Consider the following 64,640-nt stretch of genomic DNA (forward strand, 5'->3'; position numbering starts at 1 on the left):
AATCTCTATAGGGGACAGACAAAGTTCAATTCTCAATATCACAAATGAGAAAGGAATAATGGTCACTGGGTGCCATCCTTCACAAGGATCTCGTCCACAGACAAGGGAAGGGGTCCCATCACCTGGAGGTGTCCACAGCCCTTGTTTGTGGAAGCTTCTCTTCTTTGCATTTGTCCTAACACAAGAAGACCTCTCCAAATTCATCTTGGAATTTTAATTAGGAAAAGAAACACCCAGAGAACAGAAACACTAGTGCAAGTGTTATCTGATTATTACCTATTGTTATCTTGACATGAAATTTCAAGAAATTTGTAGAAAATCTACTCTGGACACATGTATGTCTAAAGTTCTGAATATTTCAATTGAATACTTATAAAAATAAATGATGAACTAATTTAAAGGCTTGCATAGAAAAGGAGACTCCCTAGTTCTTACAGGCAAAAATGCCCCTAAAACTAAATATCCCAAGAGAATTTCCTAGTGGATCAAACCGTCCTCTGCATGGGTGCGCATGGAATCAGCTTGGGTAGGAGGGTCCAGCAGCCAGGACCACCATGTGGTAGGGCAGGTTATTCACTGCAAGAAGGTGCCCACAAGAGGGACCAGTGGGCTCTAAAACTGACCTATCTCCACTCCCCAAGCCTTGTGCCTGGGTGGGAGGAGGCAGCAGGTTTTGCTGCTGTTGTCTCCATTTGCACAAGGGCTTCCTCTCCATCTCTGGTTACCCCTGCTCCCTGCTTCTTTGGGTTGGGCTGATTAGACACATCTACCCCACTACATGGCAGAAAAGATGAAAGAACTAGGAAAGCATGACACACATCACCATGGTAAAGGACTGCTGCTCCTATTTTGCACGGTCACCACTCAAAAGTCTGCTTTCTACCCAAAGGCAGTTACAGTGGGTGTAAGACTGTCCCTGAGGTCACTGAGTCACATGGTCACAGGTGGAACAAAACATCCAATCCAGCCCCCGCCCCGCCTGCTCATCATATATGGTCAAGGCTCTAGTTTCCCCCCATTATCCATTGTCCTTTGTTTTGCTTTCTAAAAACTCCCACCCAGCAGCCAGGGGTGGGGAACATTTTTTAGACTTTTTGTGCTGCTAAGAGTGCTCATGTGACTCAGGTGTGGTCAATGTGATTTAAGTGGATTCTTTGTGTAGCTGGAGAGTCTGGGAAACCTCTTTAAAGAGGGAAGACTCAGGGCCCAGCCCCATGGCACAGTGGTTAAGTTTGCTCACAATGCTTCAGCAGCCCAGGGGTTTGCGAGTTCAGATTCCAGGCCCGGACATACACACTGTTAATCCATGCTTTGGCAGCATCCCACTCACAAAATAGAGTAATATTGGCAACAGATGTTAGCTCAGGGACAATCCTCCTCAAGCAGAAAGAGGAAGATTGGCAACAGATGTTAGCTCAGGGCCAATCTTCCTCACCAAAAAAAAAAAAAACAAAGAAAGAAAGAGGGCTGACTCAGCTGGCAGGGAAATGCTATATTCACTTTCCCTAATTTTCCCTTGTCTTGCCCAAGTTTCCATGTGCTGGTTAGATACAAAAAGACCATCTTGAAAATCCAGGGTGACCTGGAAAATGAAAGCCACTTGCTAAGGAAGACAGATTAACCAGACAAGAAATCTGCACTGTTGAATAAATCTTGGAGCCACTATGAGCGCCCTGGACAGCCTGCCTACCCTGATTTAATACTCTGCTACCTGATTATTTCTTTAACATGAGGGAAAAAAAAAGAAAGAAAAGAGAAGAATACCCTAAACTGTTGCAGCCACATTTTTTCTAGTTTCTGTTACAACCAAGTGGATGCAATTCCCAAGAGTATGTCACATACAGAAAGACTCACTATCAAGAAGCACAAAAACACCCTTAGTTTAAAAAGAAATTACCATCTTTCTCATGACCCTATGTTTTTATGGGAAAATGGAAAGACAACTCACTGCTATGAAACATGGAGACCAAGACCACTTGAGCCCATGACCAGCCTGCAGGCTCCATGCCTGATCAGAAAAGAAGGATCTCTCTGTAGAAACCAAGGCAGGAGTCCGACATGGTCCTGCAAGGGTGGTTCCGGGCCTGAAGACACACGGGCAGGACAGGCTCCCTGAGCTTTGACGAGAGTTTGCAGGAGAAGCAAATGGGAAATGAAAGAATTAGGAAAGCGCCCGTCTTAGGTGTTATTCCATGACAAGTGGTGGAGGCAGGAGGGAGGGAAAGAGGCCCAGAAGATACCGGCCATGGAGGCTGGAATGGTTCAGGCTCAGAGCCTGGAAGAGGGGCGTGATAAGGAAGGTGGGTTTCAAGGCTTAAAGTGTGAGCGTGACTGATCCAAATGACTCACAGATAAAATCACAGAATAGCCCTTGCTGATTGGCAAACAAAGAAGCCCACAAGTGCTGAGTAAAGAAATCTGGTCATTGGAAGAAGCCAGTGAGCAGGAATTTGTAGCAAAATTAGCAAGTGGATATGATGTGGAGAACAGGGATTGCCAGAACTGGTGGGGGGCTCCCAAGAAATGATGACCCCCCCAAACACAGTCCTCCAAGTTTGCTCTCGGCATCAGGCCTTCTTCAGCTTCTTGGCCCCAAACAGCCACCTGGCCACAATGCCCAGCAGTTTCCCACAGAGCCACACGGTGCCCACAGTGACCACCAGCAGGAACGAGAGGACGTCGAGCAGGTACTGTTCATGCCATGGCTGCTGGAAGGCGTGGGGCTTGAGGTGCCCCGCACCCCCTGTCTGGAGGATGTGGTTGGTCCAGCCCACCAGCCGCTGGGCAGGGGTCAGGGGGTGGGAGCGCCTGATGATGCTGGCGGCCACTGCTGCAGATTTGTACCTGTTGGCAGAGACAGAGTTTGGATGTAACTCACGTGGACTCAGAAGCCTTAGAGATCTTGTATCACACACGCACTTTCCACCATATGCACCAAAGACTCCATTTCGAGGAAAAGTTCTTGCCGTCGCCTTGTCACTGTCTAGCCGAGTCCTCTTGAAAAGTTCCAACTGGTGCCTGGATGCAAACATCCATGCTTAGTGCTAAATGTGCTAAACTATAAAAGAGTGGCGAAGTCTATCAGGACTAGTCTCTACCCAAAGGAGGCTCATGGTAAATTATAGAAAATTATATATAATATAATTTATATCAAAAGAGAGACAGAGGGAGAGCGCACACACCTACTTTTTGCAGGTGTCTGGGCAAGGTGACATGTATGACTCTGGAGACTACACCCAGGAGGACACCTGTACTCTCCCACCCTTCAGAGCATCGTGTCAACCAGCACTGGCTCCATGGGCTGTGGCCTGCATATTTGCTCAGGGCCCCACACTTAGAAGGGTCCTGTGCTTGATTTAATTCTCTTCTGTCACCTTCTTGAAAAATATAAACTTCATAACAAGGGGCTTTACGTTTCCGTGTTAATCGGGCCCCACACAGTATGAAGTCAGCACTGATGCACAATGTCTGGGGACCATGCCAGCCCCAAAGACTCCTTCACAGGGGCCAATGCTTCTTGGTTATTTTGGGTCTAGGTCTTCGAAAATCCAGTGAAAGTCAGAAACTCATTCTTGAGAAAGTGAACATTTGCAACACATAAGATACAAAATATATATAAAATTTCTGAGTTTTCTAACCCCTGGAGCTTAACACGTTTCTAGGGCTAAGAATCATGACCTGTGTGTCTGTTTTTCTCTCATCTAACAGGAGCTACTTGTGGGGATCCTATGTGCAAGGTAATATGTTAGGTCTTGAAGTCTGACTCAGGTTTATGTCCTTGAAACTCCAAGTTATTCAGACCTTCTAGTTATAAGAAAAAAATACATATTTGTTCTCTGCACATGAGATCCTTGTGCTGGATGTGAAGTAATCTAAGCGATCAGTGGTCCTGTTTTCGATTCACTTAGACATTCCTTCAGATTTACTTTGTGGCAGGCCCTGTGGTAGACCCTGGGAATATCATGGAAAACAAGAGACAAAGCTGCTATCCTGTGGGAGCCTACTCTCTACTTTCTATTGTGAGGGACAGACAATAAATTAAAACCTAAAGAAGTAGAGTAATTAGAGATCCTGAGAAGTGTTAAGAAGGAAACAATGAATGATTGGAGCAGGCGAGAGATGAGTCTAGTTAGGAGTGACAAGAAAATATGGTCTTTCTAAGGAGGCAACACTGGAGATGAGACCCAAATGTGATGAAGGAGCCAGCCCTGTGAAGAGAACAGTTTTCTAGGCAGCAGCACAGACAAAGGTCCTGAGGTGGGGAGTAGTGTGGCATCTTCAGGACAGGAAGGCAACCTCCTGCTCAGCTGGAATTCTGCTATAAGCATCCCAAAATATAAGACCTCTCAGAGACACCTTGTGTAAGTAGTCTGGTTTCCTCACAACCCATAAAGTAGAAAATTATTCTCAGCATCTAACCTAAATTGCCTAGTCTTGCTCTTAGAGGAAACAGGTCAGCTGTTAGCATCACACACATATTATTCCATATCCTGGAAGTTGCAGTGTTTATTGCAAAAAGACCCACATGGTGCCTGTCATGCTTGATGTCTTCATTCATCTTATGTGGTCACAAGCCCAGTGATCTGCATACCTCTTGTCTTCTATGACTTGCTTCATGTTCAGAGCCAGTGTCTCAGCCTTGATCTGCTTTAACTGGATAGAGACACCAAACTTTTTGGCTTCTACTCGGAGCAGGTTGTCAGGCTGGTCTGCAAAAATGGGAATCCCCACCATGGGCACGCCGTGTTGGATGGCCTCCATGATGCTATTTATCCCACCATGGGTGACAAAGAGACGGATGCGCGGGTGAGCTGTTGCAAATAAGAAAGAGGGCAGAACATTTCAGGATGAAAAGTTTCAGAAAACCAGGCAAAGTGGAAAGTGCAGAAGAAAATAACAATGGATTCTCAAAGTGTGTTGGAACCATAGTAAAGATAACTTTGCTTGGGACACCTTCAAGGTGCATGTTCCAACACGTAGGATTCCAAGTCTTGCCTTGGTACAAAAACTCACTGCCAACTAAGACTGAGAACCCAACTAAGACTGAGAATCCAGTGAATTCTGTAGAGAATAGTGCTAAACAAGGCATATATCTCCATCCATCCATCCATCCATCCATCCATCCTTGTCTCTATCATCCAAGTGCCTTTCTTTGCTTCACTCATTTGTTTTTTCTTGTATCTCGCTGTGTATCTTTCTCTGTCTCTGTCTCTCTCTCTCTGTTTTGAGCAATCTTTTCTCACCTCCCAACTAATTTCCCTCTTCTCTGAGTTCCTGACACATTCATTGACATCACAACTCATGTGGCACTCATAAAACTGTGCTGTATGTGTGTCTCTCAAATTTATGGGAATGTCATTGAAAGCAGAGACGAGACTCTACACCTCATTATTTCCAGTTCCGGTGTTTCCACCTCTCCCTTGCTTACAGCTAACTAAAATGATTACCGACAATAAAGAGTTCATCTCAGCCTGTGCCACTCAACTGGGATGTGTATCAGAATCTCCTTGTGTCTCCTTTGAAACGAGAATCATGTGCCCCACTCCAGACTTAGAGAAATACATTTGCAGCAGTGGAACCAGGAATGTGTTTCTTAAATTCTCCAGACGATTTTGAGTTATCATCTTGGTTAAGACTCTCTGATAAAGGCAGCAACTATGGCAGTGAGGAGTCTCTAAGAAGCATCAGTGAGCACAGAGCAAACCTGTTGGGGAGTGAGGAGACTCTCTGGAACCAGATACTCAATGGACCAAAGAACTGGCTATGAAGTTGCTGAGCTTGGCACTCAGGTATATTGGCACTTCCTAAAGACACTGTGAGCATCAATGTTGTGAAGGTATGAATGCTCACAGCTTAGCAGCTAAGGAAGATGTAACTGTGTGTCTGTGTGTCGATGTGTCTGTGTGAGTGTGTGTAATGGGTACATGGAAGAACAGGCGCACATGAAGATACTAAATACAGTGGAAACGTGCCCCTGGTATGTGTTCCCAGAATTCACAGGTTATTTTGGATTGTGTTTGGGTGACCTTTTCAAGACAAATGCAGTATGTCAGTGTGACTTTGATGGCTGCTGACCTCTGGCCTGGATAGTACATAATCAACTGGAGAAGGCTGTTATGACATCTGATCTCACTGGAAGTCTGGCCTGATTCCCCAAGAACTCCAGTTGTCTGCTCCATTCCTTCCCTCTGGAGATTTACTCTTAGCCAGCAGAAGCTCCTTCTCATGCTCATGGGATTGATTACCCATCTAGAGGTCAGAGACCTGATGAGCCCTAAAGACATGTAAATGAGATGAGAGAAGCAGATCTGGGTATTCCTTACCCAGGAGGTCACTCTGAGGAAGCCAGTCCACAATTTTCACATTTGCTGCCAATTTGATATCTTTGGGCCAATGAGAAGGCTTACACTTCCATATCACCCCTTGAGGGAGATGAGCAAAGGCACTGTTCATCTCCTTGAGTAGCTCCTGGGACTGAAAAATGTTCACCGTGGAGCCCAGGGCCACAAGGACAAAACCAGAGTCTCCAAACTTGCTAATGAAATTCTCAAATTCCTGGAGAGAGGTAAGAAAGGAGAGGAGGTGAACAAACTTGTGACAAAAGCCAGGACAGACATGAAATGGAAGTCAGCTGTTAACTGAACACACCTTCCTGTCAGTCCCAGAGCTCACTGTCCTAAAACTATTATCTTAGCCTCTGGAACAGCTCAGCATCCTCTGCATTGTGCTCATGCCCATTGTGTTGGTGGGAACATATTTCCTCTTTGAAAACCTGACCCTAGTATCAGAGCCATCCTAGACCCTCTACTCATTATGGGTCCATGGAGACACAATCTCTTGGGAGTTTTCCAAAGCCAGAAGAGAGGTGGTAGCATAAGGAAGAATTCCCGTGGGGATCAAGGTCCACCAGAGGAGGTAGTTCTTCTGAAGGCTAGAGAGGAGAAGCTGGGAGAAGGCCTCTGGCATAAGAAGAAGTGGAGGCAGAATAGGGAAGGCACCTGGCCACCCACACCCAATGCACCATGTAGTGTGCTTTGCTCCAATATTCAATGATATTCTCAGTCACTGATCTTTGTAGTCTATCTCCTACCTCAGCGGTTCACTCACATGACTGCAAATTATATGCACATGAGAAGACTCTTAAACATGGCAATGCCCAGTCAAAACTCCACTCCTGGGCACCTCATTTTTAAAGTTCCCCAGTTATTGCTTAAGGAAGGTTGTGACATAATATTATAATCTTGGCTTTAACACAGTTTTGTCAATTCTTAATTCAAATATTTCTTAGGATCCTGACATTTTTTGGATGGCTGTGGCTCCTTCTCAACTCCTAGAACCTCATCCTATTGGGTTGATTCCATCCAGCATAACAGTGCCTGATTTACCATCTCAAAGGACCACTTTAAAACGGCCTTTTATAATTACAAAAGCAAGATAAGAATAACATACAGATATTGGAAAATACAGAGAAGGAAATTTTTTGAAGAAATCCTCTGTTATCTCACAGCCATTGCAACCCTGTATGGGTTCCCATTATGCTCCTGCTTGTCAACTCCCTCCGCTCTATAGCCAAGGCCTGAGTCATCCTCCTGTGTGAGACCGCCTGCAATCTGGCCTGCTTACATTTGTGTATTGACTCTTCCACTTTCTAGTCTAGCCAGAGTCAACCAGGGAACCCAGAGTCATGGCAATCTCACTTCTGCCTCCACACTTGGTGCTTCCTGTTCTCCTCACCTGAAATGCCTTCCCTCCCAGCTCATTCCTAAAAATCCTGCCACTAACTCAGAGCCCAGCCATCCCATGGATAATTCCCCAACTCTTCCTGCTCACTCAATGCACAGTCAGTAGAGGAAAGGGACACATCGGTGCCTGGAAGGCCCATGCCAAATCAGGGCTCTTCTTGGTTCTGAAATGAATGGTGCTGGGAAAATCACTTATACCACCTGAGCCTCTGTCTCTCATTTATAAAAAGGGAGACCATCATGCTTCCCTCTAGGAAGCAATCTATATATATATATATATATATAAGATAAATTCCATAAAATAGCGACCCATTGCTGATATGCAACAGGCAGATAATTAATCTCAGCTCCCCCCCATTTTGAAAACTTCTAGCAGTGGTTCTGACTCTATCCATTGAAAATAACTAGACAGGTTTACAACTCGGAATGCCCAGACCTGACCCCAGATCAACCAAATCAGGAGGTCTAGGTGGAATTAGGAACCAGGGCTCTACAGGCTGGGGATGCTGGAGAAAATGCCTACAGTCAGTCCCACACTGTCCTACCTTGGTTACACCCTGTCTCACAGTGTTGTGTGTTTCATTGTGAGTAACTCACCTCATTAACAATTCTTGCATGTGACGTGTGACAGATGCCTATTGCATATTTACTGTACAAATGATCATACAAAATGCAAATGAAAATAAGAACTTATTAAATGACTTATTCCACTAGGGCCAGGTCTAGGCAAGAGAGGACCCTGGGTGTACCACTTAAGGAAGTACTGAGTCTTCGGATTGTGCAAGTCCCATCACTCTACTTGCATGACCCTGGAAGTGAGTACTTCCTTAAAAAGTGCACCCTAGGTGCCTCACTCGCCTCACCCTACTTCTCTCCCAGGGTTCCACTGGCAGGGGCAGCCACCAGCTCTACACTGAAGACCTCTGCATGAAGACCATATTGACAGCTAAGGTTTTACTTACTTGTGGTACTGCTTTAACAGGTTTGGCCATTAAGCCTCCAACATACACAGTGTTGGGAAGGAGAGGCCGTGCAAAATCAAAGGCAAAGTCAGAGTTAACAAACGATAGTTCTGCTTTCTTTAGCAGATGAGACAAAACTGGCCTAGAGCCTTCGGGAAAATGCTCCTTGATGGTGTTGTCAAATGTAGAGTGGATTCGCCATTGCTTTATGGAGAAATCAAAAAACATCAGGAAGTTCCTCACTCTGCCCCAAAAGTCCATACGGTCTGTTAGCAAGGAATCCACTACTGGCACGTAAGACAGGGGGTTTGGTAGTCCAAAGTCCGTATAGCCAAATGTGGTGGAAATAATGGACATAAATGGCTTCCCAAGCTTCTCAGCAACCAGAAGAGAACACAAGTCAAATGCATCAACAAATATCAGGTCAAAGTTCTCATCCTTTAAGGAATCTACATCATTTCTCTTTAGCAAATGACTGCACTGAAGTCCCAGTAGATCCATCAGTTTTAAAAAGCTTTCAAATGTGTCTCTGAGAGAAAGAAAATCATTGATAAATATTTGTTGGAGGTGTTAATTGCACAATATGTAAAAGAATCTCGGGCTATATAGAACTTTCCCAGCTTGGCAAGACCACGTGTAACAGCAGCATCCTGTTCACCATTGTCCATTAATACCCTCTTCTCAGTCACACTGGCAGATGTTCTGCTCCTGAGAGTGTTCCCTTCCCCCCATCCCATCTCCTCTCCAAACCAAATCCCAACCACCCTCTAAGCCAGTTCATTAGAAAATTTATCTTGGAACTGTCAATTCTTGAAATCCATGGGGACAGTTGAATTAGTTTAACTGAAATTGAATTGCCACTATTGGGCCTTCTGCTCTGGGAGCCTTCTACGACCATAGCTGACCTCATAGACTTTTTTCTACTTGATAAATTCTGCGATGTTCTCCTTAACTTTCATTCACATACAGACTTTTCATAAGTGATTTTCTTGTTTACTCTGCCAAACTGTGGAAGTGTCTTAATGACACAGTCCCAAAAATATTGACATATAGGCATTTTTTATAAACATTGCATATTCCACATATGACAGATCATCTTCTGTCACCAAGGGACACTTTGATCATATCAGCAGTCAAAATCTCAGCTAAAAATAAGAATTCCATCTTTCTACACTCCTGGGTTAAGCATTAAAAAAAAAAAAGCCTGGTTTTGAGACACATTATTAGCCTTTCCACTTCAATAAAGGCAGAGGTATCCAGAGAAGATATTGGCAAAGCTTACTTTCATAAATTAAGACTCTGCCTATGGGATTATTCCAGGGACCTACTGCTCGCAATGTTTTCCCATCACTGCCTGTATAGAACATGATCCTGTTTCCTGTCTGCACAACATATGGGGAAATAGACGAGGGTGTCCATCTGCACTTTAAGGTCCCAGAGGCAACAGGCGCAAGAGCTCAAGACATCAGGTGCCTGCCAGCTGCATGGAGGACAAAAGAAATGAGACCCTGGAACATGTTTAATTGTACACGACTGCAAAACTACACCCCAGATAGATAAGGCCCAGAGGCTGAGAACTCATTAGTAATATGCAGATCTCTGCCTGATCTTTAGGATCAACTTAGAAGCACACAAGGGAAGTTACTGCCTGAAATCACCCTCTGCTGTGTATTTTTAAAGATTTCACCTGCCAAAGGAGTGGTTGCCAAGTATTTTAGATACTTTCAATAATGCTGTAAAATTCCTAGGATATAGTCCTTTAATCACATTTAAATTTTAGCTAATAAATAGTAAAATTTTTAAGAATGTACAGTTGTCTGTACCCGTCCTCAAAAATATTACATTAGGGGAGAAGAGAAAAAGCACATACTTAATATATATAATGAGCAATGCAAGATGATATACACTAACAGTAAGTGTCAAATAAGTAGGTTAGATCAGGTCTGTACAGAAGGAACTGGATCTTCCAAACTCAGTGAGGAAAGAAGGCTTTATGGAAAAATTCACATCTGAGCAGGACCTTGAATATAAGTAGAATTTTCAAGGTAAAAGGAAAGGGTAAGGCCATTGTAATTAACCAAGATAGACATGATTTCTGTCTTTTCACTTTTATGTCTAAGGTTAAGGAGTTACATGTTCCTTTCCATTCAAGATGAAGCAAAAGGAATCATCTTCATGTTGTATTTTTTGCACAACGTTGATTGCTCTTTAAAGGAACTTTACATGGCCAGAAGTTCAAGTACTACAAAATCAATGTTTATAAGTCTTTCTTTAATTAATCAATACATGTGACAAGAAGGAGGAAAAATAAGTGTAAAAAGGCGGCTCTCCTTTCCTTATCAACAGTGACAGATTGAGGCGCCTACACTTCCGTGTTGGGCAGATTACAGACAAAGATCGTAAGTGAAGAATTGCAAAGAGGTCCCAGAAAGAACAACCCCCAATTTCTACACAAACATATTCACACTTGTAGTGGAAGAGGGACAGTAGAATGTAAGAGAATCTCCAGTGACTAGACTGGATGATTTGGAGAGAAAAATTTGGTTACCCAACCATCCACTCGTCATCTATCGCTTCATCAACCCATCATCCATCCATCCATCCATCCATCCATCCATCCATCCATCCTTTTCTCAGAATCTCAATCCAAACGTACATATATCCATCCATTCATTTGTATAACTACAATAGTGACTCTTTGGTTTCAATAATAAAAAGAATTTACCTGCCAGCCAAAGCTTCTTTCATAAAGAAATCAAAAAACTTCATAAATTCTTTGTAATGATCTTCAGGTAGAAGCCAAGGGATAACTTGATAAGATTTTTCCTCCTCTTTGAAACCTAGGAAAACACCAACAGGTTAAAAATGTTAAATATGTCACACAATATGGACTTACATTAGACTTATGACAGCAAAATTTGTTCCAATAATTTCATATTCATTTGAATGTTTGCCTTTTGGACTATTTTTCTTTGGTTTGTTTGCTGTCTCATCATTCAATCTTATAAACTGAAAACATGGATTAAGAACTTTAAAAAGATTCAGGATTGCTTTTCAATTTAAATTGATGGAAGATTCCATTAAAGCTTTCACTGAAAGTATAGCTATTGGTCTTACTTTATAGGTGAGGAAACAAAATTAATTGAGTTTAAGATAATTTGTCAAGGTTACACACATACGAAGTGGTACAGTTTGTATTTAAATACAGGTCTCTTTGATTCCAGAGCCTCTGCCCTTTCTGGTTTAGAAAAATTTGTTGTCCATTATTTAAAGTGATACATCCAAAATGTTTTATGATTCAGTAAAACGTACTCAATGGCTTAATTGAAATAGTAGTCTTCTGCAACTCTACTTACCTACTTGGCTTCTCCCCCATCACCCACGTGTAATACAAAGTCTGAGTCTGTTTTTGATGTTTGACTGCTAACAGATTTCAAGCCCTCTCTCCCACTCCCACTTCTGTGCCTGATCTGGACAAACAGGTAAGAAAGTCCCCAAGCTCCCTCCTTTGGCCCTAATGGGAGTTTCAAACTGTGAAAGTCAGACGAATCAGAGGGAATCCTCACCCCATCCCAACCCCATACCCATAAGAAAAACTCAAGCTAGACTTCCCTCTTTGTTCTACAAAGCCATTTTTCACATTTGCTTGAGAGCCTGTCCCACTCTCCCAAAAAAAGCCTTATTATTCGAGTAATAAACCTTTGATACTCTCTTCAAGCGTGTGTGCCTTCATCAGTCATGGTATCTAACCTAACCATGTGTAGGGACTGGGGAGAGATTAGTGCATGGTCCCACATATGAAAACTCTCATACCAATCTTAGTGAAATTACTGACTCTATCTAAGTATTTACTGGCAAATACCTTACATCATAGATTTGGCTAATATGGTCTGTTCAATAACTATTTCAGCAGGTTCTCACCTGTAGTTTGCCTTTACCTTGAAAGGGAAAGAATACACCCTTAAGGGGTTACCCTTGAGGTACTTCAACCGCCCTTCCATTGGCAACAAACTTTGTCAGCAAGATCTTAACCAGATCCAACTTTCTCCAGGAGCACAGGTATGACATTACATTGAGGACATCCTCCTCAAAGAGATTCATTTGCCATACCCATTCAAGATATGGAAACATTCACAAAGGAGCTCACACAAAGGGATGCACCATTGCCCTCACACAGAGCTCAAGGCTAGTATTTCAGTTATATTCCTGGGAATTATGTGGTCAGCCTAAGGCCTCTCTATCCATGACACTGTCAAGAAACTGTTCACTCACGATATCACAATATTTCAACAAGGCCAACATCTTTTGGCATTTTTGCATTCTGGAGACAACATATTTCTCATTTATAAGTTTTATCTAAGTCCAATCATGCTTATTAATTAAAAATAAGCCTAATTTGAGTAGGGCCCCCATGACAAGAGACTCTAGAGTCTGTCCAATTTGCAATACAATAGGCCCTGCCATGAGTGCCCCCAATGTTGCCTTTACTGTAGAGGCTTTAACAATCTCCTCTTGTGCCTCCTGGAATTCTCCTGACCACCTATGATATCTGTGTAGTTTCTTATTGCTGCTGTAAAAATTACTATAAACTTAGAGGCTTAAAACAACACAAATTTCTTATCTAATAGTTCTGGAGATCAGAAGTCCAAAAAGAGTCTCACTGAGATTAAAGCAAGATGTGGGTAGCTCTACGTTCCTTCTGGAAGCCCTAGAAGACAATCTGTTTTCTTGCCTTTTCCACCTTCTAGTGGCTGCCTGCATTCCTTGGCTCACGGCCTCCTTCCAGCCGGCAATCACATCACTCTGACTTTTCCTTCCATGATTATATTTCTTTCTCTTACTCTCCTGTCCTCTTCTTTCTGATAGAAGGACTCTTGAAATTATATTAGGCCTACCTGCATAATCTAGATAATCTCTCCATCTCATGATTCTTATATTATTCACATTGGCAAAATCCCTTTGCGACTTAAGGTAGCATATTCACTGGTTCTAAGGATTAAGTCATGGATATCTTGGAGGGGAAATTATTGCCCTACTACGTTCTGCTGTCTGCACCTGAAACATTCATGTACGTTGCACATGGAAAATGCATTCATTCCATCCCAACATTGCCAAAAGTCTCAAACCATTACACTATCAACCCATAGTTCAAAATCTCATCTAAATATCATCAGAGGAAAAGTCCCAAATTATATCATCCAAAAAATTTTTCAGGTATCAGTGAAAGTCTGGGTATTATCCATCAAGGGACAAAAGTTCTCTCCATCTGTGAACCTAATGAAACTGGAAAATGAGTTTCTGCTGCCAAGAAACAATAGTGGGACAGGTATAACACACCAGTTACCGACATTATCACTCTAAATGGAACAAAATAAAAGGAAAAAATGAGTTGCCTGTCCTATGAAATTTTGATATCCAACTGGGCAAACAATATTAGGTTTTCAGGACAGGAAATAATGCTCTGTGATTTGAAGCTCAGCCCTATAAGCTTCAAGATATACCCTCTGGGCTCACTGCTTCACCCTCAACTTCTTCTTTGTTTTTTATAAAGCGTGTCACATGTTTGCAGTTGAAGGGTTATCAGCCTCTTTCTTACTTTTTAGGAGTCTAACAGCCTTCCTTCATGTTATCTTATGTCTCTTTCAGTCCAAACTGGCAGTGTTTCTTCTTCTGGTATAAAATTCTCAAGTACCTTGTGGGTCTCTTGGGTATGTCATGGGAATTCAATCCACTGGACAACAGGCTGCTCCACAGATTTTTACAAAGTAATTTCGTCTCTATTTTTGGCATCTGCCAATATGCCTGGAGGGATCCATGAGTCACAAACCTAATCTTCAAAGAGCTCTCTGTGAGACTGAACATTCTGACCTTTTAATCCTTCAGAGGCAGTAGCAAAAGCTTATCCAGCCACAACTCTAGTTTTCTCCATAAGAGAAAAGAATTCATTGCTCTCCTCACAGCAAATCCCCTAATTTTAGAATCTGTTGCAATCTCGATAGACTGAGAATGTCCAAAATCATGAAGTCCTGGTTTCGTTATGTTTATGTTCCTCCATCAATTTATCTCTTTCCTCTCACATTTTACACTCAGCAGCAAGAAGCCTTTAACATCTAGATTTCTACCAAAATTCTGTTTAGGATGATTTACACATTGTCTAAGACAAGAAAGATTTTCTCTACCATGTTCTTCATTTCCTTCTGTGTCCTCATTAGCAGAGTTCTTAATTTCCACATTTTTTTTTTTTTTTTTGTGAGGACGATCAGCCCTGAGCTAACGTCCATGCTAATCTTGCTCTTTTTGCTGAGGAAGACCGGCTCTGAGCTAACATCTATTGACAATCCTCCTCCCCTTTTTTCCCCAAAGCCCCAGTAGATAGTTTTATGTCGTAGTTGCACATCCTTCTGGTTGCTGTACATGGGACGCGGCCTCAGCATGGCCGGACAAGCAGTGCGTCGGTGCGCGCCCGGGATCCGAACCCGGGCCGCCAGTAGTGGAGCATGTACACTTAACTGCTAAGCCACAGGGCCGGCCCCAATATCCACATTTCTACTAACAGTCTGTACTAGGCAATTTAGGCTGCTTCTGTCATTCTCCTCAATATCCTATCAGCCTCCACCCATAACTCAATTGTGATTCCAGATATTGGTTGGAGCAGTAGTACATGTAAGCAGTAGAGATTTTGGCTATTTCAGAGATACTGATGTCATTCATTTATCAAGGTTGTAAATGAATAAACAAGATAGGGAAGTGTGTCCAGACAAGGAGTTAATGGATGGTTCAAATATTTCAACACACTGAAACAGGCATCAGGTCAGAAATAATTAACCAATCATGTGTTTTCTTTATTTGCAGACATTTAGCCAGGCTGTACTACCAAAGTGAAGGATGAACACGCTGTTTCAAAGTCTCAAAAATGTACATGAATGGGGAATAGTGAACCAAACTGTAGATACTTAAGCCTGGAACCTAAGGATAAAACTGAAGGGATCCAGAATGCCTTGAATTGTTTATAGATTTTGGTGTACACGTATTTGTTAAAGGGATAGAAGGTATGTAGTTTTCGGTAGTTTGTGAAAGTACATGGGAACTTCCAAAACTATTTTTTAATCTAAAATTATAATTTAACTTGATGTAATTTAATATTTCAATTAAATTTTATCACAATTGCTTAAATTAAAATAATTACATTAAAAATTAATACACTATAGCTATTTAATCATATCTGCAGTCAAGGCAGATGCTAAAGAAAATGTGTATAAGTGATGTTCAGTGAAGAATACAGAACCTAATCTAGAGAGTGATTAAAATGGTTTTAAGTAGGGACTTAAGCAGATATTTGTACACCAGTGTTCATAGCAGCATTATTCACAATATCCAAAAGGTGGAAACAACCCAAATGTCCAGAACAGTTGAATGGATTAACAAAATGTGGTCTATAGTACATTGAATATTATTCAGCCCTAAAAAGGAAACAAATTTCGATACGCGTTACAACCTGGATGAGCCTGAAGACATTATGCTAAGTTAAGCCACACATAAAGGGACAAATATTGTTTGATTCCACTTAGAGGAGGTATCAAGAATGGTCAAATAATTAGAGAAATAAAGAAGAATAGTGGTTATCGGGGGCTAGGGGCAAGGGATAACAGACTGTTATTGTTTAAAGGGTACAGAGTTCCGGTTCATGATGATAAAAAAGTCCTGGAGAAAATGGTCCTGATGGTGGCACAACAATGAGAATGTAACTAAAGCTAGTAAACTGTACACAAAAATAACCAAAATGGTCAATTGTATGTTATGTATATTTTACCACAATAAAAAACTTAACAGAAATTTTCACTGAAAAAAATTGTTTCAAAACAATCTGAAAAAAATAAAGCCTGAAGTCACCTTTAAGTTTTATAATTTCTCAAAATTTTGTTTCCCAAAAATGCAGCTTACATTGGAATTTTTTTTTTTTTTTGAAAAATGAAAGCCTGAGCAATACTTCAGATGGAGCAATCCAGAGCTTAAAATCCTAAATCCACCCAACCCTATTGTTAGCCTTCATGTAATCTTGAGCAAATCACTTCAGTTCTCTGACCCACCATTCCTTTGTCTGTCAGCAGAGAAGAATTGATAACATTTATGAGCTCATTTAACTAAACTTCTTTGGATTTAACGACTCGGGAACTTTCGGATCACTGTGCACAAACTCACGGGAAGTCACTAATTTTTCAAGAAAAGAAGATCATCTCAAAGATAGATCCTGATCTTAGCTGCATAAATAAGGAACTCCCTGAGAAAGCTTCCTTAAATTTCAGATATCATAAGAGGAGAACTTAATCTATGATATAGAAAAAGAAAAGTGATCCTTACCTATTAGAAATCTTAATGGCTGAACGTTTCTGTGCAACATATTTTCAATCCACGTTATAAAGAAGCATTTACAGAATTGTCATACTAAAGGGAGGATGAAGCTTGGGATAGAGTGTAAGTCCAGGTAAGGGAGGAAAATACAGGACTACACAGTGTGGAGACTAGTCAACACAGCCCAAAAGGTTTCAACGCCTTACATAAACACACACACATACGCACACGCCTTTTTCATTCTTTCAATCCAAATAGATTTTTAAAACTATTTGAAAAACCTTTCTATGCAAAAGACAGTGTTGCTCTTTGCCCGGAGTAAAAGAAACCAAGAATTAGTGAGAAAAGATACCTGATATCAATAAATTTGCTCTCTGGAGAAGCACAGTGACGTTATGACCATGATCCTGAAGAATCTGAGAAGCCCGAACCATTAGTAGATGATGGCTTCCACCTAGGAACAAGGCACAACTTCATTTTTGTAATGATGAGAACAGAGGTTCTGAGGTCAATAGGGTGATAAATCCAGAAGAGGAGGGATAGGGAAACAGAAAGTTGATTGTGAGTAGAGAAAGATGAACGTCATCCGTCACTCTCTCCGTATGCATCTGGTTATGCCCTAGCCCACTCACCCAGAGCCTGCAGGCCCAAATCCATTTCCTGTGGCAAACCCCATCAAAGATCCCTTCTTGTGACACTGGTCTCTATGTCAATGTGATGAGCTTCTTGGTGCTTAGGCCTTAAGCAGTTCCTGATCCTAAGGTGCATGCTGCATTTTAGCTGGGGCCATATGGAGACATGGTGTACTAAAGAAAGAAATGCATAAGAGAACATGTTGGCGCAGTGCTGCGCATGTGAGTGTGAAGGGTCCTAGTGGACAATCACAGCCATTTCTGGAATCGTTCACTTTGGAAATTTATGCTACTGTAGGATCCAGAAATACGGGAGCTTATATGTGAGTCTAAGAAACAGCCATTGGAGCATAAGGACATGGAGCCACCACTTAGACTCCAATCCTTGAGATTCAAATGTATTTGGCAGAACTTTCCTACTTGTGCCCTGAATTCTGCAGAACATCAAATTAAGACATTCAGGATTATTCTGGGGCCTGTAGACTGGGTCAGCAGAATCCCATATGCATGAAGACTCAGACATCACCTATCCTAGGGCAATCCTGGGATCTTAAAGAAACAGAAGCTTGATAGTCAGGGGAAGTACAAGTTCCATCACACTAATGTCTTCTCTTAGATTCCACTCCAATATGGGGCCTTTGCTTGAATCTAAGGGTCTCAGGAGCAGAGAAAGCCAGGACAGGAAAGAAGTTAAGGGGAAATGCCATGAGTGTGGAGATGGGTGTTAGAGGGGTGTAGTACTAGAGAACCGGTGTGTAGCTATTTCTCAGTTTTTTACACCCAAGCTTGCATAGTCTGAAGCAACAAGGGAAGTATAAAGTACAAATGTCCTGCATCTCATACCCACATTTTAGTCCATATTAGACCTGGGAGCCAGGAAGAAGGGGTGACCACACAGGCATCCAATCACGGAGGGTCTTGTGAGCCCCAGTGCATCCTGGGGCAGAGAAGTGGCTTCTAGCACCTCACAAACCACACCAGCCCCCTCTCAGTCTGAGGCTGGAGAACAGGGTACTTTCAAGAAATGAGGGATCTCTTTTGCTTCATCGATACTAACAATCAGAAAGGGAAAAAAAAAAAATAAAAGGCTTTCTAATGGTGTTACTGGGTTTTTTAAAGAGTGATTATAAAAACTCCCCACTGAAAATGGTGAGAAGAGGAGCTGTGGAGAGGATGGTCTTGTAAAAAACATTGAGTAAATTCATGGTGTCAGCCGTTATGGAGGTCTGGTGTGCTCTTGTAAAAGGCACCTCCCTTCCCTGATCCTAAGTTTCCTGCTAAGGGAAACACAGGGGAGGCTGAATTGGATTATTTATGGTTCCTTCCAGCTCTAAGATCCCCTGATTCTCAGTGACCTAAAAGTGATCTAAGAGAGCCCACTGTGGATTGAAATAAAGTTTTGGGAAACTCCATGCTATCATGACCCCTTCATCGGGATGTATTTTACCCTTCCATCTTCTATTCCATTTGGTGCAAAAGTAAAGGAAATAAGGCCACAACATGCAGAATTAAGAGTCTCATGTGTCCTTCAAACACTTCCAGCAGCACAGGTGAAAGGCAGGGGGGCCCAGAGAGACTGGAATGTGCAGAGTCCACTCCTCACCCCAGTTGGTTCTCCAGGTTTTCCCTGGAGGAGAACACCCCAACCTCCTAATTGTCATTGAAATATCTTCCCTGCTCCACCTTGGGCTCCCATGTAGCTGAGAAAATTAGTGCTGCTGCCCCCAGGAGCACCTTTCTCTGGGCCTCCATGAGCCTGCAAACAGGAGCCACAGCCTCTACTGCCAACTGCTGAGCACCCCCCAGTGTTTAGGATGAGCCTCTGAATGTCCAACCAGCAGCCATGAGGAAGCGGCCTGGGTCTCCTGCACTGGGCTGGATCTTAAACTTCTGGCCCCAGCCCTGTGTTATAGGTAGCTGGTCCTGGGTAAGAAGAGAGAGGAAAGAGTATTTCTGTTTTCTCCAGAACTACCTTCTCCACCTCAGTCGCGGTAGAGGCCCCTCTCTGCCTCCACAATCAGTGCCCACTTCATCCTCCAGCCAGGGAAACAAACCTGCCCAGTCTGGAAAACCACACGGAATGACCCTCTGACCTAGGGCTGTTTGCTCAAGCCCTGACTCCAGTGCCTGGGACGCTCCTGTCTTTGGATTCTTTGGCCAGACACTCACCCAGCAAGGACAGAGTTAGGATTTTGGCAGCTTCTGAGAGCAGGATTCCAGGCAGAAGGAAGCAGATAAGAAGCAGTGTCCATGACCTCGCCATGCTGGATCCTGTGCTGGGAGCTCTGTGTCGTACTCCCCAAAGGGGACCGTGTGCACCCCGGACACGTGGCACACAGGGATTGGTGCTGGCTGGGAGCTTGGGAGATGGTAGGAGATGGAGCCTACCTCTCTCTCTTCTGTCTATCCCCTCTTGCCATTCTGTCCCTCCTCCCGAGCTTCTTGCTCCATTGGATATTCTGCCCTCACCCTCCTACCCATGGGCAGTGGGAAGGAGGGGTTAGCGAGCTGATGCTTAACCCCTCTCTCTCCAGGTAGTCACCACACTCCCCACATAGAAAATACTCTGAACCAGGAATGGTAGAGACCTTAGAAAATCATGTTGATGACAGGTCCACCTCATAGTATTCGAGCTATCTCAGTTTTATGGACACTTCCCAAACTTATAGTACTCCACCCCCAGTTGAACTGCTCTAATTACCTCACACCACCATCCCCATGACCCATTTCCCCAGGGACCTCCTTAAAATCTCTTCTAGTATCCCAAGATCAAGGGACACTACTTCCTGGAAGCAGTGTCTACTCCCTGGGAGTAGTTTGTTTCTACTCTCTGGAAGCAAATCCCCAAGTCAAATCAACCTACCATTCCTGGATTATACATCTGAGGGCCTCTTTTGTTTTATTTTTTTCACATTTTATTTTTTTATTGAGGTTACCTTGGTTTATCACATTATATAAATTTCATTATATTTTGACTTCTGTATAGACTGCATCATATTCACCATCAAAAGTCTAGTTTCCATCTGTCACCATACATATATGCCCCTTTACCCCTTCTGCCCTAACCCCACCCATTCCACTCTTGTAATTGCCAATCTGTTCTCCTTTTCTATGTGTTTGTTTATCTTCCATATACAAGCGAAATCATATAGTATTTGTCTTTCTCTGTCTGACTTATTTCACTGAGCATAATACCCTCAAGTTCCACCCATCTTGTCATAAATGGCATGATTTTGTCTTTTTTATGGCTGGAGTAGTATTCTGTTGTATAAATATACCACATCTTCTTTATCCATTCATTCATTGGTGGGCACCTGGGTTGCTTCCAAGTCTTGCCTATTGCAAATTAATGCGGCAGTGAATATAGGGGTGCATATATCTTATCCAATTAGGGATTTCATGTGCTTTGCATAAATATCCAGAAGTGGAACAGCTGGATCATATGGTATATGTAAATTAATTTTTTGAGAAATCTCCTTACTGCTTTCGATAGTTGCTACACCAGGTGGCACTCCTAGCAGCAGTATATGAGGATTCCCTTTCTCCGCATCCTCTCCAACACTTGATATTCTTGTCTTGTTAATTACAGTCATTCTGTTGGGCACGAGGTGATATCTCCTTGTAGTTTTGATTTGCATTTTGCTATTTATTAGTGATTTTTAAACATCTTTTCATGTGCCAATTGGCCATCTGAATATCTTCTTTGGAAAAATGTGTTTATATCCTCTGCCAGTTTTTGATTGAGTTGTCCATTGTTTGGTTGTTCAGTTGTATGAGTTCTTTATATAATTTCGGAAATTAATTCCTTGTCGGATATATGATTTGCAGGTATTTTCTCCCAGTTAGTGGGTGATCCTTTTCTTTTGTTGATGAGTTCCTTTGCTGTATAGAAGATTTTTAGTCTTCTGTAGTTCCATTTGTTTATTTTTTCTTTCTTTTCTCTCCCTTGTCTGAACAGACATGGTATTCAAAATGATATTGCTAAGACCCATGTCAAAGAGCGCACTGCCTATGTTTTCTTCTAGGCATTTCATGGTTTCGGGTCCTAAATTCAAGTCTTTAATCCATTTTGAGTTCATTTTTGTGTATGTTGTAAGATAATGATCTATTTTCATTCTCTTGCCTGTGCTGGCCAGTTGTCCCGTGACCATTTACTGAAGAGACTTCCTTTCTCCATTGCACGTTCTTGGCTCTTTTGCTGAAGATTAGCTATCCATAGATGTGTGAGTTTATTTCTGGGCTCTCAGTCTATTCCATTTACCTGTGTGTCTGTTTTTCTGCAAGTACAATGCTGTTTTGATTACTATATCTTTGTAGTATATTTTGAAATCAGGGAGTGCAATACCTCCAGCTTTGTTCTTTTTTCTCAGCATTGCTATAGCTATTTGGAGTATTTTCTTGTTCCATATAAATTTTAGAATGCTTTGTTTTGTTTCCAGGAAAATTATCTTTGGAATTTTGATTGAGATTGCATTAAATCTGTAGATTCCTTTAGTTAGTATGGACATTTTAACTATGTTTATTCTTCCAACCCATGAACATGGAATGTCTTCCCATTTCTTTATGTCTTCTACAAATTCTTTCAATAATGTCTTATAGTTTTCAGTGTACAGGTCTATCAACTCCATGGTTAAATTTATTGCTAGGTATTTTATTCTTTTTGTTGTGACAGTAAATGGGATTGTGTTCCTTATTTCTCTTTCTGCTAGTTCCTTGTCAGTGTATAGAAATGAAACTGAACATGCCTTAAAAAACTAGAAAAAGAAGAACAAAGCCCAAAGGCAGTAGAAGGAAGGAAATAATAAAAATCAGAGCAGAAATAAATGAAATAGCGACTAAAAAAACAATAGAAAGGATCAATGAATCTAAGAGCTGGTTCTTAGAAAAGATAAACCAAATTGACAAACCCTTAGCCAGAATCACTAACAAAAAAAAAGAATGAAGGCTCAAATAAATAAAATCAGAAACCAAAGAGGAGAAGTTACACCAGATAGCACCGAAATACAAAGGATTATGAGAATACTATGAAAAGCTCAATGCCAACAAATTGTGCACCTAGAAGAGGTAGATAAATTCTTAGAATCATACAACCTCACAAAACTGAGTCAAGAAGAAATAGAATATCTGAACAGACCAATCACAAGTAAAGAGATTGAACCAGTAATCAAAATCTCCCCCAAAACAAAAGTTCAAGACCAGACAGCTTCTCTGGTGAATTCTACCAAATAGTCAAAGAAGATTTAATATCTACCCTCTCAAATTCTTGAAAAAAATGAGGAGGACAAGATGCTCCATAACTCCTTTTACAAGGCCAACATTACCCTGATACCAAAACTAGACAACGAAAACCCAAAAAGGAAAATTACAAGCCAAATTGCTGAAGAACATAGATGCTAAAATCCTCAATATATTATTAGCAAATCAATACAACAATACATTAAAAGTATCACACACCATGATCAAGTGGGATTTATTCCAGGGATGCAGGGATGGTTCAATATCCACAAATCAATCAATGTGATACACCAAATTGAAAATATGAAGAATAAAAATCATGTGATCATCTCAATAGATGCAGAGAAAGAATTTGACAAGATTCAACATCCATTTATGTTAAAAACTCTCAATAGGGTGGGTACAGAAGCAAAGTACCTCAACATAATAAAGGCCATATATGACAAATGCACAGCCAACATCATATTCAATGGAGAAAAACTGAAAGCTATTCCACTGAAAACAAGAACAAGACAAGGATGCCCACTCTCATCACTCCTTGCAACATACTATTGGAAGACCTAGCCAGAACAATTAGGCAAGAAAAAGAAATAAAAGGGATCTAAATAAGAAAAGAAGTGAAACTGTCACTATTTGCAGATGACAGAATTCTATATAGAAAACTCTCAAGAGTCTACCAAAAATCTATTAAAAATAATCAACAAATACTGTAAAGTTGCAACGTACAAAAGCTGAAGGCCAATTAAGAAGGTAATTTGCTCATAAAGAGGTGCTAGAATCCTAACCATGGGAGCCCACGTCTTTACCCAGAGGACTGAATGTCTAAAGCTGAGTCTATAATTCTGAATGAGCATCATAACATAGGACTGGCATCTTTTTTGTGTGTGTGTGTGAGAAAGATCGGCCCTGAGCTAACATCTGCCAATCCTCCTCTTTTTGCTGAGGAAGACTGGCCCTGGGCTAACATCCATGCCCATCTTCCTCCACTTTATATGGAACGCCACCACAGCACAGCTTTGCCGAGCAGTGCGCCAGTGCACGCCTGGGATTCGAACCGTCGAAACCTGGGCCGCCACAGCGGAATGCGGGCACTTAACCGCTTGAGCCGCCGGGCCGGCCCTGGGACTGGCATCTTTTGATAGTTTCCTTAGGCACAAGGTGAGAACGTCTTATAATTCTGCCGCCTTGTAATGTCAGCCCTGGGAAGGACATGGCATGCAAACCCCAGAAATCATCTGCATTTTCTATCCTCAGCACAAGACTGGCTATAGTAAAGGTTTTCAGTGCAACTCTAAAACAGGAAAAGAAAAGACTTGAATTTAAGACCTGAAACCGTAAAACTCCTAGAAGAAAACAGAGGTGGTAAGCTCCTTCAAATTGGTCTTGGTGATGATTTTTTGGACTTGACAGCAAAAGGAAAGGCAACAAAAGCAAAAATAAACAACTGGGACTTATCAACTAAAAAGTTTCTGTACATCGAAATAGAACATCAACAAAATGAAAAGACAACCTACCAAATGGGAGAAAATAGTTGCAAAACATATACCTGTTAAGGGGGTAATATTAAAAATATATCAAGAAATTGTACAACTCAATAGCAAAAACCAAGCAATCCAAATAAAAAATGGGTAGAGGATCTGAATAGACATTTTTCTAAAGACATACAGATGGCAAACAGATATATGAAAAGGTACTCAACATCACTAATCATCAGGGAAATGTAAATCAAAACCACAGTGAGATATCACCTCACACCTGCTAGAATGCCTATCATCAAAAAGACAACAAATAAGAAGTGTCGGTGAGGGTGGGGAGAAAAGGGAACCCTTATGCACTGTTGGTGGGAATAAAGTGGTGCAGCCACTATGGAAAATGGTATGGAGGTTCTTCGAAAAATTAAAAATAGAGCTACCATATGATCCAGCAATTCCACTTCTGAGTATTTATCTAAAGAAATGAAAACACTAACTTGAAAAGATATATAAACCTCCATGTTCCATACAGCATTATCTATAACAGCAAAGATATGAAAACAACCTATGTGTCCATTGATGGATGAATGGATAAAGAATATAGACCACATATATACATAATGAGATATTATTCAGCCATAAAAGGAATGAAATCTTGCCATTTTCAAATACATGGATGGATCTTGAGGGCATCATGCTAAGTGTAATAAGTCAAACAGAAAAAGACAAATACCACATGCCCTCACTTATATGTGGAATCTTAAAAGAAAAGCAAACAAACCGAGTGCACACATACAGAGAACAGATTGGTGGTTGCCAGAGGCAGAGAATAGGGGGTGGGTAAAATGGGAGAAGAGAGTCAAAACGTAAAATCTTACAGATATAAAATAAATAAGTCATGGGGATGTAATGTACAGCATGATGACTATCATAACTAATACTGTATATTGTATATTTGAAAGTTACTAAGAGAGTAGAACTTAAAAGGTCTCATCCTCCCCCAAAATTTGTAACTAATTATGGTAATGGATGTTAACTACAGTTCATGTGGTGATCATTTCGCAATACATACATACATCAAATCATTATGTTTTACACTTGAAAGTAATATAATGTTATATTCCAATTATAACTCAATAACGAAAATTTTAAAAGTAAAATCCTGGCAGAGGAAGGCCTTCATGGATTCCTTATCTACAGGACAAAGTGAGTCCTTGAATTCTGTTTGTGCTATTACTGTCTTCTGTCTACAGCTCTTATTTTACACCTGAATTTAAAGCATTACATTCTTATCCATGTGTACATCCCTCACATAGCCATGCCCATTGTGGTGAGAGAGAAAGAGAAGAGGGGCTTTACCAGGCATCACAAGGCTCCAGCCCATATATTATTCTTGTACCTCTCATAATGTACTAGCAAAATAAAGCATTTTTTGTCTAACTCCAAACTTATGCAATTATTCAATGATTATATTGATAGCTAATTATATTCCAGGTGCTGTTCTGCTGGGCAGACAGATGCTAAACCCAATAACAAATGGAAAATACATATGTTAATGTCAAATGCTACTAAAAAAATTCTAACAGGGAAGGAGATGTGAAGGATAGGTATCAGGAATACTAAAATTTTAGATGGCATGATGCAAACAAACTCTAAAAATTTATGAATATCAGAGAAATAGGAACATAATATGTGATGATATTTAGTAGTTGCTATCAATTTGGAGAAGTGTTACAATGTTATGGTGGTTATTTAAAAAGAGATTGCTTGTCTCTTAAGATACATTCTGAAACATTTACAGATGATGTCTGGGGTTGGTTTCAAAATATTGGGGGGTAGGGGATGGAGGTGAGGTTGAAAGTGGGTGGGAATATAAAAGAAAAATCTGTCAGCAGTTAGTGTTCATTGAAGCTAAGTGTCGGGCATGGGAAGTTCTACTTATGAATGTTAGAAATGTTTCATTCAAAATTTTTTAAAGCTCTCCCAATATGATTCTAATATTTCCTGTTGTTATTTCAATTTTTGGTCAATACACTTTGAGGCCACATCAGTAGATGCACACACACTTAACAATTACAGTTTCAGGTACCATCCCTTCCCAGTGAAACAATTAATCTTCTCTATGAAATTACCAATTTTGTCCCTAGTAACACTTTTCACCTAAAGTCTTTTTTTCTGACATTATTCCTAACTATTTTGGGTTTTTTTTCCATTAGTATTGCATGACCCATCTTTGTGTGTATATGTGTGTGAGGAACATTGACCCTGAGCTAATATCTGTTGCCAATCTTCCTCTTTTTGCTTGAGAAAGGTTGTCCCTGAGCTAAGATCTGTGCCCATCTTCCTCTATTTTGCATGTGGGACACTACCATGCATGGCTTAATGAGTGGTTTGTAGGTCCATACCCAGGATCTTGAACCTGGGAACCCTGGCCCCATTGAAGCAGAGTGTGCAAACTTAACCACTAGGACACCGGGCAAGCCCCTGTAAGACCTGTCTTTTTCTATCCTTTTATATTCCACCCTCCTGTATCCTCATGTTTTAGATGTATCTCTTGAAACAGGAAACAACTTGATGTTTTTAATTACGTTTACTGGACTAGATAAGGTTCAACTATCTTTTCAACTAATGAATAGATAAGGTTCTTAAGAAAAAAAGAGATATTTGGTCCATTCCTTTCCTAAGGGGTCAATTTCCATAATTTCTATAATTGCTTAGTTTCCATAATCCCAATTAAATTTGGGACTAATTAATGAAGTTATTTCCCACAACTTCAATATGCCATTTCATATTGGATCAAAAGTAAATTGTGAATCAGGCAAAATAGTCCAAATTTACTAAGTTTTGGTTTATATGAAACATGTCAGACAAATGAGTCTGTACATATACTGTACACATATATTTAATTGTAGAAAAAGAGTCACTATTTCTTTCGTGTTTCCATTCATAACATAGTGAATGATATAGACATCCAGTGACAGACAGATGTAGATATCTACTGATATGCAAAATTCCTTTAAAAAAAAAGCTGTAATGACAAATTCGTTCAAGTATGGCTTTTGTGTTTGGCGATGGGCTAAGAGGTTTGCCTCATCTCCTGTAGTCCTGCAAAACCATAATTCTCCCCCCGTTCCTACTTTTTTTTTTATCATCTTTACCCAAAGAGCGCCTCCCTCCTTCCCTTTTACCCCTCTCTCCCTCAGAAATGAAGCGTTTCCAAGTCTGTTACCTTCGGTCCCTCATGCTTTCCTGTCCCTTTCCTGTTGTCAAAGCTTCAATCTACCAGGACTCTTTGTCAAAATTTTCTTAAGTAATGTAGATTATTTCCTTCTGAACAAACTCTCAGCTCATTTTTGGGCCCTCTGTGGCCCTTTTCTCTATTCTGGAATATTTTTCTGGACTCACTAGCTCTCCACAAATCTTCATAGCAGGAGTTCAGGAGATAGCTCTGATAAAATCTGATGTTGAGTTTTCTGCTTGTGGGAAGATGTGGGCTCTATTTGCTCTTCATATTGTCTTTATAGTGTGTATGGCATCAATTTACATATAGTTTTTGAGGGCCAAGCAAGGAGAAAGTCCCCGTGGCATGCTCCATTTCCTCCATCCTGACACCTACTCCAGCATTTTATAAACCTTAACGCCAGACAAAGGGGAGGAGGTTGGCAAAGAGTGGGGTAGGGTTATAAGGGCACTGTATGCATGAATGCTCAGATTGATTCTCGCACCTATTAATAAGTCTAAATTCTCCATTTTCCCGCACATGTGGGGACATTCTAATGTTGGTACTTACCCCCTGGTCACTAATACAAAGTTATTGAATAGAAGATTTCAGAGCCACGCTAATTAAAAAGAGAATCCAATTCCAAATCACACTTTCAACAGAACACCCAATTGTGTGGCCCTCCTATACCACTTAAGGCTTAGTGCCCACTGGTTTGTGGCAATAGTCCCTGAGGGACAGCACCCAGCCCTCTCTGTGCTGTCCTTGGAATTAAGAGCCACAATTCCATTCCTCCTTCTCATCTGCACAGGAATCGAGGGCTGGGGCTCCATGATGGAGATCATCCCCTCCCTCTCTCTGCCTGTGCCCCCCATCGCACTTAGAAAGTCATTGAGACAAACTCTGGGGCAGGTGTTTCCTCAGGCCCATCCAGAGACTATAACCAAGAGACAAAATGTTTTCTTTTCTATCATGTCCAAGTTTGCTGGCTGCTTTGGTGTATAAATATAGACAAGGACAAAGTAACAGAACCCGGAAAATTCTGCTTTGACAGGTCAAGCATTGTGGAGGGTCTTTTTGGCCATCTGCCATCTGCTTCTGACACTACAGGTTGGTTAACACAAACCCACTTGCAGCTCTGTTTGTCCTCCACAACTGCCAGTGCAGAGATTTTCCCAGCTTCCCTTACAGCCTTGAGTAGCCAGGCGACAGAATTCTGGGCAATGAGGACAGAAGTCTCTTGGCCGGGAGGAGGGGGGAATATAAGTCTGTGAAAAGTTTTCTCCTGATCAAAGTGATATATGTAGCTCATACTGCCCCTCCTCCTTTTTGGTCCTCCTTGGAACACGGACATGATATCTGGAGCTGGGCAGCCATCTTGCCACCACGAGTTAATGGGCAAGAATTGTTAACACACTCTTCTTGACATTGTACAGCTATTGAAACAATGCCAGCAGTCGCCTACTTCCCATCTACTTTTATGTTGGAAAAATAACACTTTTTGTGTAAACCATAGACAAAAAAACTATGATTTTCAATTTTTTTCTCAACTGTACCTAACAATATTTTTGTAAAAATACATTTTTAAATTGACTGCTAAAATTTCTCATCATAAGTTAAATAATTCAGTAGGATGTCATTTCCGGTGCATTGTAAATGTTGTGATTTAAAAATAAACAGTTATGTCACTCTGTTCAGCTGATGTCATGGAATGTAAATGTGTCAGCAGTTTGATACTCACCATCATCCATTCCTGACATAGATAAATAAGCTCCCCTTTATCAGTTAGAAATTTTACATCATTCCATTTTTTTCTTGAATTATTATTTCTATTCCACTTTCTCCAGAGAATTTAATTCTACTCTAGATATGTTTATGCTGGAAATAACTGTATTGAGTATTCTATTATAACCTTAAGCATCAGAAATATGTATTTAAAATAAAATTGATATTTCTATTTCCTATAACAATAAGACTCTAAGTGTTGAATATTTTTACCAAGTTATCATTCTAAGTTTTAATAATTGCATTAAATTAGGCAAAGAACATCAACACATTTCCAATTTGATCAATAATTACCAAACACAAAATACACATCTCACAGTGAGATAAGTGGCTGTTTTTCAATTCTTTTAAAATTAACTCATGTGTCTGTAGATAAACATTATCTACTTCTGGAATGAGACAGGTTTATATCTAAATCTCTTACTTGTGTAAACACTGAAAAAATTATTCACAACTATAAGTAGCACAAGTAGGAGTTTTGTAATGAACATCTTGAAAATGATGTGCTTTGATTCTTTGAAAACCTTCAGAATACTATGCCAAAAATCTCATAGCAATCCATTATCAAAGTTACTTTTAAAGGTCTAACAGCTGAAAAATCACAGTTTATTCTTGAATTTTGTTAAAAACAAAGAATTGCAAGTCCTTTTAATGACAAACGGTTTCTTGCTCAGTCATTAGATTTCAAACTGTCCATTTGGTAACCCAGGTTTCCACCCTGGGACAATGCACCATAGTGAGAATAGGGATGGGTGAAAGGTGTGCATCTCTTTTGTAAAATAAGACACAGGAAATTGTAAAAAGTGTGGCAATAAAGAGACTCCACCAACCAAACACAGCACTTTGTTAGGCATGCCAAGGTTAGGAAACTAGAGTATACACAGGTGGAGACTTATCATCTCCAGATGCTCTGTACCATGCAGCCCTGGAGAAGTCTTCATGAGCACACTAAGGTACAGAGAGACCAGGTTGAAGGCCACTGATTTAAGCCCCTGCACTGAGGCTTTCTGTAACAGGTGGCTAATTAATTTCCCAATGACAATATCTTTCATCTGAGACAATATGAAGTTCATCAATGGCCACTAATGGAATATGGAACAAAAATCCCAGCTCAATAACCTTCCAGGAAAAAAATGATAACAAGGGGAAAGAGTGAAATGAAGTAAAATATTATTTGGTCTTTCCATCTGGCACTCTTCTGTCATATTTTGTAGGCTTGCTCATTTGTAAAATCTCTATAGAGGACAGACAAAGCTCACCTCTCGATATCACAAATGAGAAAGGAAGAGTGGTCACTGGGCGCCATCCCTCTCAAGAATCTCATCCATAGACGAGTGAGGGGGCCCCATCACCTGGAGGAGTACACAGCCCTTGTTTATGGAAACTTCTCTTCTTTACATTTGTCCTAACACAAGAAGATCTCTCAAAATTCATCTTGGATTTTTAATCAGGAAAAAGAAAACTCAGAGGACTGAATCACTAGTGCAAGTGTTATCTGATTATTAATTACTGTTATCTTGAGATGAATTTTGAAAAAATTTGCAGAAAATCCACTCTGGCAGATATGTGTCTCTAAAGCTCTAAATATTTCATCTGAATACTTACAAAAAGTAAATGATTAAATAATTTAAAGACTAGCATGGATAAAGGAGCATCCTTAGGTCTTACGGGCAAAAAGTGCTCCTAAAACAAAACATCCCAAGAGAATTCCCTAGCAGATCAAACCACCCTCTGCATGCGTGGGCATGGAATCACCCTGGGTGGGAGGGTCCAGCAGCCAGGACCACCATGTGCTAGGGCAGGTTATTCTTGCAAGGAGGTGCCCACAAGAGGGAAAACTGGGGACTAAAACCAGCCCATCTCCACTCCCCAAGCCCTGTGCCCAGGCAGCAGGTTTTGTTGCTGTTGTCTCCATTTGCACAAGGGCTTCCTCTGCATCTGTGGTTGCCCCTGCTGCTGCCTGCTTCTTTGGGTTGGGCTGATTAGACACATCTACCCCATTAAATGACAGAAATGAGATGAAAGAACTAGGAAAGCATAACACATGTCATCATGGTATGGGACTGCTGCTCCTATTTTGCATGTTCACCACTCTGACTGGTCTGCTTTCCACCCACAGGGGGTTACAGTGGGTGTAAGACTGTCCCTGAGGTCACTGAGTCACAGGGTCACAGGTGGAACAAAACATCCAATCCAGCCCCTCCCTGCCTGCTCTCCACATGTGGCCCAGGCTCTAGTTTCCTCCCACTATCCACTGTCCTTCGTTTTTCTTTCTAAGAACCCCACCCCAGCAGCCAGGGGTGGGGGACATTTCTTAGACTTCACGTGCAGCTAAGAACGCTCATGTGACTCAGGTCTGGTCAATGGGATTTACGTGGAGTCTTTGGGTAGCTGGAGAGTCTGGGAAATCTCTTTAATGAGGGCTGATTCAGCTAGCAGGGACATGCTTTATTCTTTTTTCCCATTTTTCCCTTGTCTTGCCCAAATTTCCGTGTGCTGATTGGATACGAAAAGACCATCTTGAAAATCCAGGGTGACCTCGAGGATGAAACCCACCTGCTGAAGAATGCAGAATAACCATACGAGAAATCTGCACTATAGAATACATCATTGAGCGACCACGTCAGCCCTGGACGGCTGGCCTAGCAGCAGATCTTTTTTACATGAGGAAAAATAAAACTAGGAAAGAGAAGAAAACCAAGAGCCGTTGCAGCCACTGTTTTTCTGGTTTCTCTTGCTATCAAGTGGATGCAATTCTCGACAGTATGTCACAGAGAGAAAGGCTCAACTCTCAAGAGGCACAAAAACACCATCAGTTTAAAAAGAAGTGACCTTCTTTCTCATGACTCAACTTTCCTATGGGAAAATTGAAAGACAGCTCACTGCTATGAAACGTGGAGACCAAGGCCACTACAGCTCCATGCCTCAACAGCAAAGAAGGAGCTCTGTGGGACCCAGATGCAGGGGCCAAACATGGTCCTGCAGGAGGGTTCTGGCCCTGAGGACACGAGCGCAGGACAGGCTTCCTGAGCTTTGACAAGAGTTTCCAGGAGAAGCAAACGGGAAATGAAAGAATTAGGAAAGCGCGCATCTTAGGTGCTATTCCATGACAAGTGGTGGAGGCAGAAGTGAGGGAAAGAGGCCCAGAAGATACCGGCCATGGAGGCTGGAATGGTTCACTCTCAGTGCCTGGAAGAGGGACGTGATAAGGAAGGTGGCCCTCAAGGCTCAAAGTCTGAGGGTCACTGGTCCAAATGACCCAGGGACAGAATCAGGGAACAGCCCTTGCTGATTGGCAAATAAAGAGGGCCACAAGTGCTGACTAAAGAAATCTGATCACAGGAAGAAGCCAGTGAGCAGGAATTTGTAGCAAAATTAGCAAGTGGATATGATGTGGAGAACAGGGATTGTCAGAACTGGTGGGAGGCTCCCAAGAAATGGTGAGCTATATCGAATACAATCCTGCAAGTCTGCACTTGGCATCAGGCCTTCTTCAGCTTCCTGGCTCCACACAGCCACCTGGCCACCATGCCCAGCAGCTTCCCACAGAGCCACAAGGTGCCCACGGTGACCACCAGCAGGAACAAGAAGACATCAAGCAGGTACTGCTCATGCCACGGCTGCTGGAATGCGTGGGGCTTGAGGTGTACAGCACCCCCTGTCTGGAGGATGTGGTCGATCCAGCCCACCAGGCGCTGGGCAGGGGTGAGAGGGTGGGAGCGCCTGATGATGCTGGCGGCCACTGCTGCAGATTTGTACCTGTTATGAGAGACAGAGGCGGGGCATTAGTCACTGGGTCTCAGAAGCCTTAGAGACCTTCTATCACATGTGCACTTTCTCCCATATGCACAAAAGACTCCGTTTCAAGGAAAAGTTGTTGGCCTGGCCTTGCCATTGTCTAGCTGAGTCCATTTGAGACGTTCCAACTGGTGCCTACATGCAACTATCCATGCTTAGTGCTAAAAGTGCTCAACTATAAAAATTGAATGTCTGTAAGAACCAGTCTCTGCCACAGGGAGGCTTATAATATACTATAGAAAATTATACGTAATGTAATTTAGAGAGGGCAGAGGGAGAGAGGGTACACACACCAACTTTTTGCTGGTGTCTGGGCTAGGTGACAAGTATGGCTGCACCCGGGAGGATACCTGCACTTTCCTGCCCTTCAGAGCATCATGTTGACCAGCACTGCCTCCATGAGCTGTAGCCTGCATATTTGCACAGGGCCCCACTTAGACAGGTCCTGTGCTTGATTTAATTCTCTTCTGTCAGCTTCTTGAAATATTTAAACTTTATAACAAGGGGCTCTACCTTCCATGTTACGTCGGGCCCCACAATTTATGCAGCTGGCCCTGATGCATGAGGTCTGGGGACCAGCCCAGCCCAGCCCAAATGACTCCTTTACAAGGGCCAGTGGTTCATGGCCATTTTGTATCTAGGTCTTTGAAAATCCCAAAATGTTAGAAACCCATTCTGGAGAAAAGGAACATTGCAACACATAAGACAGCAAATATATATAAAATTTCTAAGTTTTCTTACCCCTGGAGCTTAACGCCTTTTCTAGGACTGAGAATCACAAACTATGTGTCTGTTTTTCAGTCATCTAACAAGAACTACTTGCTGGGCTCCTATGTGCAAGGTATTATGTTAGCTCTTGAGGTTTGATTCAGTTTTGTGCCCTTGAAATTCCAATTTATTCAGTCCTTCTTAGTTATAAGAAAAAATATACATATTTTTCTCTTCACATGAGATCATTGAGCTGGATGGGAAGTAACCTAAGAGATCAGTGGGCCTTTTTATTGACTCACCTACAAATTCCTTCATACTTACCTTGTGGCAGGCCCTGTGCTAGGCCCTGGGAACATTATGGAAAACAAGAGATGCACGCTGCTGTCCTGGGAAGGCTTACTCTCTACTTTCTACTGTGGGGGACAGACAATGAATTAAAACCTAAAGAAATGGAGTTATACAGATCCTGAGAAGTGTTAAGAAGGCAATAATAAACGATGATTGGAGTAGGTGGGAGAGGATTCTATTTAGGACTGTCAGACAAAGACGGCCTCTATGAAGAGGCAATGCTGGAATGAGACCCAAATGGGAAGAAGGAGCCAACCCTGTGAAGAGAAGGGAAGGAGTGTTGTAGGCAGCAGCTCAGACAAAGGTCCTGAGGTAGGAAATTGTGTGACATATTAGGTACAGAAAGGCAACTTCCAACTCAATTGGAATTCCACTGTAAGCACCCCTAAATATAAGACCTCTCAAAGAGACCCTGTGTAAGTAGTTTGGCTTCCTCATAAGAGATAAAGTAGAAAATTATTTTCAGCATCTACCCTAAATTGCCTAGTCTTGCTCACAGAGGAAATAAGTCAGCTGTTAGTATCACACACGTATTATTCCATATCCTGGAAGTTTCAGTTTTTATTGCAAAAAGACCCACATGGTGCCTGTTGTGCTTGACATCTTCATTCACCCTATGTGACCACAAGCCTAGAGACCCGCATACCTCTTGTCTTCTATGACTTGCTTCATCTTCAGAGCCAGTGTCTCAGCCTTGATCTGCTTTAACTGGATAGAGACACCAAACTTTTTGGCTTCTACTCGGAACAGGTTTTCAGGCTGGTCTCCAAAGATGGGAATCCCCACCATGGGCACGCCATGTTGGATGGTCTCCATGATGCTATTTATCCCACCATGGGTGACAAAGAGACGGATGTGCGGGTGAGCTGTTGCAAATAAGAAAGACAGCAGAACATTTTAGAATGAAAAGTTTCTGAACACCAGGTAAAGAAGAAAGGGCAGAAGAAAACAACAATAGATTCTCAAAGTGTGTTCAAACCATAGTAAAGATGATTTTGCTTGGGACACATTCAAGGTTCATGTTCCAACATACAGGATTCCAAGCTTTTGCTTGTATAGAGACTCCTTGCCACAGACAGAACCCAGCTAAGACTGAGAACTCAGGAAATTCTGTAGAGAATAGTGCTAAGCAAGGCATATATCTCCATCTTTCCATTCATCCATCCTTCTCTCTATCATCTCACTGCCTTTCTTTGTTTCTCTCATCTCTTTTCTCCTTGTGTATCTCTCTGTTTCTTTCTTTTGAGCAGTCTTTTCTCCCCTGCCAACTAATTTCCCTCTTCTCTGAAATCCTGACACATTCATTGACATCACAACAGATGTGGCACTCATTAAAACTTACACTATATATGTGTCTCCTCAAATACATGAGAAGACCCTTGAAAGCAGAGACTAGAACCTCCACCTCAGTATTTCCAGTTTCAGAGTTTCCATCCCACCCTTATTTAGAGGTAACTAAAATGATTGTTGATAATGAAGAGCTCATCTCAGCCTATACCCCTCAACTGGGATGTACATCCGAATCTCCTTGTGTTCCTTTCAAATGAGAATCATGTGCCCCACCCCAGACTTACTGACATATATTTGCAGAAGTGGAACCAGGAATATGTTTCTTAAATTCCCCAGATGATTTTTAGCCATCATCTTGGTTAAGACTCTCGGATCCACCATTGGCTATGGCAGTGATGAGTCTCTAAGAAACATCAGATGGCACAGAGCAAACCTGTTGGACAGTGAGGGGACTCTGTGGTACCAGAGACTCAATGGACCAAAGAACTGGCTATGAGGTTGCTCAGCTCAGTACTCAGGTATTTTGGCATATCCTAAAGACTCTGTGGGCATGAATGTTGTGAAGGTATGAGTCACTCAGACCTTCACAGCTAAGGAGGATGTATCTGTGTGTGTGTGTGTGTGTAAGGGGACATGGGTGAACAGGTGCTCGTGAGACACTAAATACAGTGGCGATGTGCCCCTGGTATGTGTTCTCAGAATTCACAGGTTATTTTGGACTGTGTTTGGGTGACCTTGCTCAAGACAAATGCAGTAGGTCTTTGTGACTTTAATGGCTGCTGACATCCAGCACGGGATAGAAAAGAATGAAGGGAAGATAGGTGTTTTGACATCTGATCTCATTGGAATTATAGCCTGATACCCCAAGAACTCCAGCTGGCTGCTCCATTCCTGCCCTCTGGAGACTTACTCTCAGCTAGCAGAAGCTCCTTCTCATGTTCATGGGATTGATTACCCAACTAAAAGTCAGAGCCCTGATGAGCCCTAAAGACATGTAAATGTGATGAGAGATGCAGATCTTCTTACCCAGGAGGTCACTCTGAGGAAGCCAGTCCACAATTTTCACATTTGCTGCCAATTTGATGTCTTTGGGCCAAAGAGAAGGCTTACACTTCCATATCACCCCTTGAGGGAGATGAGCAAAGGCACTGTTCATCTCCTTGAGAACTTCCTGGGATGAAGAGCTGCTCACCATGGAGCCCAGGGACACAAGGACAAAACCAGAGTCTCCAAACTTGGCAATGAAATTCTCAAATTCCTGGAGAGAAGTAAGAAAAGCAAGGAGGTGAACAAAGTTGGCCATGAAAGACAGGATAGCCATGAAATGAAAGTCAGCTATTAACTGAACACATCTTCCTGTCACTCCTAGAGATCAGTGTCCTGAAACTATTATCATAGCCCCTGGGACAGTTCAGCATCCTCTGCATTGTGCTCATGCCCGTTGTGTTGGTGGGAACAGCTTTCCTCTTTGAAACCCTGACCCTAGTATCAGAGCCATCCTAGACCCTCTACTCATTTTTGGTCCATGACAGATGGGAGTTTTCCAAAACCAGAGCAGAGGTGGTTGTAAAGAAGAATCCCAGTGGGGATCAGGGTCCAGTAGAGAAGGTAGGACTCCTGGAGGTTAGAGAGGAGAAACTGGGAGAAGGACTCTGGCATAAGAAGAAGTGAAGACAGAATAGGGAAGACACTTGGCCATCCATAGAGCGTGCATTGCTCTAACATTCCATGATATTCTCAGTCACTGATCTTTGCAGTCTATCTCCTACCTCAGTGGTTCACCCACATGACTGCAAATTATATCCACATGGGAAGACTCTTAAAAATGGCAATGCCCAGTCCCAACCCCAGACCTGGGCACCACACTTTTTCAATTTCCCCAGGCAGTTCTTAAGGAGGGTTGTGACCTAATGTTTCAATCTTGGCTTTAACACCAGTTTTGTCAATCCTTACTTCCAAATGTTGCTTAGGATCCTGACTCTCTCTGGGCTTCTGTGGCTCCTTCCCAACTCCTAGACCCTCATCCTATCGGGTTGACTCCATCCAGCATAACAATGCCTGATTTACCATCTCAAAGGACCTATTTAACTGACTTTTATAATTACAAAAGCAACATAAGGCCATCATATAGAAATTGGAAAATACAGAGAAGAAAATGTATTGAAAAAAGCCTCTGTTATTTCATAGCCACTGCAACCCTTACACCGACTATGTTCCTGCTTAACAATTCTCTCCCCCTTCCCTATGGCCAAGGCCTGAGCCACTCTCCTGGGGAAGATCTCCTGCACTCTGGCCTGCTTATATTTGTGCAATTGAACCTTCCACTCTCTAGTCTAGACAAAGTCACGGAGGGAACTCTGAGTCATGACCATCTCACTTCTACCTCCACAATTGGGGCTCCCTGCTCTCCTCACCTGAAATGCCTTCCCTCCCAGCTCCATTCCTAAAAATCCTGCCACCAACTCAGAGGCCATCTAGCCCATGGATCATTCCCTGCTCACTCAATGCAAGGTCAGTAAAGGAAAGGCAGACACATTGGTATCTGGAAGGTCCAGGTCAAATCAGAGATCTCCCTGGCTGTGAAATGAATGATGGTGGGAAAATCACTCACACCACCTGAGCCTCTGTCTCTCATTTATGAAAATGGAAATCATCATACTTTCCTCTAGGTGGCAATATATATATATGAGATAAACTCCATAAAATGGCAACCCAGTGCTGATAGGCATCAGACACCCAGCTATTCTCAGCTCCTCTCCATTTTGAAAACTTCTAGCAGTGGTTCTGAGTCTAGGCATTCAAAAACGACTAGGCAGCTTTTCCAACTTCCAGTGCCCAGGTCTGACCTCACATAAAGTGAATCAGGAGGTCTACGTGGAGTTAGGCTCTACAGGCTGGGGATGCTGGAGAAAATGCCTGCAGTCAGTCCCATGCAGTCCTGGCCTTGGTTACACTCTGTTTCACAGTGTGTGTGTTTCATTGTGAGTCTCCTTAACAATTCTTCCATGTGACAGACGCTTACTGCATACTTACTGTACATATGCTCATAAAATGCACATGAAAATTATCAACTTACTAAAAGGCTTATCCTGCCAGGGTCAAGACTAGGGCGAGGCAAGAGAGGACTCTGGGTGTAACATTTAAGGAAGTCCTCAGTCTCAGGGTTGTGCAAGTGCTACCACTCTACTTGCATGACCCTGAAAATGAGTACTTCCTTAACAAGTGTGCCGTAGGTGCCTACTTGCCTCACTCTACTTCACTCACAGGATGGCGCTGGCAGGGGCAGCCACCAGCTCTGCACTGAAGACCTCTGCATGAAGTCCATATTGAGAGCTAAGGTTTTACTTACTTGTGGTACTGCTTTAACAGGTTTGGCCGTTAAGCCTCCAACATACACAGTGTTGGGAAGAAGAGGCCGAGCAAAATCAAAGGCAAAGTCAGAGTTAACAAACCACAACTCTGCCTTTTTCAGAAGATGAGACAAAATTGGCCTAGAGCCTTCGGGGAAATGCTCCTTGATGGTGTTGTCAAACATAGAGTGGATTTGCCATTGCTTCATGGAGAAACCAAAGAACATCAGAAAATTCTTTAGTCGGCCCCAGAAGTCCATACGGTCAGTCAGGAAGGAATGTAACATTGGCACATAAGACAGGGGTCTTGGTGGTCCAAAGTCCACACCACCAAATGAGGAGGGGAGAACGGCCACATATGGTTTCCCAAGCTTCTCAGCAACTAGGAAAGGACAGAAGTCAAAACTTTCAACTATCACCAGGTCGAAGTTCTCATTCTTTAAGGAATCCATGATATCACTTCTCCTTAGCAAATGACTGCACTGAAGTCCCAGCAGTTCCATCAACTTTAAAAAGCTTTCAAATGTGTCTCTGAGAGAAAGAAAATCAATGATAAATATTCATTGCAAGTGTTAATTTCACAATACATAAAGAATCTCGGGCTACGAAGGAATCCCCAGGTAAGCAGGACCACACCTAGCAGCAGCATCCTATTCCACCAAGTCCATTAATACTCTCTTCTCAGCCAGGCTGGCAGATGTTCTGCTCCTGAGAGTGTTTCCTTCCTCCTCTCCCTTATCCTCTCTGATCTACATCTCAAGCACTCCCTAAGCCAGTTCATTAGAAAATTTATCTTGGAACTCTCAGTTCTTGAAATCCATGGGCACAGCTGAATTACCTTTACTGAAGTTGAACTGTCACTGTTGGCCCTTCTGTTCCAGGAGCCTTCTATGACCATAGCCGACCTCATAGATCTCTTTCTACTTGATAAATTCTGGGATGTTCTCCTTAACCTTCATTTACATCCTGACTCTTTATGAGTGATTATCCTGTTATTCAGGCAAACTGTAGAAGTTACTTGATAGTTACTATCAAGTAACTTCTATCCCAAACATATTGATGTACAGACTATTTTTTAAAATCACTGTGTATTCTACATATGACAGATCACCTCACCCAAGGCATTCCTTGATCGTATCAGAACTCAAAATTTCAGATAAAAATAGGAATTCCACTTTTCTATGTCCACAGGTTAAGCAGTGAAAAAAAACGCCTAGTCCTGAAACACATTATTAGCCTTTCCACTTCAATTAAGTCTGTGGTATCCAGAGAAAATAATGGCAAAGCTTACTGACAAGTAATTAAGACCTTGTTTATGGGATCATTCCAGGTAACTATCCTCTTGCAATGCTATCCCAGCACTGCCTGTATAGAACATGATCCTGTTTCCTGTTTGTACAACATATGGGAAAATAGGTGAGGAAGTCCATCTGCACTTTAAGGTACCAGAGATAACAGGTGCGAGGGCCCAAGACATCATGGGCCTGCCAGCTGCATGGAGGACCAAGAGAATCAACACCCTGGCACACCTGTAATTGTATGCCACTACAACATCACACCAGAAGGATCAGAGGCTGAGAATTCATTAGCAATAAGCAGATCTCTGCCTCATCTTTAGGATAAACTTCAAATCACACAATAGAAGTGATTGGCTGAAATCATCCTCTCCTGTGTAATTTTTTTGTGTGTGTGAGGAAGATCGGCCCTGTGCTAACATCTGCCAATCCTCCTCTTTTTTTGCTGAGGAAGACTGGCCTTGAGCTAACATCCATGCCCATCTTCCTCCACTCTATATGGGACACTGCCACAGCATGGCTTGACAAGCCGTGCGTTCAGTGTGCGCCCGGGATCCGAACCGGCAAACCCCAGGCCGCCACAGAGGAGCACGCACACTTAACCGCTTGCGCCACCGGGCCGGCCCCTCTCCTGTGTATTTTTAAAGATTCCACCTAACATAGGAGTGGTTGTCAAATATTTTAGATAATTTCAGTAATGCTGTAAAAATTCCTACAATATAGTTAATTAATCATATTTCAAATTTAGCGAGTAAATAAAAATAAGTTTCAAGAACACACAGTTACCTCTACCTGTCCATAAAAATATTAAATTAGGGGAGAAGAGACAAAGCACATACTTAAAATATATAACGAACAAGGCAAGATCATATAAACTAACAGTAAGTGTCAAATAACTGGGTTAGATCAGATCTGTACAGGAGGGACTGGGATCTTCCAATCTGAGTGAGGAAAGAAGGCTTTATGGAAAAAGTCAAATTTGAGCAGGACCTTGATTAGTATATAGAATTTTCAAGGTAAAAGGAAGGGGTAAGGCTTTTGTAATTACCCCAGATAGACATGGATTTCTGTCTTTCCACTTTTATGTCTACTTTAAAGGAGTTATGTGTTCCTTTCCATTCAAGATGAAGCAAGAGGAATTAGCTTCATGTCTTATTTTGCACAAGGTCAATTGTTTTTTAAAAAGACTTCGCACGGCCGAGATACAAAAGGTCAACTACTACAAAATCAATATTCATAAGTTTGCCCTTCATTAATGCATATATGTGAGGAGAAAGGAGGAAAAATAAGTGGAAAGAGGTGGCTCTCATTTCCCTATCAACAGTGAGAGGTTGAGGTGCTTATGCTTCTGTTTTGGGGAGATTATACACAAAGATTGTAAGTGAAATATTGTAAGGAAGTACCAGAAAAAACAACTCCCACTTTCTACACAAATATATTCATGCTTATAGTGGAAGAGGGATAGTACAGAGTAAGAAAGAATCCCCAGTGACGGGACTGGATGATTTGGTGAGAAGTACTTGTTTATCCAACCATCCACATCGTCTATCCCTTCATCCATCCATCCATCTATTCCTTTCTCATATCCTCAGTCCAAGCATACATATCTCCATCCACTCATTTGTATCACTAAAATAGTGACTCTTTGGTTCAAATAATAAAAAGTAATTACCTGCCAGCCAAAGTTTCTTCCACAAAGAAATCAAAAAACTTCATGAATTCTTTGTTATAATCTTCAGGTGGAAGCCAAGTGATAACCTGGTATGATTTTTCCTCCTCTTTAAAACCTAAAAAATCATGAATGGGTTAAAAATGTTAAATATGTCACACAACATGGGGTAACATACGTATGATGATAGCAAAATTTGTTGGTTGCAATAAATTTGTATTTATTTGAATGTTTGCCTTTTGAACTATTTTTCTTTGGTTTGGTTGCTTTCTCATTCAGTCAGTCTTACGTACTGAAAACATGTATTGAGAACCTTACAAAGATTCATGAATGCTTTTCAATTTACGGTTATGGAAGGTTCCATTAAAAGCTTTTACTGAAGGTATAGCTATCAGTCTCACTTTACAGGTGAGAAAATAAAGTTAATTGAGTTTAAGATAATTTGTCAATATTACACACATAGCAAGTGGTACAGTTCGTATTTAAAGACAGGTCTCTTTGATTCCAGAGCCTCTGCTCTTTCTATTTAAGAAAAATTCATTTTCATTATTTAAAGTGATACATCCAAATCATTTTTTGATTTAGTAAAAGGTACTTGATGGCTTAATGAAATAGTAGTCCTCTGCACCTCTACTTACCAACTTGGCTTCTCCCTCATTATCCATGTGTAATACAAAGTCTGAGTCTGTTTTTGATGTTTGACTGCTGACAGGTTTCAAGCCATGTCTCCCACTCCCTCTTCTGTGCCTCATCTGGACAAACTGTTAAGAAAGTCCATATGCTCCCTCTCTTGGTCTTAATGGGAGTTTCAAACCGTGAAAGTCAGGCCAGTGAGGGGGAACCCTAAACCCATTCCATCCTGCTACCCATGATGAAAACTCAAGCTATACGTCCATCCCTGCTTTGGTAAGCCATATTTTAGATATGCTTGGGAGCCTATTCTGCTCTTCCAAAAAAGGCCTTATTATTTGAGTAATAAATCTTTCATACTCTCTTAATGCATGTGTGCCTTCATCAGTCATGATATCTAACCTAACTGTGTGTAGGGATCAGGAAGAGATTAATGCATGGTCCCACACATTAAAGCTCCCATACCCAATCTTAGTGAAATTATTGACTTGACCCAAGTATTTACTGGCAAAGACTTTACAGTCATAGATTGGGCTAGTATGTTCTGTTCAGTAAATATTTCAACAGGCTTTCAACTGTAGTTTGCCTTCACCTTGGAAGGGACAGACTACACTTCTACCTGATTATCCTTGGGGTATTTCAACTGCCCTACCAGTGGCAACAATCTTTGTCAGCAAGATCTTAACCAGATCCAAGTTTCTCCAGGAGCACAGGTATGACATTACACTGAGGACATCCTCCTCCAAGGAAATTCATATGCCACACTCATTCAAGACATGGAAACATTCACAAAGGAGTTCACACAAAGGTATGTGCCATTGTCCCCACACACAGCTCAAGGCCCAGTACCTCAGTTATATTCCTGGGAATTATGTGGTCAGTTTAAGGACCCTTTATCCATAACACTGTCAAGAAACAACTATTAACTCATACACCACAACATTTCAACAAACCCAACATCTTTAGGCTTTTTTGCATTCTGGAAACAACATATTTCTTAAGTTTTACTTAAGTCCATTTATGCTTATTACTTAAAAATCAGCCCACTTTGAACAGAACCCCCAACAACAAAAAGTTCTATAATCTGTCCAAACTGCAACACAATAGGCATTGCTATTAGTGCCCCCCAAAGTTGCCTTTACTCTAGAGGCTTTAGCAATCTCCTCTCATGCCTCTTGGAATTCTCCTGACCAATAAGATGACTGTATTAGTTTCTTATTGTTGCTGTAAAAAATTACTATAAACTTAGTGTCTTAAAGCAATACAAATTTATTACCTCATAGTTCTGGAGATCAAAAGTCCAAAACAGGTCTCATTGGAATAAAAGCAAGGTGTGGGCAAGCCTGCATTCCTCTGGAAGTCCTAGAAGATAATTCACTGTCTTGTCTTTTCCAGCTTTTAGCAGCTGCCTGCATTCATTGGCTCATGGCCTACTTCCAACTGGCAATCATGTTGCTCTGACTTTTCCTTCCATCATCACATTTCTTTTTTTTACTTTCCTGTCCTCTTCTTCCTGATAGAAGGCCCACCTGGATAATCCAGGATAACCTCCCCATCTCAAGATCTATATATTAATCACATTGGCTAAGGCCCTTTGCCCTTTAAGGTAGCATAGTTACTGGTTCCAAGGATTGAGGCATGGATATCTTTGGGGGGACGTTATCTTCCAACTATGTTCTGCTCTCTACAACTGAAACACTCATGTACATTCCACGTGCAAAATGCATTCATCACATCCCACCATCCCAAAAAGTCTCAAACAATTACACCATCAACTCATAGTTCGAAATCTCACCTAAATATCATCAGCTCAAAAGTCCCAAATTATATCATCCAAAGGATTTAATCAAGTATAGGTGAGAGTCTGGGTATGATCCTTCAAGGGGCAAAATTTCTCTCGTTTCGTGGTCCTATATAATTTGGAAATGAGTTATCTGCTCCCAAGAAAGAATAGTGGGATGGGTTGTAAAATACCAATTACTGACATTATCATTCTAAATGCAACAAAATGAAACAAAAGATGAGTTGTCCCTCCTAAGATATTTTGACACCCACTAGTCAAACAATATTCGAATTTAAGGACTGGAAATAATCTTCTGTAGTTTGAAACTCAGCCCTGTGAGCTTGAAGCTCTACCTTTGGGGCTCATTGTTTCACTCTCAGACTTCTCCTTTGTTCTTCATAAAAAGTATCATGAATTTGCAGCTGAATAGTTTATCAGCCTCTTTCTTACTTTCGGGAAGTCTAATAGCCTTCACTCATGTAACCTTCTCTCTGTCTTTTTCAGTCCAAACTCACGATGTTTCTTCTCGTATAAAATTCTCAAGTACGTTGTGCATCTCCTGGGTATGTCATGGGAATTCACTCCACTAGACAAGAGGCTGCTCAATTGATTTTTACAAAGTAATTTCATCTCTATTTTTGACATCTGTCAATATGGCTGAAGGGATCCATGAATCAAAAACCTAATCTTCAAAGAGCTCTATATGAGACTAAATATTCTGACCTTTTAATCTTTCAGGGGCAATAGCAAAAAGTTGTCCAGCCACACCACTGGTTATTTCTACAGGATATCTCTACAGGATTCACTGCTCCTCACAGTGAATCCTCTAATTTCAAAATCCTTTGCAATCTGGGTCGGCTGATGATTTCCAAAATCATAAAGTCCTGGTTTCTTTATGCTTAATAGTTCTTCCTTCAATTTATCTCTTTCTTCTCACATTTTACAATAAGCAGCAAAAAGTCTTTACTATCTATATTTCTAAATTTAGAAATATATATTACTATTATATTTCTAATTTCAAAATTCTGTTTAGGATGATTTACATACTGTCTAAGACCAGACAGATTTTCTCTACCATGCTCCTCACTTCCTTCTGAGTCCGCATTTGCAGAGCTCTGAACATCCGCGTTTCTACTAACAATCTGTTCAAGGCAACCTAGGCTTTTTCTATCATGCTACTCAATGTCCTATCAGCCTCTACCTGTAACCCAATTGTGATTCAGGATATTGGTTGGAGCAGTAGTATATGTGATCATTAGAGATTTCGCTACTGCAGTGCCACTGATAGCATTTATTTATTAATGTTGTAAATAAATAAACAAGATGGGGAAGTGTGTCCAAACAAGGAGTTAGTGAATGGTTCAAATCTTTCAACACACTGAAACGGGCATCAGAAATCATAACCCAATCATGTGTTTTCCTTATTTGCAGACAATTAGCCAGGCTGTACTACAGAAGTGAAGAATGAATATGTTGTTTCAAAGCCTCAAAAATGCTCATGAATGGGGAATAGTCAAAGAAACTCTAGACACTTAAGCCTGGAACCTAAGGTTAAAACTGATGGGATCCATCAACTTCCTCAATTGGTTATAGATTTTGGTATACACATATTTTTTAAAGAGGTAGAAGGTCTGTAGCTTATAGTAGTTTCTCAAAGTTCACGGGAACTCCCAATTTTTAAAACAAAATTTTGATATGAGTTGATTTAATCTAAAAAATCTTCATTAAATTTAATTATGATTTTTAAATTGAAAATAATTACATTAAAAATTAATATACTAAAGCTATTTAATCAGATCTGTAGTCAAGGCAGAGGCAAAAGGATGTGTATATAACTGACGTTCAATGAAGAATACAGAACCTAATCTAGAAGGTGACTAAAATGGTTTTAAGTAGGGACTCAAACATATATTTGTACACCAGTATTCATAGCAGCATTAATCACAATATTCAAAATGTGGAAACAATGCAAATGTCCACCCATAGAGGACTGGTTTATCAAAATGTGGTATGTACCTATAATGGAACCGAAACATATAAAACGAAACAAATTCTGATATATTCTACAACATGGATCAGCCTGAAGACATTATGCTAAGTGAAATAAGCCAGACATAAAAGGACAAATAGTGTATAATTCCACTTATATGAGGTATTGAGAATAGTCAAATAATTAGAGAAACAAAGTAGAATAGTGGTTATCAGCGGCTGAGGGCAGGAGGTAATAGGCAGTTATTGTTTAAAGGGTACAGAGCTCCATTTTGTGATGATGAAAAAGTTCTGGAGATGAACGGTGGTGATGGTTGCACAACGATCTGAATGTACTTAAAGTCACTAAACTGCCCAGAAAAATGATCAAAACGGTCAATTTTATGTTATGTATATTTTAGCACAATAAAAAACCTAAAAGAAATTTTCACAGAAAAACATTGTTTTACAACAATCTGAACAATAACAAAGCCTGAAGTCATGTTCAAATTTTCATAACTTCTCAAAATTTTGTTCCTCAAAGGTGTTGCTTAATATTGGATTTTTTTTTTTAAATCAAAGCTTGAGAAACACTTCAGATGGAGGAATCCAGAGCTTAAAGTCTGAAGTCCACTCAAGACTATTATTAACCTGCATGTGACCTTGAGCAAATCATTTCAGTTCTCTGACTTGCCAGTCCCTTGTCTGTCAGAAGAGGAGAGATGATAAGATTTATGAGCTCATTTTGCTAAAATTTTGGCATTTCAATGACACAGTTAGGAACTTACAACATCACTATGCACAAACTCACTGGCAGTCACTGATTTTTTCAAGAAAACAGCATCATCTCAATGATAGATTCTAATCTCAGCTGCATAAATAAGGAACTCTCTGAGAAATTCCTTAAATTCCTTAAATTTCAGATATCATAAGAGTAGAACTTAATCTATGTTATAGAAAAAGAAAAGTGATCCTTACCTATTAGAAATCCTATTTATGGCTGAACACTTCTGCTCAACGTATTTTCAACCCACGTTATAAAGTAGCATTTAAGACATAATCTTAATAATGTGTGGAGGATTGCTTGGGATGGAGTAGAAGTCCAGGTAAGGGAGGAAAATATGGGACTACAGAGTGCAGAGTCTTGGACAACAGAGCCCAGAAGTTTTCCAAAACCTTACATAAACACACACACACATTCACATACCTTTATCATTCTTTCAATCCAATTAGATTTTAAAAACTATTTGAAAAACCCTTGTATACAAAAGACATTGCTGTTCTTTGCCTGGAGTAGAAAAAATCAAGAATTAGTGAGAAAAGATACCTGATATCAATAAATTTGCTCTCTGGAGAAGCAGGGTGACATTATGACCATGATCTTGAAGAATCTGAGACACTCGGTCCATTAGTAGATAATGGCTTCCACCTAGGAGAATGCACAACTTCATTTTGTAATGATGAGAACAGAGATTCTGGGGTCAATGGGTGATAAATCCAGAAAACGAGGGGTAGGGAAACAGAAAGTTGATGGTGAGTAGAGAAAGACGCACTTCATCATTTGAACTTTCCATATCCATCAGGGTACACACTAGCCCACTCACCCAGAGCCTGCTGGCCCACATCCTTCACCTGTGGCAAACTTCCATCAAAGATCCCCTCATGTGACTCTGGTCTCCAGGTCAATGTGATGACTTTCTTGGTGCTTAGGCCTTAACGCGTTTCTGATCCTAAGGCGCATGCTGCATTTTAGCTGGGGCCTTATGGAGACAATGTGTCCCATAAAAATAACCACACTAGAGGAATTTTGGCACAGTGCTGTGCACGTGAGTGTGAAGGGTCCTAATGGATGACCATTTAGAGCTATTTCTGGAATCCTTCTCTTTGGAAATTTATGCTAGTGTAGAAGCCAGAAACACAGGAGCTTAAATGTGAGTCCAAGAAACAGCCATTGGAGCAGAAGGACATGGAGCCACCACTTAGAGCCCAAAACCTTGAGATTCAAGTGTATCTGACAGGACTTTTCTCAGCTGGGCCTGAATTGTGCAGAACATCAAATTAAGACATTGAGGATAATTGTGGGGCCCATGGAGTGGGCCTTCAGGATCCTATACGTATGAAGACTGAGATATCACCCATCCTAGGAAAATCCTGGAATCTTAAGGAAAGAGAAGTTTGATAGTCAGGGGAGGTACCAGTTCCAACACACTAATGTCGTCTCTTAGACCCCACATTAACATGGGGCCTTTGCTTGAATTTAAGGGTCTCAGCAGCAGACAAAGTCAGATCAGGAGAGAAGTTCACGGCAAATGCCAAGAGTTTGGAGATGGGAGTGAGAGGGGTGTAGTGCTAGAAAAATGGTGTGTAGCTATTTCTGTTTTTTATACCCAGCCTTGCACAGTCTGAAGTACCAGGGGAGGTATAAAGTATAAATGTCCTGCATCTCATATCCACATTTTAATCCATATTACACCTGGGAGCCAGGAAGAAGGGGTGACCACACAGGCATCCAACCATGGAGGGTCTTGTGAGCCCCAGTGCATCTTGGGGCAGAGAAGGGGCTTCCAGCACCTCACAAACCACACCAGCTCCCTCTCAGTCTGAGGCAGAAGAACAGGGTAGTTTCAAGAGATGAGGAAGCTCTTTTGCTTGATTATTACTAACAATCAGAAAGGGGAAAAAAAGAGCTTTCAAATGGTGTTACAGGGTTTCTTAAATATTGATTATAAAAGCTGCCCACTGAAAAGTGGTGAGAGTGGGAGCTGTGGAGAGGATGGTCTTGGTGTAAGAAACGCTGAGTAAATTCGTGGCGTCGGCCATTAGGGAGGTCTGGTGTGATCTGTAAAAGGCGCCTCCCTCCCCTGACTCTTAGTTTCCTGCTCAGGAAAACATAGCAGGAACTGAATTAAATGATTTATAGTTCCTTCTAGCTCTAAGATCCCCTGATTCTCAGTGACCTAAAAGTGATCTAAAGGAGCCCACTGTGGGTTGATAAAAATCTTGGGAAATTCCATCCTGTGATGACCCTTTATCCTGATATATTTTTTCTTTTCAAATGCTATTCCCATTGATGCAAAAGTAAAGGAAATAAAACTGAGGCCACAAAATGCAGAAAAAAACAGTTCTAGCAGTCCTTTGAACACTTCCAGCAGCACGAGTGAAAGAAAGGGGGACCCAGAGAGACCCAAATGGCCAGGTCCACTCCTCAGCTCCAGTCAGTTCTCCAGGTTTCCCCTGGATGAAAACACTCCGCTCTCCTAAGTGTCATTGAAATATCTTCCCTGCTCCACCCTGGCTCCCATGCAGCTGAGAAAATTAGTGCTGCTGCCCCCAGGAGCACTCCCCCTAGCCCTGCCCCTACCTCTAAGAGCCTGCAAACACTAGCCACAGTCTCTACTGGCAACTTCTGCGCACCCCCGAATGTCCAGCCCGAGCCCGGGAGAAGGAGGCCAGGAGTTTCCTGCACTTGGCTGGATCTTAAACTTCTGGCCATGGCTAGTCCTGAGCAAGAAGGGAGAGGAAAGAGTATTTCTGTTTTCTCCAGAACTATCTTCTCCACCTCAGCTGCGGTAGAGGCCTCTCCCTGCTTCCAAAAACAGCACCCACCCCTTCACCCTCCAGCCAGGAAAACAAACCCGCCCAGTCTGGAAAAACCCATGAAATGAACCTCTGACCAAGGGCCTTTTGCCTAAGCCCTGCCTCCAGTGCCTCCGACGTGCCTGTTTCTGGATTTTTTGGCCAAGCACTCACCCACCAAGGACAGAGTAAGGATTTTGGCAGCCTCTGAGATCAGGAGCCCAGGCAGAAAGGAGCAGATGAGAAGCAGCGCGCGCGGACTCCCCATGCTCACTCCTGTGCTGTGTGCCCTGTGCCTGAGCCCCACAAGGGACCTGTGTGAGCCCAGCACAGGTGGCGCCCAAGCAGTGAAGGATTGGAGCTGGCTGGGAGCCTGGGAGACAGTAAGAGATGGATCCCGCCTGCCTCTCTTCTCTCTGTCCCCTCTTGCCCTTCTGCCCTTCCTCCCTAGGTTTCTGTTCCCTTGGATACTCTGCCCTCACCCTCCCTAACCATGGGCAGTGGGAAGGCGGGGTTAGTGAGCTGATCCTTAACCCCTCTCTGTCCACTAATGATCACGCTTTCTGCATAGAAAATGCTCTGAAGCAGGAATGGTAGAGACTTGAGGAAACCATGTGGATGAGAGCTCACCTTGAAGTGCATTAGACCTATCTCTGTTGTATGGACACTTCCTGAACTTATGGTACTCCAGTCTAACTGCTCTAATTACCTCACACTGCCATCTGCATGCCCCATTTCCCCATGTACTTGCTTAAAAGGTGTCCCAAGATCAAGAGACACTACACACTAGAAGCAGTGTCTACTCCCTGGGAGTAGTTTGTTTCTACTCTCTGGAAGCAAAGCCCCAAGGGAAATCGACCTACCATTCCTGGACTATATCTCTGAGGGCCTCTTAAGGAGGGAATTTATTCATGAAGAGGTGTTAGGGTCCTAACTCTGGAAGTCCAGGTCTTTACCTGAGGACTGAACCTCTAAAGCGAGACTATAATTCTGAACAATCATCATAAAATAGGACTAGGGATCTTTCTGTAGTCTCCTCAGGCACAAGCTTAGGACATCTTGTAATTCTGCCCCCTCGTACTGTCAGCGCTGGGAAGGACAGGCATGCAAACCCCAGAAATCATCTATGCATTTTATATCCCACAAAACAAGCCTTTCTTTAGTAGAGGTTTCAGTGCAACTCTAAAACAGGCAGAGAAAAGACTTGAATGTAAGACCTGAAACCATAAATCTCTTGGAAGAAAACATAGGCGGTAAGGTCCTTAACATCGGTCTCAGTGATGGTTTTTTGGATTTGACAACTAAGCAAGGGCAACAAAAGCAAAAATAAACAAGTGGGACTACACCAAACTAAAAAGTTTCTGCACAGCAAAGGAAACCATCAACAAAATGAAAAGGCAGCCTACTGACTGGGAGAAAATAGTTGCAAATCATACATCTGTTAAGGGGGTAATATCCAAAATATATAAAGAAATCATACTACTCGATAGCAAAAAAGAAACAATCCAATTAAAAAATGGGCAAAGGATATGAATAGACATTTTTCCAAAGAAGATATACAGATGGCCAACAGAAACATGAACAGGTACTCCGCATCACTAATCATCAGGGAAATGTAAATCAAACCACAAGGAGATATCACCTCTCATCTACTAGAACTGCTATCATCAAAAAGACAACAAATAACAAGTGTTGGTGGGGATGTGGAGAAAAGGGGACCCTTCTGCACTGTTGGTGGGAATAAAGTGGTGTAGCCACTATGGAAAATAGTATGGAGGTTCCTCAAAAAATTAAAAACAGAACTACCATGTGATCCAGCAATTCCACTTCTGAGTGAAAGTGGAATTTATTTACCTGAAGAAATGAAAACACTAACTTGAAAAGATATGTGTACCCTCATGTTCATGTTGCATTATTTACAATAGCCAAGATAGGAAACAAAGTGTCCATTGATGGATGAATGGATAAAGAAATTGTGGTATATATATACACATTGGAATATTATTCAGCCATAAGAAGAATGAAATCTTGCCATTTGTGACAACACGGATGGACCTTAGGACACCATGCTAAGTGTAATAAGTCAGACACAGAAAAACAAATACTGCATGATCTTAAAACAAAATCTTAAATTTTGTTTATCTGAATCTTAAAACAAAATCTTAAAACAAAAGCCAACAAACTGAGCTCACAGATACAGAGAACAGATTGGTGGTTGCCAGAGGCTGGGGGTGTAGGTTGGGCAAAATTTGTGAAGGGACTCAAATGGTAGAGTCTTCCAGTTATAAAATAAGTAAGTCATGGGAATGTAATGTACAGCATAGTCACTATAGTTAATAATACTGTATTGTATATTTGAAAGTTGGTAAGAAAGTAGATCTTTAAGGTTCTCATCTCAAGAAAAAAATTTGTAACTATTTATGGTAATGGATGTTAACTAGACTTACTGTGGTGATCATTTTGTAATACATACAAATATCAAATCACTATGTTGTACACCTGAAAGTAATATAATGTTCTATTTCAATTATACCTCAACAAAAAAAAATTTTAATGAAAAAAATAAAAATCCAGAGAGAGGCCTTCAGTGGATTCCTTACCTACGGGATGAAATAAGGCTCTGAATTCTGTTTGTACTATTACCATCTTCTGTCTCAGGTCTTATTTTTCCATCTAAATTTAAAGCATTACAGTCTCATCCATGTGTGCATCCTTCACATAGCCATGCCTGTTTGTGGTGAGAGAGAGAGAAGAGGGGCTTTACCAGGCATCACAAGGCTCCAGCCCATATATTATTCTTGTACCTCTCATAATGTACTAGCAAAATAAGGGATTTTTTAATCTAACTCTAACTTATGCATTTATTCAACAATTATATTAATAACTAATTATACTGCAGGTGCTGTCCTGCTGGGCAGACAGATGCTAAACACAATAACAAATAGAGTATATAGTATGTTAATGGCAAATGCTACTAAGGAAAGTCCAACAGAGAAGGAGAGGTGAAGGGTCAGCTATCAGGAATATCAAAATTTTTAGATGGTATGATTCAAAACAACTCTAAAAATTTATGAATATCAGAGAAATAGGAACACAGTATGTGATGATATTTAGTAGCTACTATCAATTTGGAGAGTGTTACAATGTTATTTTGGTTATTTAAAAAGAGATTCCTTGTCTCTTAAGATACATCCTGAAACATTTACAGATGAAGTATTATGATATGTGGGGTTGGTTTCAAAATATTGGGGGGTAAGGATGGAAGTGAGGTTGAAAGTGGGTGAGAATGTAAAGGAAAGAAAATCAGTCAGGAGTTAGCAATCATGGAAGCTAAGTGTTGGGCATGGGGAGTTTTACTTTTATGAATGTTAGAGATGTTTCATTCAAAAGTTTTTAAAACTCTCTCACTATGATTCTAACTTTTCCTGTTGTTATTTCCATTTTTGCTCTATGCACTTTGAGGCCACATCAGTAGATGCATACACATTCACAATTACAGTTTCAGGTACTATCCCTTCCCAGTGAAATAATCAATCTTCATTATGAAATCACCAATTTTGTTTCTAGTAAGGCTTTTCACTGAAACTCTATTTTGTCTGATATTATTCCTAACTATTCAGGTTTTATTTTCCGTTAGTATTACATGACCAATCTTTTTCTATCCTTTTATATTCAACTCTCCTGTAGCCTCATATGTTAGATGAGTCTCAAAAGAGCAAACAATTTGATGTTTTTAATCAAGTCTATTGAACTAGATAAGGTTCAACTATCTATTCAACTGTTGAATAGATAAGGTTATTAGAGAAAAAAGAGATATTTGGGCCATTTGTCTCCTAAAGTGTCAATTTCCATAATTACTTAGTTTCTATAAATCCAATTAATTTGGGGACTAATTAATGAAGTCATTTCCCACAACTTCAACATACCATTTCACATTTAATCAAAAAGAAATTGAGTCAGGCAAAATATTCTAAATTTGCTGTTTTGATAGGTATGAAACATGTCAGACAAATAAATCTGTACATATATATTTAATTGTGGAAAAAGAGTCACTATTTCATTCATGTTCCCATTCATAACATAGTGAATAATATAGATATACAGGGGCCGGCCCCATGACATAGTGGTTAGCTGCGCGCGCTCCGCTGCTGGTGGCCCAGGTTCGGATCCCGGGCGCGCCCCGATGCACCGCTTGTCAGGCCATGCTGTGGCGGCATCCCATATAAAGTGGAGGAAGATGGGCACAGATGTTAGCCCAGGGCCAGTCTTCCTCAGCAAAAAGAGGAGGATTGGCATGGATGTTAGCTCAGGGCTGAACTTCCTCACAAAGAAACAAATAAATAAATTAAAAGATTTAGATATACAGTGATAGACAGATGTACGTATCTACTGATATGCAGAATTCTGTAGAAATAATCGGCAATGAAAGTCTCCTTACTGTATGGTTTTGTTTTTGGTGATGAGTTGAGATAAGGTTTGCATTATCTGACTTTCCAGTTTCCTGTTGTCCTGCAGGACCCCACATTTTCCCCAGCTGCTTTTTTTTTTGTCATCACCAATATTCAAAGAGTGCCTCCCTCCTTCCCTTTTACCCTGCTCTCCCTCACAAATGATGTCTTCCCAAGACAATTACCTTGGGTCCCTCATGTTTTCAGGTCCCTTTCCGGTTGTCAAAGCTTCGATCTACCAGGACTCTTTTTCAGAATTTTCATAAGTACGTAGATTTTCTGTTTCTGGGCAATGTATTGGCTCATTTTGGGGCCCTCTGCGGCCATTTTCTCTTTTTTGGACTGTTTTTCTGGACGCACTAGCCCTCCATAAAGCTTTGTGGCAGGAGTTCGGGAGATAGCTCTGCTAAAATCTGATGTTGAATTTTCCACTTATGGGAAGATGTGGACTTTATTTGATGTTTTTCTTGATCTTTATAATGTGTATGGCATCGATTTACATGTAAGTTGTGGAGGGACACGCAAGGAGAAAAGTCCCTGTGGCATGCTCCATTTCCTCCATCTTGACACCTACTCCAGCATTTTATAAACCTTAATGCCAGACTTAGGGGAGGAGATTGGCAAAGAGTGGGGTAGGCTTAATAAGAGAACCATACGCATGAATGGTCAGGTTAATTCTAACACCTATAAATAAGTGTAAAGTCCCCATTCTCCCACATGTGTGGGGACATTACTATGTTAATACTTACCCCCCGGTCACTAGTACAAAGTCTTTAGCATATAAGATTTCAGAGCCATGCTCATTCAAAAGAGAATCCACTTGCAAATTGTATTTTCAATAGAACCCCAAATTGGGTGACTTTCACACTTCTTATGCCACTCAAGGCTTAGTGCCCACTAGTTGGTAGCAATAGTCCCTGAGGAACAGCACACAGCCCTCTTTGTGCTGTCCTTGAAATCAATAGCCACAATTCCATTCCCCATTTTCATTTGCACAGGAATCAAGGGCTGGGGCTCTATGATGGAGATCATCCGCTCCCTCTCTCTGCCTGTGGTCCCCATCGCACCAAGAAAGTCATTGAGGCCAAGTCTGGGCCAGGTGCTTCCTCAGGCCCAGCCAGAGACTGTAATCAAGAGACAGAAGGTTTTATTTTCCATCATATCCAAGATTGCAGGCTGCTTTGGTATGTAAATATAGACTAGGACAAAGTAACAGAACTCAGAAAATTCTTCTTTGATGGGTCAAGCATTATGGAGGATTTTTTGGCCATTTGCCATCTGCCTCAGATACTACAAGTTGGTTAATCCAAAACCCACTTCCAGCTCTCTTAGTCCTCAGCAGCTGCCAATGCAGAGATTCTCCAGCTTCCCTTACAATCTTGAGCAGCAGAAGGTGTGGGTTGCAGTTACCAATTTGGAAATTAACATTAGTCTATACAGGGTATTTCAAACCATGAGACTGGATGAGAACACAAGAGTTAAGTGTGTATTAGAACTTAGATGAGATCCAAGGACCAGGCCCTGGTATGAAGCCCTACAGAATCTGGAGGTTGTGGAGTTTAAGAGAAATTTGCCAAGGATACTGAGAAGGAGCAGCCAGTGAAGGGAGAAAACTAGAAAAGTGTGATGCCCAGGGCCAAATGAAGTAATGATTCAAGGAGGGAGCAGTGATCAATTGAGACCAATGATGCTGATGGGGTAAGATAAAAACCGAAAAGTGGTGATTGGCTTTGGCTATGTAGATGCTACTGGCGACCTAGATAAGAGCTGTTTGGTGGAATGAGGGAACTTTACTGAAGTAGGTTGATTAAAGAATGGGAGAAGAAGAGGTGGTGACATAGAGCATGGGGTGGACTTTTGCTGTCACACAGTGGTAGTGTCTGCTCGCAGATTCCACCTGCCACCACTGGGTGGGGGGCAGGAACTGTGTTTTCTGATCCCGCCATGAACCCTGGCAGGTGTGCCTGTCTGTTGGAAGACGTGCCAACTCACATCAGTCAGAAGATGACTCCTCTATGGAGTGTTACAGTAAAAGGGAGCAGAGATTTGGAATAGAGCTAGAGAGGGATGTAGTAGCAAGAAAGTTTGGAAGTGATGTCAGCATCATGGCAGAGTGAGCTCTTCCCTTAGCCTCTCCTCCTTAAGATACAATGAAAATGATATTCATAAACCAGCAGAAGACATTCACACAACACAATAGACTTCTGAGAGATCCACTCAGCCATACTTCTGAAGGTGTGGGTGCTGGACCACCCCAGGAGGCAGTGGAAGGAGGTAAGCAGATGTCCTTTCCTTTTTGAGTGGCAGCAATCGAGGGTGCGGGACCTCATGCGGCAGCTGGCACACAACTCTAAAAGGAGAAGGGGGAAAAGGCAGCCCTCCACAGGAATGCTTTCACCCTCAGAGTTGCCTCCCAGCCCATGAGAATGGTCCACACTGAGGTGGCTAAGCAATTGCTGGGGCATCCACACCAAGCCGAGCAGCCCAGGTGGGCAGAGAGTGAGTGCAGAGCGAGAGTGTACCAGAGCATGCATACAAAAGAAAAAACCCCTTCCCCCCCACACCTGGTGCACCAGCTGGGCTGGTCAGCCAGAGCAGGGGATCCCCACCAGAGTGCCTGTGCCTATGTTGTAAAATAGCAGCGGCCAGTGGACAAACACAGACAGGCCCTGTCGGCACATCTTCCAACAGACAGGCACACCTGCCAGGGTTCATGGTGGGCTCAGAAAACACAGTTCCTGCTCCCCACCTGGTGGTGGCAGGTGGAATCTGCGACCAGACATTACCACTACGTGACAGCAAAAGTCCACCCCATTGAATAGCATGAAGTATATTAACACTCCAGACCAGAAGGAAAATGACAAGTACCCAGAAATCAATCCTGAAGTCAAAGAAATTTACAATCTAAATGACAGAGAATTCAAAATAGTTATCATAAAGAAATTCAGCAAGTTACAAGAAAACTCATAAAGACAGTTCAATGAAATCAGGAATAAATTAATGAACAGAGGGAATTCTTCACAAAGGAGATTGAAACTATAAAAAAACCAATCAGAAATGTTGGAGATGAAAAACACAATGAATGAGATAAAGAAAAATCTGGAATCCCTAAAAAACAGAGCTGATATTATGGAGGACAGAATTAGCAATTTAGAGGACAGAAATATAGAAATGCTACAGAAGGAGGAGGAGAGAGAACTAAAACTAAAAAGAAATGAAGAAATGCCCCAAGAAATATCTGACTCAATTAGGAAATGCAACATAAGGATTATAGGCATTCCAGAGCGAGAAGAGAAGGAGAAAGGAGCAGAGAGCTTGTACAAAAAAATAATAGCTGAGAACTTCCCAAATCTGGGGAAGGAGCTGGAATTACGTGAAAATGAAGCTAATAGAACTCCTAATTACATCAATATGAGAAGACCTTCTCCAAGGCATATATTAGTAAAACTGGCAAAAGTCAATGACAAAGAAAAAATATTAAGAGCAGAAAGGCAGAAGAAAATAACCTACAATGGAACCCCTATCAAGCTTTCAGCAGATTTCTCAGCAGAAACCTTACAGGCTAGAAGAGAGTAGAATGATATATTCAAAATTCTGAAGGACAAAAACTTTCAGCCAACAATACTCTATTCAGTGAAACTATCCTTCAGAGATGATGGAGAAATAAAAACTTTCCCAAATAAACAAAAGCTGAGGGAGTTCATCACCACAAGACCACGCCACAAGAAATCATCGAGAAAGCCCTCATACCCGAAAAAAAAAAAAAGAGTTTACAAAGCCTTGAGCAAGGAGATAAATAGACAGACAAAATCAGAAAATTGCAACTCTCTATCAAAACAGATTAGCAAACACTTAATTATAACATTAAAGATAAAGGCAAGGAAAGCATTGAAAATAACTATAATCACTTCATTTTAATCACAAACTCACAACACAAAACAGAATAAGTTGGGACAACAATAACTTTAGGCAGGGAAGAGGAAAGAGATGGAATCTGCTTAGACTAAAGAAATAAGAGGCAATCAGAGAACGGACCATCTCATCTACAAGATCTTTTATACAAACCTCACAGTAATCACTAAACAAAAAATCAGAAGAGAGACACAAATGATAAATCAAGAGAAAACTGAGAAAACCGTCATAGAGAATCACCAAACTGAAAAGCAGCCAGAAATATACAGGATGAGAAACAAGGGAGATACAGAACAACTGGAAAACAAGTGATAAAATGGCAGTATTAAGCCCTCATATATCAATAATCACTCTAAATGTAAATGGATTGAATTCTCCAATCAAAAGACACAGAGTGGCTGGATGGATTAAAAAACAAGACCCAACAATATGCTGCCTCTAGGATATACATCTCAGCTCTAAAGACAAACATAGGCCCAGAGTGAAGGGATGGAAGACAATACTCCAAGCTAATAGCAAACAAAAGAAAGCAGGTGTTGCCATACCTATATCAGACAAAGTAGACTTCAAGATAAAAAAGGCAATGAGAGACAAAGAGGGGCAGTATATAATGATAAAAAGGACACTCCACAAAGAGGACATAACACCTGTAAATATATATGCACCTAACACAGGAGCACCAAAGTACATAAAGCAACTATTAACAGACCTAAAAGGAGAAATTAATGGCAACACAATAATAGTAGGGGACCTCAACACCCCAGTTACATCAATGGATAGATCATCCAGACAGAAATTCAACAAGGAAATAGAATTAAACAAAAAACTAGACCAGATAGACTTAATAGATATATATATAGAACACTCCAAACAAAAACAGAAGAATACACATTCTTCTCAAGCGCATATGGAACATTCTAAAAGATAGACAATATGATGGGAAACAAGGCAAGACTCAATATATTTAAGAAGATTAAAATCATATCAAGCATCTTTTCTGTCCATAATGTTATAAAACTAGAAATCAACTACAAGAAAAAAGCTGGGAAATTAACAAATATGTGGAGACTAAACAACTTGCAACTGAACAACAAATGGATCAATGAACAAAAAAAGGAGAAATCAAAAAATATCTGGAGACAAATGAAAATGAAAATACAACATACCACCTCATATGGGATGCAGCAAGGGAAATTCACAGCAATACAGATCCACCTTAACAAACAAGAAAAACCTCAAATAAGTAATCTTAAACTACACCTAACAAAACTAGAAAAAGAAGAACAAACAAAGCCAAAAGTCAGCAGAAGGAGGTAAATGATAAAAAGTAGAGCAGAAATAAATGAAATAGAAACCAAAAAAAACAGTAGAAAAGATCAACGAAACTAAGAGCCGGTTCTTTGAGAAGATAAACAAAATTGACAAATGCTTAGCCAGACTCACTAAGAAAAAAAGAGAGAAGCCTCAAAAAATTAAAATTAGAAGTGAAAGAGGAGAAATTACAACGAATACCACAGAAATAGAAAGGATTGGGGGCCGGCCCTGTGGCTTAGCAGTTGGGTGCACGCGCTCCGCTACTAGCGGCCTGGGTTCGGATTCCGGGCACGCACGGACGCACCACTTCTCCAGCCATGCTGGGGCAGCGTCCCACATACAGTGACTAGAAGGATGTGCAGCTGTGGCATGCAGCTGTCTGCTGGGGCTTTGGGGATAAAAAGGAGGAGGATTGGCGGTGGATGTTGGCCCAGGGCTGGTCTTTCTCAGCGAAGAAGAGGAGGATTAGCATGGATGTTAGCTCAGGGCTGATCTTCCTCACTAAATAAATAAGTAAATACAAAGGATTATAAGCAAATACTATGAAAAACCATATGCCAAGAGATTGGACAATCTAGAAGAAATGGATAAACGCTTAGACTCATACAACCTCCCAAAACTGAATCAAGAAGAAATAGAGAATCTGAATGGACAAATCACACGTAAAGAGATTGAAACAGTAATCAAAAACCTCCCAAAAAATAAAAGACCAGGACCAGAGATGGCTTCTCTGGAGATTTCTACCAAACATTCAAAGAAGATTTAATACCTATCCTCATCACACTATTCCAAAAACTTGAAGAGACGGGACACCTCCTAACTCATTCTATGAGGCCAACATCACCCTGATCCCAAAGCCAGACAAGGACGACACAAAGAAGGAAAATTACAGGCCAATATCGCTGATGAACTTAGATGCAAAAATCCTCAACAAAATATTGGCAAACCAAATACAGCAATACATTAAAAGCATCAAACACCATGATCAAGTGGGATTTATACAAGAGACACAGGGATGGTTCAACATCCACAAATCAATCAATGTGATACACCACATTAACAAAATGAGGAATAAAAACCACATGCTTATCTCAGTAGATGCAGAGAAAGCATTGACAAGATCCAACATCCATTTATCATAAAAACTCAATAAAATGAGTTTTTATGGGAAAAGGAAAGTATCTCAACATAATAAAGGCCATATATGACAAACCCACAGCCAACACCATACCCAATGGGGAAAAACTGAAAGCCATCCCTCCGAGAACAGGAACAAGACAAGGGTGCCCACTCTCACCACTCTTATTCAACATACTACGAAATTTTGGCCAGAGCAGTTAGGCAAGAAAAAGAAATAAAAAGTATCCAAATTGGAAAGGAAGAAGTGAAACTCTCACTGTCTGCAGATGACATGGAATATAGAATCCATTTGAAAACTACTAGAAATAATCAATAATTACAGCAAAGTTGCAGGCTACAAAATCAACTGACAAAATCAGTTGTATTTCTGTACTCTAAATAACGAACTAACAGAAAGAGAACTCAAGAATACAATCCCATTTACAATCGCAACAAAAAGAATAAAATATCTAGAAATAAATTTAACCAAGGAGGTGAAAGACCCATACAATGAAAACTATAAGACATTATTGAAAGAAATCGATGATGACAAAGAAATGGAAAGATATTCCATGCACATGGATTGGAAGAATAAACATAGTTAAAATGTCCATACTACCTAAAGCAATCTACAGATTTAATGCAATCCCAATCAGAATCCCAAGGACATTCTTCATGGAAATAGAACAAATAATCCTAAAATTCATATGGGGCAACAAAAGACCCTGAATAGCCAAAGCAATGCTGAGAAAAAAGAACAAAGCTGGAGGCATCACAATCCTTGACTTCAAGATGTACTATAAAGCTATAGTAATCAAAACAGCATGGTTCTGGTAAAAAAACAGACACAGATCAATGGAACAGAATTGATAGTCCAGAAATAAAACCACACATCTACAGACAGCTAATCTTTGACAAAGGAGCCAAGAACATACAATGGAGAATGGAAAGTCTCTTCAATAAATAGTGTTGGGAAAACTGGACAGGCAGATGCAAAAGAATCAAAGTAGGCCATTATCTTTCACCATACACAAAAATTAACTCAAAGTGGATTAAGGACTTAAAGGTAAGATGTGAAACCATAAAACACCTAGAGGAAAATATAGGCAGTACCCTCTTTGACATCGGTCTTAGAAGCATCTTTTCAAATACCATGTCTACTCAGGCAAGGGAAACAAAAGAAAAAATAAATAAATGGGACTACATCAGACTAAAGAGTTTCTGCAAGGCAAAGGTTTCCTTTGCCAGGAACAAAATGAAAGACAACCCACCAACTGGGAGAAAATATTTGCAAATCATATATCCAACAAGGAGTTAATCTCCAAAATATATAAAGAACTCATACGACTCAACAACAAAAAAACAAACAACCTGATCAAAAAGTGCGCAGAGGATATGAACAGACATTTCTCCAAAGAAGATGTACAGATGGACAATAAGCACATGAAAAGATGTTCAATATCACTAAGCATCAGGGAAATGAAAAATCAAAACCACAATGAGATATCACCTTACACTTGTGAGAATGGCCATTATTACCAAGACAAAAAATAACAAATGTTGGAGAGGCTGTGGAGAAAAGAGAACCTTCATACACTGCTGATAGGAATGCAAGCCGATGCAGCCACTACAGAAAACAGTATGGAAATATCTCAAAAAATTAGAAATAGAAACACCATACGACCCAGTTATCCCACCACTGGGTATTTATTGAAGGAACTTGAAATCAACAATTCAAAGAGACTTATGCTTTGAGACTTATGTTCATTGCAGCATTATTCACAACAGCCAAGACATGGAAGCAACCCAAGTGCCCACCAACTGACGAATGGATAAAGAAGATGTGGTATATATATACGATGGAATACTACTCAGCTATAAAAAAAGACAAAATCATCCCCTTTGCAACAACACAATGGGCCTTGAGGGTATTATGTTAAGCAAAATAAGCCAGACAGAGAAAGACAAACACCATATGATTTCACTCATATGTGGAAGATAAACACAGGGACAAAGAGAACAGATTAGTGGTTACCAGAGGGGAAGGGGGTTGGAGGGTGGGCATAAAGGGTGAAGAGGCACATATATATATGTGACTGACAAATAATAATGTACAGCTGAAATTTCACAATGTTATAAATTATTATGACCTCAATATAATAAAATAAAATAAAAATAAAATAAAATAAAGAAAATTGGTTGGTTTAAGTTGAGGACTGCTCCACGTTAAAGTTCTGGACTCTGATAATTGTATTGTGGTTATAGAGGAAAGTGCTTCATTCATAGGAGACATATTTTGAAGTATTTTGAGGCAAAGTGTCATGATGTCTGCAACAAATTCTGAAATGATTCTGCCAAAAAAAATTTACAGACATAATATAAAATACATATATATACACATACATATATGAGTGAGAGAGAACATAACAAGGCAAAACGTTAATAAGTGGTAAATCTAGGCGAAGGGTATATAAGTGTTCATTGTATTATTCTTGCAACTTTTCTGGGAGTTTGAAATTTTTCAAAACAAAAAGCTAAAGAAAAACATGAGAGTTATTACAGCAAGTATTTTACTGATAAACGTGTTCCAGGAGAAAGAGAAAAATGAATAATGCAGGAGAGAATTAGAAAGTATTGCAGAAACAAGGGTCTTGAGTAGGTGAGAGGATGAGATTCTCTACCCTCAGGCAGGGCCTGGCCTCCATAGGGATAGTGACAGGACAGGGTAGAGTAGAAGGATAGGCAGATAGGCAGGTAGGTAGGTAGACAGGTAGGTAGGTAGGAATGTGGGCAGGTAAGCAGATAGGCAGGTAGAGAGGTGGGTAGATTTGGCAGTAGGCTGATAGATTTGGTGGTAAACACATGTAAAAGTCCTTTGCTACTGGCTTCTATTTTTTTTTTTCCAGTAAAATAAAGAAGAATATACACTGAGAATGAACAGGGAGAAAAACATGTTGGAGGTTTGAGGAGATAAAGTAAAACAGTAGTAGGAAAGCCAGTAAGAAAGATGCTAGGAATCAACTAGAAGGATGTGCAGCTATGACATACAACTATCTACTGGGTCTTTAGGGGGAAAATAAATAAATAAATAAATAAAATCTTTAAAAAAAAAAAAAAGAAAGATGCTAGGAAAATACAACGAGATTGGCAGTCATTGTTGAAGGCCCACGTCAAGCCTGTGGTCATGAATTTAAAGTTGCAACCAATCAGGGTGGCTGTGAGTTGGCTCCCTCATGGGGAGTCAGGCTCATAGTTGTCAAGAGGACCACAGACAAGTGACAGTCGAGGTGTCTCAGAACCCTCTGGGGCAGAGAAAGGAAGCCCATAGCTTCTGAACTGTCCAGATATTTGTTCTGACCGGAGCCACCCTGATATGCAAAGGCCTGGGTCCAAAAGTCTTGGCTCTAAAACAGCCTGAGCCATTTAATTTATTCATTGCCAACATTAACTGCCTGCCAGGCAGAGGGCTGAGTGCTAAAAGGGTCCCTGAGCAATGCTGGTACTACCCTTCCCCAGGCATCATGCTGAATATCACCAAGGAATCACTCCAGGGATGGAATGATCCCTCCAGGAGCAGCAGTTCTTGGCCTGTCTGGGTATTAGACCCTGTTGAGAATCTGATGAACATTATAAAAACACACTCCAGAAAATGTGTATACGCAAACACATGCCATGCACAATTTCACAATTCAAGAGGTTCAGGGACCCTAGGAACCTAACCATGTTTTAGATGACTAGCATTTAGTTATTCTTCACTCTTCCAACAATTACTTGTTGAGTGCCTACTGTATGCAAGGCAGTGAGAGAGGCCATGATAAAGGAGAAAGATATGACCCTATCCTCATGGAGCTTACATTCTAGTAGTTACTTAAGTACAAAACATACTATGAAGAAAATTACCAGAGAAGGCCTCTCTGAAGAGGTGACATTAGAGCCAAAAAGGAGTGTTCAGGAGCAGCTAAGGGCAAAGTCCCCTAGAGGAAAGAACTATGTATCTGAAGAAGTGAAAGGACCCCCCCTAAACCTGGTTAA

The 64,640-nt window shown here is 41.0% G+C and overlaps 2 protein-coding genes across 4 annotated transcripts; both read right to left on the reverse strand.

Moving 5' to 3' along the window:
* Window positions 1–2,567: 2,567 nt before the first annotated feature.
* Window positions 2,568–19,948, reverse strand: LOC101408534 (UDP-glycosyltransferase 3A1-like). 2 transcript variants are annotated; one of them, XM_087443031.1, is made up of 8 exons: window positions 19,855–19,948; window positions 17,406–17,507; window positions 12,747–12,749; window positions 11,430–11,535; window positions 8,705–9,233; window positions 6,324–6,555; window positions 4,592–4,811; window positions 2,568–2,844 (listed from the first exon to the last, which is right to left on the reverse strand). In XM_087443031.1, the coding sequence occupies exons 1-8, from the start codon at window positions 19,946–19,948 to the stop codon at window positions 2,568–2,570; spliced, it is 1,563 nt and encodes a 520-aa protein (XP_087299157.1). The 2 variants fall into 2 exon arrangements, with proteins under 2 accessions (XP_087299157.1, XP_087299156.1); XM_087443030.1 differs by lacking the exon at window positions 12,747–12,749 and having other exon boundaries at window positions 11,430–11,544.
* A 9,668-nt stretch (window positions 19,949–29,616) lies between these two features.
* On the reverse strand, window positions 29,617–50,224 carry LOC101403735 (UDP-glycosyltransferase 3A1-like). 2 transcript variants are annotated; one of them, XM_004422734.3, is made up of 7 exons: window positions 49,990–50,224; window positions 47,567–47,668; window positions 41,862–41,976; window positions 38,894–39,425; window positions 36,571–36,802; window positions 34,901–35,120; window positions 29,617–33,156 (listed from the first exon to the last, which is right to left on the reverse strand). In XM_004422734.3, the coding sequence occupies exons 1-7, from the start codon at window positions 50,081–50,083 to the stop codon at window positions 32,880–32,882; spliced, it is 1,572 nt and encodes a 523-aa protein (XP_004422791.2). In that variant the 5' UTR covers window positions 50,084–50,224; the 3' UTR covers window positions 29,617–32,879. The 2 variants fall into 2 exon arrangements, with proteins under 2 accessions (XP_004422791.2, XP_087299311.1); XM_087443185.1 differs by lacking the exons at window positions 47,567–47,668; window positions 49,990–50,224 and adding an exon at window positions 43,765–44,043.
* Between the last annotated feature and the right edge of the window lie 14,416 nt (window positions 50,225–64,640).

The sequence above is a fragment of the Ceratotherium simum genome, chromosome 18, assembly GCF_057802395.1.
Source record: "Ceratotherium simum simum isolate JZ-2026a chromosome 18, ASM5780239v1, whole genome shotgun sequence".
NCBI lineage: Eukaryota > Metazoa > Chordata > Mammalia > Perissodactyla > Rhinocerotidae > Ceratotherium > Ceratotherium simum.

Excerpts from the sequence above, each read along its gene's own strand:
- LOC101408534 (XM_087443030.1), bottom strand. The coding sequence starts at position 19,948 with ATGGCGAGGTCATGGACACTGCTTCTTATCTGCTTCCTTCTGCCTGGA. Across the intron at positions 9,234-11,429 it reads AAAGAAGCTTTGGCTGGCAG|AGACACATTTGAAAGCTTTT; the intron begins GTAAATTCTTTT and ends TCTTTCTCTCAG. Across the intron at positions 4,812-6,323 it reads TCCTCAGAGTGACCTCCTGG|CTCACCCGCGCATCCGTCTC; the intron begins GTAAGGAATACC and ends TATTTGCAACAG.
- LOC101403735 (XM_004422734.3), bottom strand. The coding sequence starts at position 50,083 with ATGGGGAGTCCGCGCGCGCTGCTTCTCATCTGCTCCTTTCTGCCTGGG. Across the intron at positions 39,426-41,861 it reads GAAGAAACTTTGGCTGGCAG|AGACACATTTGAAAGCTTTT; the intron begins GTAATTACTTTT and ends TCTTTCTCTCAG. Across the intron at positions 35,121-36,570 it reads TCCTCAGAGTGACCTCCTGG|CTCACCCGCACATCCGTCTC; the intron begins GTAAGAAGATCT and ends TATTTGCAACAG.